We start from the raw sequence: 72089 nt of genomic DNA on the forward strand, positions 1-72089 counted from the left end.
TGATGAAAATTCTCAACAACTGGGTTAGAAGAAACATACCTCAACATAATAAAGCCATATCTGAGAAGCCCATAGCTGACCTCATACTGAATGGTGAAAAACAGAGATTTCCCACTAAGGTCAGGAACAAGACCAGGATATCTCCTCTCAGCACTTTCATTCAACATAGTGCTAGAAGTCCTAGTCACAGCAACCAAACAAGAAAAAAAAAAAAAAGAGGCATCCATATTGGTAAAGAAGTTAAATGGTCACTGTTACTGGACAGCACTATATATATATATATATATATATATAGAAACCCCTAAAAACTCCATCAGAAAAGTGAATTCAGTAAAGTGGCAGGATACAAAAGTAATATCCAGAAATCAGTAGCATTTCTATATATTAACAAAAGTCACAGAGAGAAACATTTTTAAAACAACACCATTTCCAGTTGCACCAAAAAGAAATACCTAAGAATAAACAAAACTAAGGAGTTGAAAGACCTATACTCCAAAAGCTATAAAACACTTAAGAAATTGAAAACAGCACAAATGGAAAGATATTCCATGTTCACAGACTGAAAGAATTAATATTGTGAAAATCTCCATATTACCCACATACCCAGCCCAATCTCTATCAAAATAAGAACAGCAGTTTTCATGAAACTAGAATAAATAATCCTGAAGCTTGTTTGGAACTACAGAACCCAAATAGCCAAAACAGTCCTGAGAAAGAAAAACAAAGCTGGAGGTATCACAATACCAGACCTCAAAATATATTAGAAACTGTAGCAATCAAAACAGTATGGTGCTGGCATAGAAACAGACACAGAGATCCACAGAACAGAATGGAGAGCCTGGAAATAAATCCACAATTATATGGTAAATTAATCTATGACAAAGGAAGCAAGAATATTCCCTGGGAAAAGACAATCTTTTTAATAAATAGTGTTGGGAAAACTGGACAGCTACATGTACAAGAATGAAATTGGACTACTGTCTAACATCATATATAAAAATAAACTCAAAATGGGTTAAAGACTTTAACATGAGACCTGAAACCATAAAACTCCTAGAAGAGAACACAAGCAGTAATTACTCTGACATCAATCATAGCAACATTTTTTTTAGGCATATCTCCTTTCCTTAGGAAAACAAAGGCAAAAATAAACTATCAGGACTATGTATACAAAAAAAAAAAAAAAAAAAAAAAAACCTTCTGCACAGCAAAAGAAACAACCAACAAAGCCAAAACCCAACCTACTGACTGGGAGAAGATACTTGCAAATGATATATCCAATAAACAGTTTGTGTCCAACATATTTCAAGAACTTATACAACTAAATACCACAAAACATTCTAATTTTAAAGTGGGCAGAGGACTTGAATATACATTTTTGTGAAGACAACATACAAATGGCCAACAGATGCTCAACATCACTAATCACCAGCAAAATGCAAATTAAAACCACAATGAGTTATCACCTCATAACTATCAGAATGGCTAAAATCAAAAAGACAAGAAACAAGTGCTGGAGGATGTGGAGAAAAAGGAATGCTTGTGTACCTGGGGACATAAATTGGTACAGCCACTATGGAAACAATTCCTCAAAAATTTAAAAATAGAAATAACCTACGATCTAGGATACCTGGGTGGCTTAGTCAACTGAGAGTCTGACTCTTGATTTCAGCTCAGGTCATCCCAAAGTCATGGGATCCAGCCCCACATCACACTCCCCACTGAATGTGAAGCCTCCTTGAGATTCTCTCTCTCTCCCTCCCTCCCCCTCTCGGGTCCCTCCCCTACCCACATGTGTTCTCTCACTCTCTCTAAGAGAAAAAAGAAAAAAATACACATATGATCCAATAAATCCACTATTGGGTATTTACCTAGAGAAAACAAAGTAACTAAAAAAAATGCACCCCTGTTTATTGTAGCAGTATTTACAATAGCCAAGACATGGAAGCATCTTAAGTGTCCATCAATAGATTAGGGAATAAGGAACCCATAAATGTACACACACACACACACACACACACACACACACACACACACAGTGGAGTATCATATAGCCATAAAAAAGGATAAAAGTGTGTCATTTGAAACAGCATAGATGGACCTAGAGGGCATTATGCTAAGTGAAATAAGACTGAAAAATGTCAAATACCCTGTGATTCCACTCATAAATGGAATCTAAAAAAAAAAAAAAAATAGAATCAGATCTATAAATACAGAAAATAAACTTGGTTGCCAGAGAGGATGGGAGTAAGGAGTTGAGCAAAATGGACAAAAGAGAGGAAGATGCAAGATCTATTATGGAAAAGTAAGTCATAAGAATAAAAGGGACAGCCTAAAGACTACAGTCAGTGATGTTGTAATAACTATGTAATGGGAAAGATGGTAGCTGCACTTGTGGTGAACACAGCATCATGTATAAACTCGTCAAATCACCAAGTTCTACACCTGAAGCTAATGTAACTGTGTGTGTCAACTGTACTCAAATTAAAAAAAAATTAGGGGCTGGCTGGCTCTGTTCGTAGAGCATGTGACTCTTATCCCGGAGTCATGAGTTCAAGCCCCACATTGGGCATAGAACTTACTAGAAAAAAATTTTTTCAGAATAAAAAAAATTGTGTGTTTCAAAGGATACCATGAAGAAAGGAGAAAGGTGACTCAAAGAATGAGAAAATTTTCACAATTTGTATACCCTAATAAGGGTCTAATAAAAAAGATAAATAAGAAAAGACAATTTTTAAAACAGGCATGAGGGACACCTGGGTGGCTCAGTTGGTTAAGTGACTGACTTTGGCTTAGGTCATGATCTCATGGCTCGTGAGTTCAAGTCCCGCGTCGGGCTCTGTGCTGAAAGTTTGGAGCCTGGAGCCTGCTTCAGTTTCTGTGTCTCCCTCTCTCTCCCCCTCCCCCACTCATGCTCTGTGTCTCCCTCAAAAATAAGTAAACATTTAAAAACATTTTTAAAAAATAAAATAGCCAAATGATCTGAATAGACATTTCTTCAAAGATATATACATGGTCAACAGGCACATGAAAAGATAACCAATAGATAAGATAATCATCAGCCATCAGGGAGATCCAAATCAAAACCACAAGATACCACTTCACATCCACTAGGAGGGCTATAAAAAAAAGCAGTATTGGCAAAGATGTAGAGAAATTGGTGTTGTCATACACTCCTAGTGGAATAGGAAACTAGGTTAGCCCCCACTTTGGCAAATTTTCAAAAAGTTACACAATTCCTATTCTAATTCATTTGGTACATTCCTAAGAGAAATAAAACCTATATCCACACAAAAACTTGCCCATAGATGTTTATAGCAACATTATTCAGAAAAGGCAAATGTGGAAACTATCCAAATGTCCATCAGCTAATGAGTGAAAAAACAAAACGTGTCATGAAGTATTGATACATGCTACAACATGAGTGCTAAATTAGTCACAAAAGACAACATAATAAATGATTCTGAAATGTCCAGAATAGGCAACTCCATAAAGACAGAAAATAGTGGTTGTTCAGGGCTGGGGTCAGTAAGTTTAGAGGGAAGTGGAGAATGACTGCTAATGAGTAAGTTGCAGAGATCATTACACTTCCCTTTACCCCTTAATACTTCAGAATTCATCAGCTAAGAACAAGGATATTCTCCTGTAAAACTACAATACGGTGGTAACTCACCTAGGGAAATTAACCATTCAGTAGTGTCATTTAATATACTGTTTATATTCAAATCTCCGAGTTGTTCCATGAATGTCTTTTATAGCTGTTTGAGTTTTTAACATTTTATTTTTTCTTTATTTATTTTTGAGAGTGAGAAAGTGTGAGCAGGGGAGGGGCAGAGGGAAAAGGCGAGAGAGAATCTCAAGGAGGCTTCACGCCCAGCACAGAGCCTGAGATGGGGCTTGATCTCGCAAGCCATGAGATCGTGACTTGAGCCCAAATCAAAAGTTGGATGCCTAACTGACTAGCCACGCAAGAGCCCCTACATTTGTTTTTTAACCCAAGATCCAATCATTATAAATACCTTATGTTATGTCTCTGTAGCCTCTTTTAATCTAGAATACAATTACCTTTTGGTGGTGGTGGTATTGTTTATGATGTTCAGAGTTGTGGTATTGATGTTTTACATGGCACTGACTTTTTGTAACGAGTTTAACCCAATTGTCTTATAAAATGCCCCACATTCTGAATTTGAAGATTTATCAGATTGTTTCTTCATTGTTAGATTCACATTGAACACAGCTGGCAAGAATAATACCCAGACAGTGTCATGGATTCCTTATTGCACCACTTCTGTGATGCTATTTTTTGTGCAAATATTTAACATGCAAATAAACAGCAGGTCTTTTCATTGTGAATGCATACTTTCTCCTTTTGTAACTAATGAGTGATTTGGAAGCGTATTGGAGGAGATCACTGAGAGAATGTGACCAGTGGTTGACTTGGAGGCTGGACCTAGGTCATTGGTGACTCCTTACTGTCTTCCCTATCCTAGGAATCTACATCCCACCTATTATTGCTATACTAGCAGTCACTTCAAGGATTCAGCCTTGAGAGAGTAATATGTTGTGGAGCCTATCCAGATGGCATATGTGCCTGAGCTCTGTTAAGATCTCTAAATAAATACTTAAGATTCTAGTGGGCAGATCCAGAGACCTTCTCATCTCAAGGCTGCCCAAGACAAGCCTCATATGTAAATTTCCCTGCCTATTAAAACTGCTACCCACCGGCCTGGAGGGATCTGCTTATTTCTTCAGTTTTTCCTTGCTCTCCAAATTTGGAGCCCAGTTTTGAATTTCACCTGAGAAACTCTAAGGTTGCAAACCAACAAAGTGATACTTTGAGACCATATTCCCCTATGGTGTTAGCATTCGTTGATGACCCTTGACTGATTCAGTTGTCATATTGTATTATATTGTTATATGTATGTTTTCTAGTGAGTGGGAAAATTGTGATTTTTTTCCTCCTTTGATCATTTCTTCTACAATTACTAGTTGGTGCTTATGCTTAAAAAAAAAAAAAAGCTCTCTCTCTCTCTCTCTCTCTCTCTCTCATATCAATATAGAGTCACAGATTTTTTTTTAATGTTTACTTATTCTGGGAGGGAGAACATGTGCAAGCAGGGAAGGAGAGGGTGAGGGAGAGAGGGAATCCCAAGCAGGCTCTGCACTGACAGCACAGAGCCCCCACACAGGGCTCGATCCCACAAACCATGAGATCATGACGAGCTGAAATCAAGGGTTGAACCAACTGAGCCACCCAGGTACTCCTCAATATAGATTTACATATTTTTCTCCATATACCGTGCCCATTATTAATCATTCTTATGCTCTAACTGTCCCAAATTTGGCCACCTGGAGCTCATTCAGTCGAACTTCTCTGTCCTTTTGACATGGTCTCCTCAGTCTTTAAGCATTCCCTCTGCCCACCATATTCAAACACGATATCCAATGCTCACCTTGTACCTTTCCTTCCCCACACCTGGAATTAGCCATTTCTTCAAGGAACCTTTTAATTAGGAACAGTAGTTAAAGACCAAAAGCTAGTTGTTATATGGTATTACTGTCACTAAGTCTAGTGGATAAAACAATGCCTTTTTTTCTTTAACCATCATTGTATACTGATTCTTCTCAACTTTCTCACATTTTCCTGTTTCATATCTTTATCTCCCTTCTCCCACAATGAAAACTCTGACTCTCATTCACACCAATATCTTTGCTCAGTTGCTCTATCCTATGATACACACAGAGTTACAATCTATACTGCAAACAACAAGCCCCTGAGATAATATTCAAGATTTGTTTGCATTTGTCTTTGTCTCAAAATTTATCTGGTTTAGGATCTAGAGTCCATGTGTTGTGTTCAAAAGTAACTTGAGGGGTGCCTGGGTGGCTCATTCATTTAAGCAGTCTTGATTTCTGCTCAGATCATGAATGATCTCACGGTTCGTGAATTTGAGCTGACAGTGCAGAGCCTGCTTGGGATTCTCTCTCCCTCTCTCTCTCTTTGCCCCTCCTGTGCTCTATCTCTCACTCCTCTCTCTCAAAATAAGTAAAATAAACTTTTAAAAAAATGAACTCGAATTATATTTGGGTGTGTTTGTTTTTAATATTTATGCATAGTTGATTTTATTTGGTTCTCTTTGATTTTGACTTTAGGCTCTTTACCTTTTTTTTTTTTTTAATGTTTTTATTTTGAGAGAGAGAGAGTGCAAAAGAGGGAGGGGCAGAAAGAGTGGAAAAGAGAATCTCAATCCCATGAACTGTGAAATCATGACCTGAGCCAAAATCAAGAGCCAGATGCTCAACTGACTGAGCCACCCAGGCACCCTGCTACTTTTTATCTTTAAATTTACCTTTAGCTTATTAACTCTTGGGTGTTTTCAGCCTTTCTCCATTCCTGTCAGTAGTATAAAGTGCTTGTTTTGCCTGGCAACTTCTCTTTCTACAGTTCCGAGAATGGTCCCAAATGTACCATTTAGGATCTCTTGGGATCTTCTGATATAACTGCACAGAAAGAAAGGCAAGCGATGCATGGAAGATTGGGCATGAGAGAGTTTACTTTTCTTTCTAAAGAGTGAGTCACAGGAAGAGCTGCAGTATGTAAGAGAAATATTTGAGAAGGTTCTTTAAACAATCAATACCTTCTAGACAAGAGGAGGGGCTGCTTCAGCTGACAAGAAAGGCTCGGGAGGTTGGGAAGCTGGGATGCTCTGAGTCAGCCAAATGGTCCAGTATAGCTCATTCCAAGTATGCAGACACCATTATTTTCTTATTGATACTCTAACTTCCTCATAAGAGTCTAGACAAAGCTATGAATTGAATTAATAAAAATTGGCAATCTTGAGGATCAAAATGTTGTTTGGTTTATGACTGTTGTAGTTCTCTAGCTGCAAGAGCTTGTATCTTGGAATGATCTCTCAGATTTTTATAGCATTGTCATAGAAAGCCCTTGGGTTTCACTTGCTAACTTGAAATAATAACTTCGAAATCTTAGCTTGTCAACAAACAAAGAAAAAAGAAGAAACAAAAAAGGAAAAAGAGAAAGTAAGGAAATCTTATCATTCATTTTTTTAAGCTGTCCAGCAATCAGAAGCAATCACAATATCTCTACCGTTCTAGAATTCTGCCTGCCCTTCATACCATCCTATCTCTGTAGCATTAGAGACCCAAAGCCTTGCCTACAGTTGGTAATATCAGTACAAATGATCCACAGAATGACTTAATTAGCTACTTACTACAATTTACCATGGGCTATAAAAATACAGTTCCTTAATGTTAGCTGGATTCCCCTTGCCTTCATCCCAAACCAGGCCAAACAACTAATCTCAGCTCTCCACCACCCAACCTCCCCTTTCCCTAAGAATCTACTGTCTATAATCATTCCTAGTAAAAATTTCTCCAGACATTAATTTCCTGAAACCATATTTAATGGCTGGCCACAGATTAACTGGGAAAATAGGCAAAAATAAAGACCAGCTCTGCAGGTAATACCAAACTCAGGAACAGAACCAGAGTGGCAGCCTGGTGGGGCTCTGCTACCACTGTCATTGAACCCAGGAGCCACAGCCAGCACTGTTGTCACCCCTGGTATTCAATACTGGATCCAGCGATTGGCAACACAGACACGCTGTGCCTGCCAACTGGGTGCTATTGCCATTGACACCAGAAAAAAGGCTCCACTGTCTTTGTTTTTTGTGTGTCGTTAGTTTCAGATTCAAAATCCCAGATGGGTGTATCTGATCGGCAGAGCCTAAGTAAGTCAAGGGCCTCCATCCCAGCTGGCAGAGGAGCTAGAATAGTAGATGTCTGTTCATTTCAGCTTCTCTTTGGGGAGGCAAGGAATCCCTCAGTTGTGAACAGGGTTCAAATGCTGGACACCAATAATTACAAGTGCCCATTACACATATAATACTCTCAACAAATGCTGCAGGACATCATAGATATATAGAGTTGTTTGATTTTTTAGCAATACTGTATTTAATAGAACACAGTGCCTATCCCATAGCAGGCACTAAATAAGCAGCAATTACTGTTAATACTGTCATAAAACTATCACAATTACTATGTCAGCCTACAGGGATCAGGAAATAAGGATTAAGTGAGATGGCAAAAGTCTCCAGCAGACTATAGAAACCAATGACACTTAGGCCTAGATAGCACCTGCTGACACCATCACATTATACAAGACCCTCCTTCAATTAGGTACACCATTGGAAAAGGCGAGGCAAACTCTAAACTGACTAAAATTAAGAATGTCCTACCATGAGGGGTCAGAGAATCAAAACAGAAAAGTTGTTATAGAAAATAAAAAAGAGATATGTCTCTTGCATACTTCACTGTATCTTCAAACCCTTGAATCTAGGATGGCCTACTAACTTGCTGTGACCAGTAAGATGTGGTAGAAGTGGTGTTACTTGTGTTCTGAAGCCTAGGTCTCAAGGGGTCTTGCAGCATTTGTTTTGCCCTCTTGAATGCTACCCTGAGAACATTATACTATGTAGAATATTGGGGGTGAAAGACATGGAAAGAGGCCAAACCATCCCAGTTCTCAGAATCCATTCTATCCATCCTACATAAGTGAGCCCACGTCAGGTAAGCAGAATCACCCAACCAACACACAAAACAATGAGAAATAAGTATTTTACACTGGGTTTGGGGTGTTTATTACCATAATGTGACCATTATGTAAGCTAGTCTAACCTACAAGACAATAAGGGACCATACAAAGGAGAATCAAAAGACCACAGTTGACTTCCAGTACCAACATGAGACATCTGAGTGGGGTCATCTTGGACCTTACAACCTTCAAGAGAACACAGCAATACAACTAACCTCTGGCCAAAGCAGCAGAAAAACCACCCAGTCAGTCCACAGACTCTTGAGAAATAATAAATCCTTCATACTCTTTCTCTTACCCTTATATTTACCCATTAGCAAATCCTCCCAGCTTTAACTTCAAAAACATGCTGAAATCTGATCACTCCTCATCAGTTCCATCACTGTCAGGTCATTTTCAAAGTATAATGGATCCATGTTAAACCAATGGCATTTCTTAGAAAAAGTGCCTAATCTTCAGTATGAAATAAAGAAACCAGATATAGAAACATCAGAAGTTACTCTAGGGTCACTCGGGTGGCTCAATCAGTTGAGCATCCACCTTTGGCTCAGGTCATGATCTTATGGTTTGTGAGTTTGAGCCTCCCATTGGGATCTGTGTTCACAGCACAGAGCCTGCTTCTGATCCTGTTTCCCTCTCTCTCTCTCTCTAATAAACATTAAAGTAAGTTACTCTAAATAAACAAATGCATGCAAAAGTCACACTATACCTGAGAAGCTTATGGAACTGAATAGAATTGTAATAAATACACTTAGGAAGAAAACTTAATGAGCTATTAGGGGCATACCTTATTTAATTGCACTGCAGATACTGCATTTTGCAGATACTGCATTTTTTTTTTTAAACAAATTGAAGCGTTGTGGCAATCTTATGTTGAGCAAGTCTATTGGTGCCATTTTTCCAGTAGCATTTGCTCACTTCATGTCTTTGGCACAGTTTGGTAATTCTTGGAATATGTTAAACTTTTTCATTATAATTATATTTGTTATGGTGATCTGTGACCATAATTGTCTTGAGGTGTTACAAACCACAGCCATGTAAGACAGCGAATTTAATCGATAAATGTGTGTGTTCTGACTGCTCCACCAACTAGCCCTTCCCCATCTCTCTCCAGGTCCTTAGCCTTCCCTATTCCCTAAGACCCAATGCTGAAATTATGCCACCTTATAATTCTACAATGGCCTCCCAAGTGTTCAAGTGAAAAGAGTAACATGTCACTGGCTTTAAATCAGAAGATAGAAGTGACTAAGCTTAGTGAGGAAGGCATGTCACAAGCCAAAATAGGTTGACAGGTAGGCCACTTGCACCAGGTAGCCAAGTTGTGAATGCAAAGGAAAAGTTCTTGAAGGAAATGAAAAGTGCTAATCTAGTGGTTACATGAATGATAAGAAAGCAAACAGCCTTATTGCTGCTATGGAGAAAAGTTTTAATGGTCTGGATAGATCAAACCAGCCACAGCATTGCCTTAAGCCAAAGCCTAATCCACAGCACAGCCCTAATTCTCTTCAGTTCTACGAAGGCTGAGAGAGGAAAGGAGGATCCAGAAATTTAAAGCTAGCAGAGGTTTGTTCATGAGAATTACAGAAAGCCATCTCCATAGCATAAAATTGCAAAAGGAACAAGAGGAACCAGCAAGTGCTGATGAAGAAGCCGAAACAAATTTTTCAGGTCTAGTGAAGATAATTAATGAAAGTTACTATACCAAACAACGGCTTTTCAATGTAGACAAAAGAGCCTTCTATTGGAAAAAGATGCTAAGAGGTCAGTGCCTAGCTTCAAAGCCTCAAAGGACAGGCTGACTCTCAAGTTAGGGGCTAATGTAACTGGAAATTTGAAGTCAGTGCTCATTAACCATTTTGAAATTGCGAGGGCCCTTAAGAATTATCCTAAATCTACACTGCCTTTGCTTTACAAATCGCACAAAGCCTGGACGACAGCACATCTCTTTACAACATATTTATAATATTTACTGAATATTTTAAGCCCACGATTGACACTTGCTACTAAGGAAAAAAAACGGCCTTTAAAAATATTACTGCTCACTGACAATGTACCTGGTCACCCTGGTCATCAGCTCTGATGGAGAGGTACAATGAGATTAATGTTGTTTTCATGCCTAAGACAACATCCATTCTGAAGTCCATGGATCAAGGAGTTATTTTGACTTTTAAATTTTTTGTAATGTTTTATTTCTGAGAGAGAGAGAGGCAGTGTGAGCAGGGGAGAGTCAGAGAGAGAGGGAAACACAGAATCTGAAGCAGGCTCCAGGCTCTGAGCTAGCTGTCAGCACAGAGCCCGACGCGGGGCTTGAACCCACAAATCGTAAAATCATGACCTGAGCTGAAGTCGGACACTTAATTGAATGAGCCACCCAGGTGCCCGACTTTCAAAGCTTACTCTTTAAGAAATACATTTCCTAAGGCTGTAGCTGCCATAGAAGAGATTCCTCTGATGGATCTCGGCCAAGTGAATTGGAAACCTTCTAGAAAGAATTCATCATTCCAGATACCGTTAAGAACCTTTGTTATGGGAGAGGTCAAAATATCAACATGAACATAAGTTTGGAAGTTGATTCCAGCCCTCATGTATGACTAGGAGAGGTTCAAGACTTTAGTGGAGTAAGTAACTGCAGATGTCATAGAAAGAACAAGAGAGCTAGAATTAGAAGTGGAGCCTGAGATGTGACTGAATTGCTATAAGGAGTTGCTTCTTGCGGGTGAGCAAAGTGCTTTCTTGTGAATAGAATCTGTGCCTAATGAAGATGCTGTGAAAATTGCTGAAGTGACAACAAAGGATTTAGAATATTACTTAGTTGATCAAACAGCAGCAGGGTTTGAGAAAATTAAATCCGATTTTGAAAGAAGTTCTACTGTGGGTCAAATGCTATCAAACAGTATTGTGTGTTACAGAGAAATCATTCATGAAAGGAAGAGTCCATCAGTACATCAAATTTCGTTGCCTTTTTAAAGAAATTGCCAACCTTATTAGTCAGCAACCATCAAGACAAGGCCCTCTATCAATAAAGATTATCTCATTGGAAACTCAGATGATGATTAGCATTTATAGGAATTATTTTTTAAAGTATGTACATCGTTCTTTATATATGATGCTATCACATACTTAATAGACTACAGTATAGTATAAATGTAATTTTTATACGCACTGGGAAACCAAAAAATTCATTTAACTTAACTTTTGTGATATTTGCTTTATTGCAGTGTTCTGGAACAGAACGTGCAGTATCTCCAAGTTATGCCAGTAGAGGCAAAACTCTCTTTATTAAGTGATCCTGTATATCACACAAAGCATTGCAAGAAGCAATTACTACCATCAGCTGGTGCTCTCAAACAGTTCGCTCTCCAGACTCATGATAGGACTGATATGCAGAATTTCAATCAACTCTTGGCACACTTGCAGTACATATTTGAAAAAGACTTAATTGCTTTTTATTCTTTTTAACTAAAACTCATGCCATAAGAAGAGGGCTTTTTAAAATTTAATTACTTCTTGTTTAAGTCTTGTGAACAGAAAAAATTATAATCAATACACTAAAGTACCATCAATGAGTGCAGCAAGGAAGGAGATTTAACTTGGAATAAAAGTTGCATCCACTGTTATTCACAGGAATTAGTTGTTAGACAGCTACTACCGCTAGTCTGTTTAGGACAGAAAGGTCAGAGACACAACCACCAAGACATCTGAACAGCTGTCTACCTGATTCATTAGCACTGGTTTGATGAAATCAATGGGAAAGATAATATGCCTAAAGACACCAGGCTCTACCCTCTTCTATATACACAAATGCTTCTCATTATTACATTCTTTATAATGGCACAAGTACCTCTCAAACTCTTTCCTAGACCTTCAACAAATGGGGAAAAAAAAAGAAGGGTGCTTGGCTGGCTTAATCAGTGGAGGATGTGATTCTTGATTTCAGGATAGTGAATTCAAGCCCCATGTTGGGCCTAGAGGTTATTAAAAAAAAAAAAAAAAAAAAAATAGGGGCACCTGGATGGCTCAGTCAGTTAAGCATCTGACTTCCTCTCACGTCATGATCTTGTGGTGTGTGGGTGTGAGCCCCACGTCAGGCTCTGTGTTGACAGCTCAGAGCCTGGAGAGTCTGCTTTGGATTCTGTGTCTCTTTCTCTCTCTCTGTGACCCTCCTCTGCTCGTACTCTGTCTCTCTCTCTCTCAAAAGTAAATAAACATTAATGGGGCGCCTGGGTGGCTTAGTCGGTTAAGCGTCCGACTTCAGCTCAGGTCATGATCTCACGGTTTGTGGGTTTGAGTCCCGCGTCGGGCTCTGCACTTACAGCTAGCTCAGAGCCTGGAGCCTGCTTTGCCTTCTGTGTCTTCCTCTCTATCTGACCCTCTCCTGCTCACGCTGCCTCTCTCTCTCTCAGAAATAAATAAAACGTTAAAAAAATTTAAGAAAAAGTAAATAAACATTTAAAAAATTATAAAAATAAGATAAAGTAAAATAAATAAAGCCACAGAAGTAAACAAAGTCATTAAAAGTATTAGGAAAAAACATAATAATTTTTAAAAAATCTTCCTGGTCTGGGAAAGGCTTTTTAAACAATGAAATAATTTAAAAACTTGACATATCAACTATGTAAATATTTTAAATATTATTAAAAAGTTAAAAGATGACAATTAGGAAAAAATTATTTTTAAGATCTAAATGGCCAATTTTACTAATTGCCACACATATTTAAAAATCAGTAATTTAAAACGTAGGAAATAAGTCTTCAATTTGTGTCAAACCCTACTAAAATGGTCTTTACAAAGATTAATAATGAAAGGAACCCCAATAAGTACAAAGAGGATGAAAGAAGAAAAAAAGGCAGACAGGAAGTATCAAATACATTTTGGAAAATGAAAGTACCTATGTGAAGGAAAGCCAAAAGGCAAAACTATTTGCCCTGCAGTATCAGAAAGGCTAGGATACATGGCAAGACTAACAAGGTTTGGTCTACATAAGGAGAGCTCAGAGCATGAGACTCCCTCCTCAGTTCCACACAGCCAGCTTCTTGCACAACTTCATATTTTTGCTACCCTGTACCTACACATTCAAAGCAGGAAGTATTCAACGTGGAAAGTTAATTCTAAGTAATATAATTATGATACTCAGAGTTTAGATAATGAAAGAAACATCAATGTATGGCTTCACATGGTCATCAAAGATTCTGTGACAAACCTACTTCTATTCCTTCCACGTTACCCCAAGGGTCCAGGGGAAGCATGGGCTTGACGAAAACCATTGCTCTTAGACCCAAAGCTTTCACTTTTTGGATCATTCACATGGTACTCTTTTGTTCTTAAGAAATGAGAGAATTAGGTTAGAAAATCTTCACCTGGACTAATGTTTCACCCTAAACGGGTATTTCGAAGCTAAAACTAAATTTGTGAACTCTTTGTCTTCAGAAACCAGTCATACCATCTTAACAGTGCACATATGTTTAGTCCTCGTTGGGGAGAAAAGAAAAATACCTAAATTATGAAATCTGCCTTCATACATTCCAACATTTTTTTTAAACAAATCAAATATAGGACTCAGAGACTATAAACCATGCAACATTATCTTTTATTACGTATGGGCTTTAAAAATTATTCCCTCAGTATCTCCATACACAGGCACAAATACGTATACTATTTAACATATTGGAACTTGCAAATATTGATCACTGCCTAGAGAAGGGAAAATTATTCCTAAAACATGCTTAACCAGGAGGCCAATTCATCTGCCGACCTCCAAGAACATGAAGATGAACGTGATAGACAGACTGTCCCCCATCTGAACCTTCATTCACCACCATTCGATAACCCTTCTTCAGGCCCAGATCAGCGGCACATTTCTTGCCAACAATCATTAAATGTCCAAGAAGCTGGAAAAGAAAAAAAAAGTTTCTTAAATTCAGGCAATTTACAAGTTCTTGCCATTAAATAACCTACTACCAAGTTGAAATATTGAAAGACCACCAAGTTGAAACATATCCATCTAGGCAAATTATGTGGAAACTCTTAGTACTAATACAACCTAATTTACCAATTAAAAGCCCATTAAGATTAGGTATTTATGTGTTACTAATTCCAATAAACAAATTAGAGGTAAATCTCAATTAAAACAATTGTAAAATCATATTCAAAGAGGTATTTAAATGTTCTTGTAACAGGAGAGTATATCAATCAGGACAGGTGTGGTTAAGCTACGGTAACAAACCACTCCAAACACTGGTTTATAACAGATACATTTCCTGTGCTCACTACATGTTCATCACAAATTGACTAGGCTCTGAATACTTCTTTTTTACTTTAAAACCCAGGGTGATGGAATAGTCTCTGTATGATCATAGTGGGAAAGGGAAGAGAGAACATGACAAACCAGGTACTAGCTCTTACAGTTTCTATGCAAGACATATCACTTCTGCTTGCATGTACTGGCCAAATCAAGTCATACGACCAGGCATGACATCAATGAGGCAGGGAGTATTAAAGCATTCCTGAAGAATAGCCAGTACTTACAATTATACAATAACCACAAGGAGCATTAGGAAAATATTTAACTGAGGCCTGTATGTCTGGCAAAACAAAATAATGACTTTTCTTTCCTTTAACAGCATTAATAGAAGAGGAGTCACTGAAAATCTCCCCTATATTATGTACTGTTTCTGTCTTGAGGGAAAATAAGTGTCACCAACTCTTCCTTGTTAGGAACCATTTTGTTTAAGAATTTGTGGTGACAGATATTGAGTTCCTGTGGTCATCATTTTGTAATATACATATGCGAAACCATTATGTTGTACACCTAAAACTAACATAACATTATGTGTCAACTATGTCTCTATTAAAAAAAAAAACAAACTATTTATACATTGCACTTCCCTAATGATGATCTGTTTTTTTTCCCTCAGTCATGTCCTTAGAAAAGTGAAAATGTGACCTCACTTTCAGGCCAGAGTTTAGTCTCCCAAATTTTTAAAAAAAAGCAAGAAAATGCATTGTGTTGGTAAATTTACTTACACTTTCATCATCATCTTCTGCTACAGAAATCTGGGATATATGTTTCTTCGGTATCACCAGAAAATGTGTTGGTGCTTGAGGGGAAATGTCATGGAAAGCAAGACACTAGAAAAAAGGGGGAGGGGATCAGTTTCAGTATATCACCTCATAGGCCGAATTTATTCTTTCCACTAATCCCATGGGAGGCAGCATTGTAGATGCTAAGGAAATCAGAAGTTTACACAATACAGGTGATCCCGTAGTCCTTTTCATGGAACTTCCAGTCTACTGGGAATGCTGATCTTAAACAAATAAACATATAATTTAGTTAAGATCCTATCTATTTGTTACAAAGGAAAGGGTGAAATACACAATTATCACAGAAAAATCTGATTTTGACTGGGTAATTATAGACAACCACTCTAAGGTGGGGAAATTTGTTTTNATCCTGGTCTTCTTTTCACTAATGAAGTCTCCTTTCATTTTGGGTTGGAGAAGGGCTATCATAGTTTTAGAATTGGTCTCAGCTATCATAGACATTCGATGTAATTATACACATTTTTTTTTAAAATATTTTTTTATTTATTTCTAGGAGAGAGAGAGAGACAGCGTGAGCAGGGGAGGGTCAGAGAGAGAGGGAGTCACAGACTGAAACAGGCTCCAGGCTCCGAGCTGGCAGTCAGCACAGAGCCCGACGCGGGGCTCGAACCCACGAACAGCGAGATCATGACCTAAGCGAAAGTCGGACGCTCAACCGACTAAGCCACCCAGGCGCCCCTATTTGTTTGTTTTTTAACGTTGATTTATTTTTGAGAAAGAAAGAGACATACAGCATGAGTGGGGGAGGGGCAGAGAGAGAGGAAGACAACATAATCCCAAGCAGGTTCTGGGCTCTGTGCTAACAGCTCAGCAGGACTCAGAGCTGGAGCTCAGGAACTGTGAAATCATGACCTGAGTTGAAGTCGCTCAACCAATGGAGTCACCCAGGCACCCTCTCAGGGAAATTTAAGGTGAGATCCAAAAATTAAGTAGAAATTAGGCATGATAATCCTTTTAGACCTTTCCAGTTTGATCTCACGCAACTCTTCCTGCTCAAATCACAATGTCTTTCATCTCTCTCTACCTTTCCAGGCCTTTTCAAAGGACATTCCCTACTGCAGTGGTCCTCTCTTCCCCCCAACCCCAACTTTTGTCTAACTTAAACAGCAATTCATTCCTCAGCTCCCAGAATACATAAAAGTTCTGAAAGAAACCTTCTGATTCCCTTCCCCACCTTCCCTAGGTTAGAAGCCTTGATTGTGCAATTTCCTGTTTTTCCTTCACTGCAGTGATCAGCTTTGTAATTATGTTTGATATTTGACTAATCCCAATTTGTTTCCACCTTACTCAACTATTTCAGTAATATACCTATTCTCTTTCATAGAAACAAGGAGAATAGGTAGCATTTAAACAAATTACATACCACATGAAAATTTCTGAATCTCTTGTTCTGTAATGAAGGCGGAAGCTGCTTGATAGAACCTAACCCTGCTCAAGCGACTCAGGAGTATTTCTATTTAGTATTCCATACAAAATGCTGTATCATTTAGACTGCTTCATGCAGTTAGTGTTCTTGGGATGTAGGTTTTTCACAAGTCAATATCTCAATGATTTATAAAAAGCAAGCCTAAGTATTTAAAAAGACGCACTTTCTAGAACAAGAGAACTTCCCTCTCAGTGACAAATAAAGGTATCCAAATAAATTCAACTAGAGGAATCTAATTAAATCTTAGATAACATTTTGAATCTAAGAATGCCATAGGAGCATAAACAAAGTTTCCTTTATATTCTATATTTCTTAAAGTTAATTCAACAGAAAGTTTACAGAAGTAGTTCTGTCAAAATCAGCCAACCTCCTGCCCGGCTTTAACTCAGATCCAAACCCGTAAATACAACTAACCACTAAGTACTTTATACAAGATGTCACATCAACTCGGCCTTTCTAAAACAGAATTTTACCTACGATGAAGTCAACAAAAACTACATGCTCAGTCCCTAGGCAGAGAAACTGATCCCTGTCAAACATGAAAGGAACCACTGCTACCGCACGGGGTCAAAGGAAAGCAAATCCCAGAACCCACTCACCTCGGGGGTGGGGGTGGGGTCGGGTTGACCGGCTGGCCCTCGCGGAGGCGGACCTTCGACCCCGCACGCCCCCAGCCAACCCCCCGCCGCCGGCCGCACCGCGCTACGTGGCGCGGAGAGGCACCCGGGAAACCCCAGGCCGACCCGCCGTGCGCGGGAGATCGTGGAGATTGGGCCCGAGTCAGGGCGCGATCGGATTTCTCCCTGTCAGGCAGAGCGCTGGCGAGATTGTGAGATTCCTGACACGGGCGAGGTGCGGGGCCGGCCGGAGCCCACGCCGAGGAGCCAGCGCGTTCCCAACACGCGCGCAGACTTCGCGGTGCGGGCCCCGCGGGCGCCGGGCAGCCTGACCCGCGCCCCGGACTGATAACGCGTAACCGGAGCGCCGGCACGCGCCGGCAGGCCGCCTCGGAGAGGCCGCGGCCCTGCCCGCTGGCTGGGGGCCCGCAGCGGAGGCCGCACGGGGCAACCGGGTCCCTTCCCTTCCCTAGACGGGAAGCCCGCGTGTCCACGGGCGACTGTCCTGCCTCAACCCGCCAGCAAGGCGACGCCCAGTGTCTACCTGGTCATCCTCAAAAATGATTTTGGCTGGGATTTCCTTGCGAATGATCTTTCCGAAGATCGTGTCGCCGCCAGGCCGGGCGGCCTGAGCCTTGGCGATCTCATCAGCCATCTCGGCCTCCCTCCCGCGCTGCAGCCCGGGGGAGAAGCTCCGGAGGAGGGAGGAGCCGCAGCAGCGGGCAGAGGGCGGGAGGGCGCGGCCAAGCCTGCGCGGGGACCGCAGCTCTGGCTCCGGAGCTGGTCCGGCGCGTGCGCACTGGCGACCTGAGCTGTGGGGTGCAGCTAGCGAGCGGGAGCCTGCAAGAACCGCCCGACTAGACCCGCCGGAAGGGAGGTTCCTGTTCTGAGGCTCTAGGGAGCCGCGTCAAGGTCATTTTTCTTTCTTCCTTTAGTATGACTTGGGGAGTGGAGTTACTGTATAACTACTTCTTCCCTTGCTTTTTGGGCACTTGTAGGAAAACTTAGGTACTGTAACTGAAAAGATTTGATAATCCAAACACGTATGCTGTCTGAGACACGGTAACACGTAATTTCTCAGCTACAGAAGGTCTTGGCTCCAGTAAGTAAACCCTCCTTTTAAGTTTTTTTTTTTTTTTCCTCCCTCTAGAGGTGGTTCGCACGGCACGTTAAACTCACTTGAAGCTTTGAAAAATCCTCTTGAATCTAGCCTCACTTCATATCAATTAAATCAGACTCCCGGGTTGGAACCCAGGCATCAGGAGTTTGTAATCTTCCCAGGACTGTTCTACAAAGACTTCTTCCCAGAAGTAACCAACATAATGTAAGATGCCCTACCTGAAAGGAACAATACCTTTCTTAACTTGACACACACCTTCAAATCTTTGCTGCTTTTTAAGAGTTTTATTTATTCTTTGTGTACTTTGTCATATATATTTTTTAGCCCATTACCCTCTTACAATGTCACTAAGGAACTCCCTCTTAAAAAATTCTGTGGGCATTTCCAATTCTCATCATGCTAGACCTCTTAGTATCATTTACTGCTTTTGGACCGTTTCCTCTTTTCAGGAATAGTCCTCACTCTCGTGGTCTTCTCTTCCTTCTCTGGGTCTGTTTCTCCTTCACAGTAAGCCTCCAGTTCCAGACTTCTCTATGGGTTCCGTTCTTGGCCCTCTTCTCTAGCTAATATTTAATTACCACATATCCTTAGTAAGAAAAATTAAGTATAGCTCCAGGACTACTTACGTGATTATACTTTACCAATTTGTATTGTTTTGTCCACTACCAATAAAAATTATTGGTATCACATTTGCTACTTTTGCTATCAACATTACTGGGGCAATCGGCAAAATCTAAATAATGCCTATGAATTAGACAGTAACTTTGAAAGTTATGTTAATTTCTTCACATAACCATGGCAGAATTATCTTGATCTGGGGTAGGGTCTTATAATTTAGTTTTCTAAAATGTTTCCAAGTCATGTACTTGCTGCTGGCCCTGGAATCATACTTTGAGACCCACTGATATAAGAGATTGACCTTTCTTTTGTAGGAATAAAAAACACTGAAGTATTTACCAGTATAGGGCTATCGTGTCTGCAGCTCTGTTTCAAACAGGAAAGAAATGCAAAAAATGTTCATATATAGAGACCTAGAAAAGGATAACGCCATTTGTAGTAAAATGTTAACATTTGGGGAATCCAAATGAGACATATATGCAAATCCTTCTATTCTTGCAACTTTCCTGTACGACTGAAATTGTCAAAATAGAAAGTTAAAAAGAAGAGATATATACTGTTTTGGATAATAAATGTGGTCATCTTTCACTGAGATTTTTATCGTATACAGAATAATGTTTCTACAGTATGTATCTCCTGACCTACCTTTCCCCTTAATTCCAGATCGGTCTATAGTATTTATTACTGCCTACTCACCACCTCAGTATGGATGTCCATCAGGCTCTTCACATTTGTATTTTTACTCTTTGCACAGCAAACAAACAAAACTCCTCTTGCAGCATTCTATATCTACTATTATACCATTCACCAAATTGCTCAAGTCAAAAGCCTTGAAATCATCCTTAACTCTTTCTTTTTTTTTTTTAATTTTTTTTTAACGTTTTATTTATTTCTGAGAGAGAGAGTGAGAGAGATAGCATGAGCAGGGAAGGGTCAGAGAGAGAGACACACACAGAATCTGAAGCAGGCTCCAGGCTCTGAGCTAGATGTCTGCACAGAGCCTGACGTGGGGCTCGAACCCAAGAACTGCGAGATCATGACCAGAGCTGAAGTCGCATGCTTAACCGACTGAGCCACCCAGGTGCCCCATTAACTCTTCTTTCTTATACTTGCAATATATGTCATGCATCTAATCAGTCCTCACCTCCTCTTCTACATCACCCTAATCCAAGCCATTTATCATATCTTGCCTGGAGTACTTTGAGAGCCTCCTAGTTAGCATGTCTCCTTCCTCTGTAGTTGGTTTGCCATTCAGCACACAAAGCTGTTTTTATAAAAAGCAAATCATGATGTCACTTTCCTGCTATTAAGGCATTTTGTCACAATTAAATCCAAAATCTTTGCCTTGTCATATAGTGTTCTTATGTGATCAGGCCCATGGCTGCTTCTCCTACTTCATTTCCTTCCATTTCAACCTTATTAACTAGCTTTACCCCAACTGGGTGTGGTAGGCAGAAGATGCCCAGGCCCTAATTTCTGGAGCCTATCAATATGTTACTTTACATGGAAAAAGGGATTTCATTAAATTAAGGATCTTGCAGGAGGGGAGATTTCCTGGATTGTCCAGGTGGGCCCAGTATAATCACAGGGACCTCTATAGTGAAAGAAGAACACAGGAGAGAGAAAAGGAGAGAAGACAATGGAAGGAGAGGTGACAGTCAAAGACTGAAGATGCTCTCCCATTGGCTTTGAACATGGAAGGGGCCACAGACGGGTAGCATTCTGGAAGTCATAAGTCTGAGTTTCACTGGGTTAAAATTATGGTGTTAGCAGGGCTGCATTCCTTCTAGAGGCTCTAGGTAAAAGCATTTCCCCTACCTTACCTTCTAGAGGGTACCTGCATTTCTTGGCTTGAGGTCCTTTCCTGTATCTTCAGAGCCAGCAGCAGAGCATCTTCAAATCTCTCCCTGACTCTGTTTCCTTTTTCCACTTATTAGGATCCTTGTGATTACATTGGGCCCTCCAGACAATCCAGGATACTTTTCCCATTTCAAAAGCCTTAAGTTAATTACACCTGTAAAGTACCTTTTGTCATACAAGATAACATCTTCAAAAGTTCCTGCGATTTAAACAGGGACATCTTTTGGAGGCCTTTATTCTGCCTACTGTATAGCTGCCTGAATTTATGTAAGGAACAAGTTGAAATTTCTTGTTCAGTTCTGGGTCCCCTACTTTGAGATGTTACCAGTCTAGGACATATTCCCAGAATAACCAAACTAGACACCTCATTTATGGAACAGCTTAATGAACCATACATATTTATCTAAGAGAAGCCTCAGTAATGAACTGATGTGGGCACTATGGGAACTGTATTTTCATTTCAAGTATTGGCAGATGAGGGTTTTGCTTAACTGACTACAGGACCCTAGTTAGCTAGAAATTATAATAATAAATTACAGATTTTTAGGGAACTGGGCTATGATTTTAAACTAAAAATGTAAAAAAGCATGTTTCAGTCATTCTTTAGAAATCAGAAAGCAGAAACATACAATGTCACAAGATCATCTTTTGTTTCCTGGATATTTTTCCTGGTTCCAGTATATTTGGTTTAATTGCTTGGTTATGTTAAACACGCGTCTGCAGACCTAAGAAATTATAATTTCAAAAGTCAACTATTCCTATTCGTGGATGACTTGGAATATTCTTTAAAATGACGTAAATCACAGAGAAGGAAAAAGGCCTTGAAGAGCCATTGCTTCACATCTTTCATTCCTAATAAAAAGTCAGTTTTAACTAAACGTTAACCTGAAAAACTGTGGAGTAGAGAAGGCAAACAACGATTATGCAATGGGGGAAAGGTTCAGATTTTTCTTGAGGCTTTCAGGGTCCTAAGTTAAAATGTACTTAAATAACATTTCCAACCTCTTGACCAATAAAACCAAGGAGCCAAGTAAGCAGGATGTGTAGAGGGTATGACTGGATTTTCAGGTCCAGCATAGGGTTTTGTATCCCAGATCTCTATTTACTAGCGGTATGTTCTTGATTAACTTTACCACACCGTTTCGGGGAATTAATTGAGACAAGCACTTTGGGGAATCAGCATTACAATCAGTGGCCGCTATAGTTGTTAGGTTTTGGCCCTTATTTATGGACACTTTGGCAACTGAGAAACGTAAACATAACTTCAACTCCCAAACAAGAGGTATAATGTATACGTGCACAAGCCATCCATTATAGGTAACCCACCCTTCGCCCCCTGAATTTGCTTCTGAAGAGACCGGAAGCAGATCTGCCCCTAACTAACATGGCGTCCAGATAATTTCCGTTCTCCTCCCTCCAGTAATCACGCTCAACAGCTTCTCGCGGTTTTACCAGAGTGCGGCAGTTTCCGAACTGTCTCCAGCGTGCCTCTGCGGGGGTGGGGTTACCAGGTGGTGCTGCGCAGTGATTGGTTGCGGCACGGTAGAGAGCCTGACTTCAGGGGGTTGGATAGTCCACCCCAGGCAGTGATTGGTTGTGGAGAGGCGGGGCAACTCGACCGCTGAAGAAGTAGCCGCCGCAGCGCGGAGAGCCATGGGTCAGGCGGCCAAGGTGACTGGGTCAGGGTAGGGCTTGGGTACGGTACCGACGGGGAGGGAAAGCGGTGGCCTTGCGAAGGTTGTCTGCAACCTCAGTAGATATGGGCTCAGGACCCTTCACGGAGAATGTGAGTGTTGTCGCTGCAGAGCCGGGTGACCAACCCCGAAGGGCTGCCGCGGTTTTGTGCTGGTGCAGAGGGACGGTGACACCATTGCTTCCTCCCTCGTCTTCTGGGGTGCCAAAGTATTTGTTTCTAAGTCATGCAAGGCTGTGAATTGTGTTCTGCCCGTTTAGCCCCCACACCAAGCGTTTGTGTGAGGGACCCCTTTACATCTTTGAGAGGTGGACGAAAACGCCAAATGCAGTTAGTTCCTGCGCCACAACCATCCTATGAGAAAAGTTTAGTCAGATAACCGGAAGGTACAACGAAGTCTGGGAACCAAGGAAACCGAGTCCCCGAAGAATCATTTGGCAAAAATTAACTAACACCTGCAGAGACAGCAGAGTCCCGTGAGACCTGGGTTTCTGAATGAACTTGGTTAGTGATGGCCCCACCAGGCACTTCCCTGAGGACCTGGTCTCATATTCATTACTCATCAAATATACACGTTCCCGGCTGGGGCTCACACCTCTCTGGACTAGCCATTCCTAACCTTAAATAAGAGTATGACCTGTTGGGTCCTGTCACTGGCTACGGTATAAGCATGGAAAGGTGAAAATAGCCTGTTATCGGGTAGTGAAGGAAAAGCAATGCTTACGGTTGTTCAACAATAAGCGGCGCCTCGTGTTTTGGTGAATTTGGTGTTCGCAGTACATTTTAGTATGTGTCACAACACCAATAGAGACAATTTTAAAGAGTTATTCACATAATTTATTGCGTATCCATAATACATATCAGTAATACCTTAGAGCCAGTACTTAGCCTTAGCATAGTGGATGCAAGAAAAACAGACCATCTTTGCTTCATAAAGAAATCTAGCAGATAAGGAGATTTTGAATGGGAAAATACAGTGTATTTTGTGAGCTTATTACTGGGATTTAACCTATCTGGAGGGATGAAAAAAATGTGTTGAATAGAAGTATAAGTTGGGTCCTGAAGTTTGATTAGAAATTTGCTAGGAGGAAAAATAATTGCTGCAAGAGAGAAAAGAGTATTCCAGAAAGAGGAATTAGTATATGGAAAGCTGTTGAAGTGGGAAGTTCAAGTGAAAAACTTGAATACAAAAGAAATTAATTAGGATTCATTCCAAAAACACTTTGGGGGAGACGTACCATGTATAGAAGATACTTACGGTAAGTGTGAAGGATATAAAAGTGACCAAGAAGTCTTTGAGGAAGTAGGGGACCACAGCAAGTAAGCATCTGATTAGCATACAATGTCGGAAGTACCCAGTGCAGTGTATATACCTCAGGAACATACAACCCAGACAGAAAGGATAGGTAAGTCATGACTATCTGAAGTGAAACTCAGGGGCGTCTGGGTGGCTCAGTCGATTAAGCATTCAACTTTGGATCAGGTCATTATTTCCTGGTTTGGGAGTTCAAGCCCTGTATGGGGCTCTCTGCTGTCCCCATAGAACCGGCTCCAGATCCCCCTCCGCATCCCGCCTCCTCTCAAAAATAAACATTAGAAAAGATTTTTTTAAATATATTTTTATTTATTTCTAGGGGAGAGAGAGAGACAGCGTGAGCAGGGGAGAGTCAGAGAGAGAGGGAGACACAAACTCTGAAATAGGCTCCAGGCTCTGAGCTGGCAGTCAGCACAGAACCCGACGCGGGGCTCGAACCCACGAACCGCGAGATCATGACCTAAGTGAAAGTCGGACGCTTAACCGACTAAGCCACCCAGGCGCCCCCATTAGAAAAGTTTTAAGTGAAACCTAGTTCAGAAAATTTCCCATATATTCTTAATATTAATCCATTATGTAAGAAGATTGAGACAAAGGTGGACTAACTTGTTCAAGCTTACAATAGATGTTAACGTCCTATTCCAACTGATTTCCCTGTAAAAAACCCACTTTCCATATACACTATCTAAATTATCTAATTAATATAAGCAAATGAGGAAGAGAAGATAATCTGTGACTTAGCTTTCTTTCTTTTAATAAAAATTTGTTAACTCCAAGGTGATATTAGCTCTTACAGCTCCCAGGCAGTATTGATGGCATTTTCTTTTCCTTACATTAGTACTTTTAAGTTTTCATTTAAGTTCCAGTTAACATACAATATAATAACAGTTTCAGGTGTACAGTATAGTGATTCAGCACTTCCATACAACACCTGGTGCTCATCAGAAGTGCCCTCCTTCATTCCCCTCACCCAGATAACCCAGCACCCCCACCACTACCTCCCACCTGGTAACTATCAGTTTGTTCTCTATAGTTAAGGGTTTGTTTCTTGGTTTGCTTCTCTCCCTTTATTTTTCCCCTTTGCTCATTTGTTTTGTTTCTTAAATTCCACCTTTGAGTGAAATTGTACGGTATTTGTCTTTCTCCGACTGATTTCACTTAACATAATACTCTCTAGCTCCATCTGTGTCATTGCAAATGGTAAGATTTCATTCTTTTTGATGGATGAAAGTTTGTAAATATATTTATCACATCTTCTTTATCCATTTTTCAGTTGATGGGCATTTGGACTGTCTCCATAATTTTTCTATTGTAAATAATGCTAGTATAAACATCAGGATGCATGTAACCCTTTAAATTAGTATTTTTGTACTCTTTGGGTAAATACCTAGTTGTGCAATTGCTAGATCATAGGGTAGTTCTATTTTTAACTTTTTGAGGAACCTCCACAATGTTCTCAAGAGTAGCTGCCCCAGTTTGCATTCCCACCCACAGTGCAAGAGGAGTCCCCTTTCACCACATCTTTGCCAATACCTGTTGTTTCTTGTGTTTTTGAGTTAGCCACTCTGACGGGTGTGAGGTGATACCTAATTGTGGTTTTGATTTGTATTTCCCTGATGATGAGTGATGTTGAACGCCTCATTTGTCTGTTAGTCATCTGTATGCCTTTGGGAAAGTGTCTATTCATGTCTTTTGCCCCTTTTAAATTGGATTATTCATTTTTGAGTGTTGAGTTTTATAAGTTCTTTGTATGTTTTGGATATTAATTCTTTATCACATATGTTATTTGCAAATGTCTTCTCCCATTCTGCCTTTTAGTTTTGTGGATGGTTTCCTTTGCAGAAGCCTTTTATTTTGATGTGGTCCCAATAGATTTATTTTCGCTCTCGTTTTCCTTACTGCAGATACATGTAGGTTGAAGTTGCAATGGCCAGTGTTGAAGAGATTACTGCTCGTCGAATTTTTCTGGTTTCATGTCTCACATTTAGGTCTTTAGTCCATTTTGAATTTATTTTTGTGTATACTAGTTCTTAAATTAGGGACACTGGCTGTTGTACTAATGAAATTACTCTTTTTTCCCTAAACAGCATGTAAAATTTACTTTACATTTCCCTCAATCCCATGCACCTGGTCTTCCACCACTCTTGTAATATTAAACTGCCTGGGTTTCTATGATACACGATTACCTATAAAGTCCGTATTTCTACAAACAGTCTTTTCAAGTCAGTCTCAGCTTTTACTGTCAAAACTTAAGAATTCTTTGAGACTTTACACATAGCAATTTCAGAGCCACTTCCGTATTTTTAGGTACTTGTTACAGTGACACCCCACTTCCCAGTGCTAAAATCTCTTTTAGTTTCCTATGGGTCTTCTAACAGTAGCACAGACCAGGTGACTTAAAGCAACAGAAATGTATTGTTTCACAGTTCTGGAGGCTAGAAATCTGAAATGAAAGTGCCAGCACAGCCACGCTCCCTCTGAAACTGGATAGAATCTCCCCAGCTTCTGATGGTGGCCATCGATCTTTGCCGTTTGTTGGCTTTTTGGCTTGCTCTTGCCTCATTCTAATCTTTGTCTCTGTCTTCATATGGCAGTCTCTGTGTGTCTCTGTGTTCACATGGCATTTTCTTCTTGAGGATACTAGTTATGTTATATTGGAGCCCACTTTAATGACCTCATCTTAATTACATCTTCAAAGACCCTAATTCCAAATAAAGTCACATTTACAGGCACCAGGAACTAGGACTTCAGCATGTCCTTTGGGGAAACATAGTTCGTGCTATAACAGTATGGATATACTACATTTTATTTACCTATTCATGAATTGATAGAAATTTGGGTTGTTTCTACTTTTTTGACCATTGTGAATAATGGTACTAGGATGGTTCATGTACAAGTTTTTGTATAAAGGTATGTTTTCGTTTCTCTTGGGTATATACCTAAGCATGGAATTGCTAGATCACGTGATAACTTTATGTTCAGCTTTTTGAGCAGCTGCCAAACTATTTTCCAGACCGTTGTACCAGTTTACATTTATACCAACAGTGTAGGAGTTCTAATTCTTGCACATTCTTCCATTACTTGTTGCTGATTTTCTTTTTCACTATAGCCATTCCTCTGGGGTTAAGTGTATTTCACTGAGATCTAGATTTATATATCCCAGATGCCAAATTATGTTAGACATCTTTTCATGGCCTTAAGGACCATTTGTCTATCTTTAGAGAAATGTCTGTCCAAGGCCTTTGTCTGTGTTTTTATTGTTGAGTTGTTAAAGTTCTTTTTATGTTCTAGATACTACGCCCTTACCAGATAGATATATCATTGGTAAATATTTTCTTCTAATCCGTGCTTGGTTTAGCTCTTTTTTGATAACATCCTTTCCCTTTCTCCTTTATACATTTTTTTTTTTTTTAGTTTGTATAAAGGTGATCGATGTGAAAAGTTTAAGTCAAATAGTTTTACACAGAAACCAATAGATGTCTACTTCCTTCTACATACTCTCAATTCCTGCTCCCCAGAGAAAAGTGCTTTTACTCATTTTACCTGTTCTCATATTTATCCCTACGTTTCTGAATAACATGTTTAAACTGCTATTCATTGTTATTGTTTTTTTCCTTTTTGAAGATAATTATTTACTGACTTTAACATTGCAAGTTAAGGACTAAGCTCACCCCTTATACCTTAGTCTTCTCATTATATAAATTGCGGTGAATCAGTTTTCCTTTTTGATGTTACTATGACTGTATAAAATAGTCCACAGTTGAGTCTTCTACTATATGATTACATTGCTTTTCTCTTCTAACTCTTTGTTTCTCTTGAAATTAATAATTTTGTTTTTATTATCATTGGTTAGTTTCCTCTATATTTTTTCCCAAATTCAGTTTGCTCTTTTCCTAGGAACATCTTTTATAGAGAGTTCAACCTTTGGCTATAGTCTAGACTAGTTGTTTTCCAGGGTGGCCGCACAAATGCTGACCTGTATTTGTCCTTTACCACCATCTCTGAGTTGGATCATCTGTCTCACTGGTTCTCAAGTTTTTTCGCTTGTAGTTCATCCCCTTGTGGTGGAGCATTTGCCTTTGTAGTTAGGTGATAATTTAGCTATGTATGGTATTCTGAACTGGACATGTGTTTTCAAAACTTGGAGATCTTAAACCATTATCTTCTGATAATGATGCTATTTAGAAGTCAAGTGCCAGTCTGATTTTCTGTCCTTTATGTGTGAATTGTTTTTTATCTTTGAGTTTTTTCTTTTTTTTTTTTTTTTTTTTTAGCATTGTGCTGAACCTGTATCATGATGTACTATAGTATGGATTTTTTTGTTGGGTCCTTGGTGGAGCTTTATCAGTGTAGTAACTCAAGTACCTTACTTGGTGACAGTTTCTTAATTTTCTCCCCTTATAATTTCTTTTGTCTGTTTTCACTGTTCTTTCTTGTTGGAAATCCTGTTAATGTAATTGTTGGTTCATCTAAATTATGCTCTTAATTTTCTTATCTTTTCTTCTCTCAATTTTTACCTCTCAATTTGTATTCTACTTCTCAGCTATTTTTCTCAACTTAATATTTGCTATCACTCATTTGCTATCTGAGAGCTTTGGGGAATTTTCTGAATGTTCCTTTTTTAATTTACTGTAACTTCTTTTTGCTGTGATTCCATCTTTGCAGTCACTTTGTTTCTGAGTAAGTTCATTGTGATTTAGTTTTTCTTTTGTCTTTATTTATTTATTTATTTAGCTACATGTTTCCTGTTTCTGTTTTGGTGTCTGCCTTTGATATTATAGGCTTTCTAATATATGCAAATATTTAAAACTAGGATATACTTGGTAAATAAATATTAGATATTTTGTCTAGTGAATAGACTGTAAGAAAGGAGGGAATGGTGGCAGAGTGACAAATCTGTGTTAAGTAGTCTAAGCAAGAGAAGGGAAAGTCTGAGATTATAATGTTCAGGGATGGAGAATATTGAAAACATTAGATAGGCATTCCTAAAGTTTCCACATGAAACATAATGTAGATTTAAAGAATGGCCTAGAGATTTAAAGCTTGAGAAATTCAGTGCCTTCTCTGAAATTAAGAGGACAGAAGAAAAAGCAATATTGGGGAATAGGATTGAGTATGTTTTTAGATTTGAGAAGTGTGAAGTAGCCTTGGGTTAACACGAAAGCCTCTACACAGTCTGTTTTTGACCCAAATGTCACTCTTTTCCCTATTTCTTTAACAAAGTCCTAGAACATTAGTCTCAGTATTCCACTTCTCTTTTGGGAAATCACTATCACGCTTTATTAAATTATCCAAAACATCTTCCTTCTTGGTCTCTTAAGATATATACTGGGGTCCTGAGTTTGTGCATATGTGTGTAAAACTTTAAGAACAGATGAAGTCCTCAGGATGTTAAGAAAAGTGAGAGCAAATGCAAACCAGACTGACGAAGATTGTTAGTAGTTGATAGTAGACTGGTTTTGGCAGGGGAATTATTAACTTTTTTAACCATTCCTTGTTTTTTCCAAGAACTTGGTATTATTTTTTAAATAAAGCTAATTTTTAAAAATTTAAAGATAAGTAATGAAGGGAATCTTATTTTGGCAAACCCTTATTTTCACCAGCTACTTTGAAAAATAGTCTAAGTAACAAAGAATCCTTGTAATTATATAAATTCTATATTATTTAAAATGTGAATTTTTTATTTTGAGATCTGAATTCTAATTTTTTTTTTTTTTTTTTTTTTACAGGTTTTACAGCTCTTTAAAACATTACACAGGACCAGACAACAGGTTTTTAAAAATGATAACAGAGCATTAGAAGGTAGGTTTATTTTTTGCCCCTTTGGAGTAAGTCCATTCTTCACATGGCTACTAATATATCCAAGAAAACTTGTGTTTTCTTAGAGAATGATCGTCACTATCTCTCCCCTAATGTTATGTTTTAGAAAGATTATTTCACATTATACGCCTTTGAGGAGTATCTTCTTAAAAAAATTTTAAAGATCAAGTTCTTAGAAACATTCAGAAAAAATCAGAATTTCATCATGATCCATTGCTTGCTTTATGTTCAAGTCATTAAACTTATTTTTCTATTATATAATCCCATTGTCACTCTCTCTGGGACCAGATACAACCACCATATAGTTAATGCCATGTTTCATTCTAATGGTGATAGCAGCAATGAAATAGAATCTATCCCAAGCGATTATGATTTAGTATTTCACTGTTTTAAGTGGCTTCTTCCTTATCTGGATATCCGAGCTCTAAAGCTTGGTTTCTGTGTTGGTCATGTTCAGTATCTATCTTCATATATGTCTAAAACTCTTTAAGAGGGCACCTAGGTAGTGTCCTCACTGTTCTCTAGGAATCAAAGTTTTTGTAATTCACCAAAAATAATTTCTTGATTATTAAAGTATATGTGCCATATTGTATATACTTTACCAAATTTATTTAATTATGCATCCCTGTGAGGTAGTCAGTATTATAATTTCTGTTTTCTTCAAAAAAGAAAACTGACAAAATGTGAAAGGATTTTTCCCACATCATACTTAGTGAGAGCTAGAACTGGGATTTGGCCTAAGCAGTTTGGCTCCAAAAACCCAAATCTTCACCATCTTAAGTACTGAAAGGCATCAAGCATAGAAAGAAGGTTTTCTGGTTATTCTCCATCAACAGCATATTTTTGTCACTTTAAGTGTTTTTAAGTGACATAAGAGCAGTTAACATTACATAGTTACTAAGCATTTTACGTGGGTTGCTTCACTAAATGTTCACAGCATCAATAAGGCAGTTGTCAGATTAGACTAAATTAGGCTGTAATGATGCCAAAGTGTCAGTGGTGTACATGAATAAAAGGTTTATTTATCACTCATTTTACATGTTAGCCGAGCCACTTTTATCTGTTTTATTTCTATGTCTGTGTGTGTGTGTGTGTGTGTATGTCTGTGTATCTGTGTGTATGTGTGTGTGTGTGTAGTTTAACAGGCTTGTATATGTTGGGTTTGCCATCTTAAAGCATTTTAATTGAAATGTTTAGATTTACGGAAAAAAGCATTTAATGGGATTTATTAGAATCTAGTCGCTGGAGGTACACAAATGAAACTGGAAAAAGCAGGAAACAAAAATACTAGAGTACTAGAGTATATTCAGTTTAATTAGAAATTTGCCAGCCTGTCAAAAGCTCTCTTGTTTAATAAATATCTCTCACTTGTTTAATAAATATCTTGTTTTTATCATTTGTTTTACTTGATGCAAAACTATCTTGATTACTAGAGAAGTAGTCTTTCATAATGAATAACCTATAAATTCTTGGGACAGGAATTATAAATTAAAAAAGAAATAATTGGATATTTTTTTTCTTTCTCTAGCAGCCAGAGTAAAGATAAATGAAGAATTCAAAAATAATAAAAGTGAAACTTCTCCCAAGAAAATAGAAGAGGTACAGTAATTGAGTCTTTCAGTTACGACAAAGCCCTTATAAGTTTTCTTAGCCACTAGAGGAAATGCTGAAGATAGAGGGGTTAAATGAAATAAAAAATATTAATTGATAGGTAAAGTATCACAACTCTGTCTATAGTTCACTTGTTTGGTATGGCTCATCTCTTCAGGGTCATCTGCCTACATGCTTAAGACAGCAAGTTTCCGGGTGAAAAGAACATGGATGTAGCTATGGTCAGAGCAAGAGCAGCTGAACCAATCCAGAAACCCACAGAAATTCTGTCTTCACCTAAGGCAAGTGACTGAAACTAAGGAGAATGAGTATTTGAATTGCAGAAAGAAATTCTCTATTCATTTAGCTCAACTAGACAGACTTATTTATTTATTTTTAATTCCTATCTTGGCAGTGAAAGTTAATCAGCCAGTTTGTGAATCTTGCTTTGCCTTTTGGTCACTTGCTTTAGTTGAAGATAATATGTATACTGACACTAATCTGTGAACTTCCTAGTACTCCCAGTACATATTCGTTTTAAAAAATGCACAGTGATTGTTTTTTTCATTTAAATTCATATTGCATATACATACATATTTTCTCTGTTTTTAACTTCCTAAGTACTTCTGTATATCTTTTTTTGTAAATTTAGAGAAAGAACCCTTTAGGAAGAAAACAAGAAATGGAAAATTGTTTGCAGGGGTAGTTAGAATTCCAAGAATTGGTTTGGTTTAATAAAATCTACACATTAACTTTTCTTATTTTTGTAAAAAATGCATTTATTTTCAGTAGAGAAAAATGCTATTTTTAGAATAATAAATATAATGACCAAATTGATGAGACAAAATGAGGTAGCCTGAGTATTTCTATCCCTGTAATATAGTAGGAAAGATTTCACTTAACCATTTGAATGGACAAACAGGGACTATGTAATTTTTTTCATGGCAGAAGTTAAGATGACATCATAAATCATAACTTGAGAAGGTAAAAGATGTATACAGAACTTTGTACCATTTGCTATTCAGTAGATTAACAAGAATGTGGTAATTTTTAAATTTTTAAATCATGATAAAAACATTTTAAATTGAAGTCTTTTGATATCAACTAAACTGGGAGATAAACTACAATCTTCTAAATTTATTTTACTTGTGAAGCACTAAATTAACACTAACCAGTATAGAAATTAGAGATTTGTTATATACAAATGTGTATTTTGTATATTTTGTAATTCTGCACATATTAAATATTTAGTAGTTCTTAGGCAATCACATTGTTGTATATTAGAGGGTCAATGAAATCTTGATGCCAAAAGGAATTTTAGGCATCCTTTTCACCAGTAGTTCTCAACTCTGATCTCAAGACCTTTTTACTTTCTTAAAAGTTGAGGACCCCAAAAAGTGCTGTTTATGTGATGTTTCTTTCAGTATTTACCATAGTAGAAATTAAAACTGAGAAATTTTTGAAATATGTATTGTCTAAAAATAAGCTCATTGCATGTTAGCAAATACACTATGGAAAATAACCATAGTTTCAAAAAATTTAGTGAGAAAAGTGGGCATTGTTTTATATTTTGCAATCTCTTTAGAGTCTGGCTTAATAGCAGTCAGCTAAATTCTTGTATCCGCTTCCTTATTCAGTGTAGTGCAGTGTTTTTAGGTTGAAATATATGAAGGGGTACCGGGGTGGCTCAGTCAGTTAAGCGTCGGACTTCAGCTCAGGTCATGATCTCACAGTTGTGAGGTTGAGCCTCACATCAGGCTGTTAGCTGTCAGCACAGAGCCTGCTTCAGATCCTGTATCTCCCTCTCTCTGCCTCTCCCCTGTGTGCAAGCTCTCTCAAAAATAAATAAATATTAAAAAAAAGTATATGAAGAAAATTCAGCCTCAGACAGATGTGTAGTTGGAAAAGTGAGTATAGAATAGCCTTTTCAAATAAATTGAACATTCTTTGATAGTACACGTCAGTAACTTTTAAATTTCTTGAAGGGTTAGTTGCATTGTGGAACTCTGTTATCTGTTAGACCAGTGGGTGGAGAGAAGTAGGTAGATAGGTAGATGCTTTTTTTTGGCTCCTGGATTCGTATAAACCATCTCTTGTTCATCCTCTCTGATTTCCCCTTATCCCTGTTCCTCATCCAGCCTTGTTTCCAGCCTTAGACTGGAATCAATTCAGTTTATGCACCTCCACCAATGAGGCCACCCATCTTTTTCCTTTCTCTCTCCTGCTATGTCTCTTTTTGGGTCTGTTGGGAGATGAGGCTTTGCTCTTCTGTATCCGTTGATGGCATCTCCCTCCTTTTAATGCTGAGACCAAAAACCTTGGTGGTCTCTTACGTGATTGCTTTCTTTCACACTTATATCCAACCTGTCAGCCAATTCTGTTGACTTAACCTTCAAAAACATCAGAATTCTACCACTTAGCATCTTTCCCATTATTACCTCCTAGTTCAAGCCACCATCATCTCTCACTGGATTATTACAAAAGCCTCCTAGTAGGTGTCCCTTCTTCCTTCCTAACTCCATAGAGCCTATTCCCCAACACTTTTAAAGGCAGATTGAGCTTTTTACTTTTATCAATTTTTATTTTATTTTTTTTACTAAGTAGGCTTCACACCCAGTGTAGAGGCCAACTTGGGGTTTAAACTCATAACCCTGCAATCAAGACCTTAGCTGGGATCAAGAGTTGGATGTTTAACCAACTGAGCTACTCAGGTGTACCAGATTGAATCTTTTAAAAAATACAAAGGTGTGTCTCATCACTCTGGTACTCAAAACCCTCATAGCTTATCATCCCAAAGTAAAATCTCAAGTCCTTACCATGGCCTGTAAGACTATATCTATCATCTGACCTCTGTTAACTTCCCACCTCAGCTCACCCTCCTGTCCTTCCTAGTCTTGCAGTCTCAGTGTGTCCTTTGAGGGCACTGGAATTCACTAAGAACTTTCCTGTCTTAGGGCATTTGCTTCTCCCTAGGATATTCTTCTCCAACATGCCCTCAAGCCTTCATTTAGTAGACCAATAGATTTAGTCTGTCTTTCTCTTGGAATGGATCTTATACCCACGCATGATTTTGTAACATCATGCACCACTGACTTGGAAAATACAGGTTCACTAAGTAATGCATATCTTCCAAATGTTGACATAGTTCAATATGTAATATTTTAAAATTAATATCAATATCCATTTCATAAGAAAAATGCTTAAGTATTGGGAAACTATCAAGTTCATAGTGGCAGATACAATTTCCCTAGAATTCTAATTTTTTCTTGAAAACTTGAATTTTGTCATTGTCATCAAATACAGTTAGTTATTTTCTTGAAGTAACAGAGTCCACTTACTCATTTTGAAGAAAATCTTTTCTAAATACCCAAATATGAATAATCATAGTTTGTCTGTCTGTGGTTCATTCAGGTCAAAGTGGTATTCCAAGAAGAAAACTCTACTTTTGCTCACAACTCAAACAGTGCAGAAAGCTCTGGTGTCATGAAAATCATTTTGACTTCATGGTATCTGAAAGGCTTTCGAGGTACCCCAGTTTCCAAAGCTTTAAGAATCATTGTTCTAGTCCATTTCTTCATTTTGCATATTTTGAGCTCTGAAACTCAGAGCAGGGTATTAACTCAAGGCCTTAAACTAATGATAGAGCCAGATTTGGAATCCAAGTATTTTGACTAATTTAGTACTATTTCTAGTGTTTAGTACATCTAACTCTATAAAGAAAAATTCATCCATCTCCCGAAGGAAACAGCATTTTGTCTTTTTTAAGCTTATTTATTTATTTTGAGAGCAAAAGAGTGTGAGAGAGGATCCCATGGAGGCGCTACTCTGATAGGGCAGAGCCTGATGCCAGGCTCAAACCCATGAACCATGAGATCATGACCAGAGCTGAAACCGAGTCGGATCCTTAACAGACTGAGCCACCCAGACCCCCAGAAAACAGCATCTTTTAATTTTAATTTTTAGCTTTATTTTAGAGAGAGAGAGAGAGCTGGGGAGAGGGACAAAAGAAAAGAGAGAAACTTAAGCAGGCTCCACACTGTTAGTGGAGCCTGATGTGGGGCTGTATCTCGTGACCATGAGATCATGACCTGAGCCAAAATCAAGAGTTGGGTGCTCCACAAGACAGCATTTTTAACATATATATATTCCAAAAAAAGTATTCAGTCTATTTTGGAACAAAATACGCAATGGGTGGATAAAAGTACACATATGTCTATAATTTCTGTATGTTTGGAATAGTTAGAAAAAGTTAAAAGCAGTATTACCTAAAAAGACCTAACAGTATATGTACAGCTTTTAAAATCACTGCATTCTTGGGGCGCCTGGGTGGCTTAGTCGGTTAAGCGTCCGACTTTCGCTTAGGTCATGATCTCGCGGTTCATGGGTTCGAGCCCCGCGTCGAGCTCTGTGCTGACTGCGAGCTCAGAGCCTGGAGCCTATTTCAGAGTCTGTATCTCCCTCTCTCTCTGACCCTCCCCTGCTCACGCTCTCTCTCTCTCTCCTAGAAATAAATAAAAATATATTAAAAAAAAAATAAAATAAAATAAAATCACTACATTCTGTATGGACCATTGAAAAAAACACCCAAAGGATTTATTCTATTTGGTTTTCTTAACAGCTAATAAAAATAGGTTCCGATGTTGAATTGTTACTCAGAACATCTGTTATACAAGGTATTCACACAGACCACAACACACTGAGTAAGTAAATTTAAAGAAAAATGTTTTCTGACTTTGATGTGTTTTAAATTATTGAGCAGTTGCATTGCCTTTAATGCTGATTAATAAAACAACTTGATTTTGCCAGACTATGTGGTATATCCTGTATATATTTGTAAAACCACCATTTAAAAATGCTAGATTATGAAACTTTATTTTACTAGATTTTTTTCTTTTTCTTTTTAAACTTATTTTTTCTTTTTATCTTAACTACTGGTTATATTATAGAACTGTAGTTACAAAAACAGTATGACTATTTTTTCATCATATTAATTTGATGTCCTTAACGAGTGTGTTATAAATTATAACGTACTTAGACTGTTTCTTTACCTTTTACTCTTTGGTTAGAGTTATTTTAATTTGGAAGAATTGGGATTATGGGAAACGGAAATATATGAGGATCCTCCATAAACCTCCGGATTCCTCATAGGGCTTCAGCAGAATTTTCATGTCACGTTATATTTGGTTTGCATTCCCTAAGGTGTCTTTGAGGACAACAACAACAACAAAAGATGACATTCAAATTTTTGAAAGTCGTCTTTTCTTTTTTAATTCATTTTTTCTTTTTTTATTTTAGAGAGAGAGCGTATGTGGGAGCAGGGGAGAGAGGCAGAGGGGGGAAGAGAGAAAATCTTAAGCAGGTTCCATGCTCAGTACAGAGCCCAACACAGGGCTTGATCACATGACGCTGGGATCATGACCTGAGCCAAAATCAAGAGTTAGATGCTCAACTGACTGAGCCACCCAGGTGCCCCAAGGCTTTTTTTCCTCTCCTCTCCTCTCCTCTCCTCTCCTCTCCTCTCCTCTCCCCTCCCCTCCCCTCCCCTCCCCTCCCCTCCCCTCCCCTCCCCTCTCCTCTTTTCTATTTTTAAGTAAACTCCTGAAGTATAACATACGAACAGAAAAGTGCACAATTATAACTATGCAGCTGGGGAATTTTCACAGTAAAATAACCATGTAACCACCATACACAACAAGCTGTTTCATAATATTACCAGTATCCCTCAAACCTCTCATGTCCCTTCCAGATACTCGCTTCCAACAAGCTAACCACTATCCTGACTATTAATACTATAGATTTTTAATTTAGTATAATAAAATCTTTGAACTTTGTATAAATGGCATCATAAAGGATTACTATTTTGTCTGGCTTTTTTCAACATTGTGTTTGTAAGATTAATCTATTTTGTTGAGTATAACAACACTTCTATGAATATTAATGGAATATACCACAATTTATCCATGCAATTGTTTATTTGTTCCTAATTCCTAATATATAATGAATATTGATTTCTTGAATGTAATTGGATGTGGCTCTTAGGTCAAAATTTATAAATATATGAAAAATAAAACTTATATGTGTATACACACACACACACACACATATACAGTTGACCCTTGAGCAGTGCAGGGTCTAGGAGTGCTGACCACATTAGAAAATTCATGTGTAACTTTTGACTACCCAAAACCTTAACTACTAATAGCCTGGTCTTCATAAGAAGCCTTGGGATGCCTGGGTGGCTCCTCGGCTCAGGTCATGATCTCACGGTTCGTGGGTTCGAGCCCCGCGTCAGATTCTGTGCTGACAGCCAGCTCAGAGCCTGGAGCCTGTTCCAGATTCTGTATCTCCCTCTCTCTCTGACCCTCCCCTGCTCACACTGTCTCTCTCTCTCTCAGAAATAAATAAAACATTAAAAAAAAAAAAGAAAGAATCTTACTGATAACATAAACCCATATATTGTGTGTTAGAGTATTATATACTATGGTCTTACAATAAAGTAAGCTTGAGAAAAGAAAACATTATAAGGAAGAGGAAATGCATTTATAGTACTATACTGTATTTATTTAAAAAATTTAATGTATGATACTCCTAACCAGTTTTCCAAAGTAGTTAGACTAATTTACACTTCCATGAGCAGAGTCCGGGACCTCTGGATGCTTCTTATCCTCACCAACACTTGGTATTCTTCATCTCTTTAGCACCCTTTCCGGTGGTTGTGTTATAGTGGTGCGTTGTGATTTTAATCTGCATTTCTTTGATAACTAATAAAGTACTAGCACCCTTTCAGTTGTGTTGTGTATATTCTGAACACATATTCTTTGTTGGATCTGTGTATTACAACAGTCTTCTACTTAATTACTTGCCTTTGGTTTTGGTAATGTCGCCTTTTGATGAGAAATTCTTAATTTTATTCTAATGTAGTTTGTCTGGTTTTTCATTTAGGTTGGTACTTTTCGGTCCTGTTTAAAGAATCTTTGCATGTCTCAAGCAAGGTTATGTAGATGTTTTCCTATGTTTTCTTCTAAAAGCTTTAATGTTTGATCTTTTCCCTTTGGTTGTTTATATCAACTGGACTTGATTTTTGTATATGCTATGAGCTAAGGGTCAAGATGGTTTTGAACTGACGTATAATTGACACAATGTTAGTTTCTGGTGTACAACATGGTGATTTGTTAATTCTGTCCATGCCATGCTAACCCCAAGTGTAGCAACCATTTGTCACCACACACTATCATACTACCATTGCCTATATTCCCTATTACATTCCTTTTATCCGTGTGACTTACTTATTCCATACCTAGAAGCCTATACTTCGCATTCCCCTTCACCCCTTGTGCATTTCCCCACCACTCTCTTTGGCAACCACCAGTTTGTTCTCTGCATTTATAGGTCTCTTTCTGCTTTTTTTTGTTCATTGCTGTGTGGATTTTTGGTTTGGTTTGGTTTGCTTTACGTAGAAGTGAAATCATTTGCTGTTTGTCAGATTTTTTTACAGGTGAATGTCCAATTGATCCAGCATTTAATGAGAAGACTATTGTTTCCCACTGGGAAACAGAGTTACCTTTGTTGTAAAATAAAATAACTACATATGCATTCATCTGTTTCTGAACTTCATAACCTTTACAATTAGTTTTTCCGTCCATCCACATATGCCTTAATACCTTGATTATTACCATCTTGAAATAAATCTTGGTATTTAGTAGTTTAAGTCCTATAGAGGTTTAAAGTTATTTTTAAGTTTATGAGAATTTATCAGAAATTATTATTTCTGTGTATTTAAAGGGCAGTAAACATAGTTAATCTAAATTGCAAATTGTAGTCATTATCTTTAATCTTAATAATCTTTAGAGCTTTTGTGTAGAATAGCCAACATTTTATACAGGTAATCACAGCTAAATGTTAATTTTATTATTTGAATAAAATAATATTTATTTATATGAATAAAATTCCAAGTTGTTTTAAACACTTAAATTGGATATCTATATTTCAGATGCCTGGTTTTAGATGTGATGATACTGGTTTAAATTTCTTTTTATCTTTTGGTTTTCTGTATAATTTTCCACAAGACTGAAAATTTTGACTCTTTCATGGTAATTAGTATATACTGCTATATTACATTAATAATGAATGGCCTCCTTGTTCTTTCAATTAAGAAGTATATGGGTCTCTTTTTCCTACTTTATGCCTATGTCCAAGATATAACAAATTGGATTATTTAATCTACTTTGAAGTTACTTTAAGCAAATCTCTCCACAAATTTTAGCAGTGTTTCTACTGGTATATAGAAATGAATCAAAATTCTTTTTTATTTATTTATTTATTTATTTTTACAAATAGTTTATTGTCAAATTGGTTTCCATATAATACCCAGTGCTCATCCCCACAAGTACCCTCCTCCATGCCCATCTCCCCTCCCCCCCCACACCCATCAGTCCTCAGTTTGTTTCTCAGCATTCAAGAGTCTCTCATGGTTTGTCTCTCTCCCTTCCCCCACCATTTCCCCCCTTCTTCTCCCCCATGGTCCTCCGTCAAGTTCCTCCTAATCCTCCTATACGTGCAAACATATGATATTTGTCCTTCTCTGCCTGACTTATTTTGCTCAACATAACACCCTCAAGGTCCATCCATGTTGCTACACATGGCCAGATTTCATTGTTTCTCATTGCCATGTAGTATTCCATGGTATAGATAAACCACATCTTCTTGATCCATTCGTCCGTGGATGGACACTTAGGCTCTTTCCATGTTTTAGCTATTGTGGAGAGTGCTGCTGTGAACATTGGGGTCCATGTGCTCCTATGCATCAGCATTTCTGTATCCCTTGGGTAAATTCCTAGCAGTGCTATTGCTGGGTCATAGGGGAGTGAAATGAATCAAAATTCTATTTGGCTAGAACATAGAGAGTTGTGATAGTGTGTTTCTAAAAAATAACAGATAATGTCCCAACATGAAAAGTAATAGAAATTGAAAATAATAAAGTTAAATTTCACCTGAAGAATAATGACCTTATATACATGAATTCTAAGTCCATCTCTCTTTTCCTTCCTTTCCAATTAATAACTACAGGGGGGATTAAGTATGGACACTCAAGAAGAACTCTTTATGCTAAATAATTTCTCATTTTTTCCTTAAAGAATCACATCTGTATGCTTGCAAATAATTTAGTTTTCTTTATGTTTATTTATTTATTTATTTATCTTTTTGAGAGAGAGAGAGTGTGTGCGCAGAAGTCAGGGAGGGGCAGAGAGAGACAGAGGCACAGAATCCAAAGCAGTCTCCAGGCTCTGAGCTGTGAGCACAGAGCCTGACATGGAGCTTGAACTCACAAACAGTGAGATCATGACCTGAGCCAAAGTTGACACTCAAAACTAGGTGCCCCTTAGTTTCTTTATTATAGACCTGTGATTTAATCATTTGAGAAAAACTCATTTTAAAAATTTTGCAAAATGTCAGCACCTTATTTTTTTTTTAATTTTTTAATCTTAATTCCAGTCAAGTTAACATAAAATATTATATTAGTTTCAGGTGTACAATATAGTTATTTAATAATGCTATACATTACTCAGTGCTCATCATGGTAAATGTACTCTTAATCTTTATTACCTATTTCACCTATCTCCGCTCTGGTCACTGTTAATTTGTTCTCAGAATTAAGAGTCTCTTGTTTGGTTTGTCCCTTTTTTGTTTGGTTTCTTGAATGCCATATATGAGCGAAATCATATGCTATTTGTCTTTCTCTGACTAATTTATTTCACTTAGCATTATACTGTGTAGATTCATCCATATTGTTTCAAATGGCAAGATTTCACACACACACACACACACACACACACACGCACACACACACACCATTTTTATCCATTCATCTGTCATTGAAGACTTGGACTACTTCCATAATTTGTCTACTATAAATGATGCTGCAATAAACATACTGGTGCATATATCTTTTTGAATTAGTGTTTTCTTTTTCTATGGGTAAATAGCCAGTAGTGGAATTACTGGTTTATAAAGTACCATTATTTTTCTTTAATCTCTATTTATTTATTTTGAGAGAGAGAGCATGCATGCACACCAGCACGCAAGTGAGGGAGGGACAGAGGGAGAGGGAGACAGAATCTGAAGCGGGCTCCGGGCTCTGGGCTCTCAACACAGAGCCTGATGTGGGGCTCGAAATCACAGACCAGGAGATCCTGAACTGAGCCAAAGTTGACCACTTAAATGACTGAGCCAGCCGGGTGCCCCTAGAATAGTTCTATTCTTAATCTTTTGAGGAACCTCTGTATTGTTTTCCACATTGGCTGTGCCAGTTTACAGTCCCACCAGCAGTGCACAAAGGTTCCTTTTTCTCTACATCCTCGCCAATGCTTATTTCCTGTCTTTTTTATTTTAGCCATTCGGACAGGTGTAAAGTAAGATCTCATTGTGGTTTTGATTTGCATTTCTCTAATAATGAGTGATGTTGAGCATCTTTTCATGGGTCTATTGGCTATCTGCCTATCTTTGGAGAAATGTCTGTTCAAATCTTCTACCCATTATTAGTTGATTTTTTGGGTGATTTTGGTGCTAAGTTATATCAGTTCTTTATTTATTTTGGATATTAACCCTTTATTGGATATATCATTTGTAAATGCCTTCTCCCATTCTATAGGTTGTCTTAGTTTTGTTGATTTCTTATTTTTAAAATCTTTTCAAAATATTGGGGGGACTGGGGGTAGGATGGAGAAAAAAATATTGGGCAAACTTTTTCTTTTTATGTGTTTCCTACCTTTTTTGTGTGTGGTTTGTTTGTTTGGTATTTCAGGGTGCATGAATTTGTATTAATTAAAATCTTTGATTCATACCACTTTCATTATTGGTCCAGCCTAGCCTTCCTAGGTATTGTATAGAAAAATAGTAACTATGACTTTTAGAAAAATACTGAAGTTATCCCCTTGTTCTACAGTTGCTTACTGATTATTAACATTTGTGAAAGCCCTCTTTCTAATATGAACATTGGCAGCTGGTTTCATTGTTGGCCTTTATCAAACGTATGATTTATACAGAGACGAAATTTGTGAATAAGGAAGGATTATGAATAAGAAATTGATAATGAACAAACTATGATGAACAAACTGAACAAGAAAACTGGGTTTCTGTTGGCTGTGTTTTTGTACTTCATTTCTAAATAGCATTATCCATATTTTTTAACTTTTCCGGCATATATGTGAGACAAATAACATATGTGTGTGCTACATTTTTTAAAAAGTTCCAGGAAACTATTCTTTATTTCAGGTGCATTTTTAAACTTCTGTTCTGTATTTTTTTTATATTTGTCTTTGCCTAAAAGTATCTTATGGTTTGTCGTCTAAGGCACATTCATGTGATTCAACTTTTATTGAATACTTACTGTGCTAGACACTGAAAATAGAAATTGAGCAAGACAGATCTGGTTCCTATCCTAATGGAACTTAGAGTGCTGTGTAGAAAATAGACAATGAATGGGTATTGGTTGAACTTCTGACTCTAGATTCGGTTCACATCTTGGTCATGGTTTGTGAGTTGGAGCCCTGTGTTGGGCTCTGCACTGACAGCATGGAGCCTGTTTGGGATTCTCTGTCTCTGTCTCTTTCTCTCTCTGTCTCTCTCTCTCTCTGCCTCTCCCCTGTTTGTGTGCTCTCTGTCTCTCAAAAATGGATAAACTTAAAAAAAAAAAAAAAAGGACAATTAAGTGTCCATTCACAGTCCTGTGGATGCCACAGTCAAAGAGGCAGAGGTGTTGAAGCACATAGGCAGAGGTCCAAATCCAAAAGTCAGTGGGTCAGGACAGGTTCTTAGAAAAAAACAGTTTTTTCTTCAAGTTCTTTAATTTGAGGTTATTTATATTTCTGTGCATAATGTATTTAGAGACATTTCTAGAACTGTGGAGCTAAATATTCTAAATATTTTAGTGTCCTATAAATTATTTACACCCTAAACACCTCTATGACTACCAAACCGTTACAAACTCTGTCACTGAAAGATTTTTTTTGATTGAAATATAATTGACATAGAATACTGTATTAGTTCTGGGTATATAACATAATGATGTTATGTATCTATATATGGTGAAATGATTAAGTTTTTAGTTAACTTCCATGGCACATAGTTAGACATTTCTTACTATGAGAACTTTCAAGTTACTCTCTTAGCATCTTTAAATAAATAGTATAGTACTGTTAACTGTAGTCACCATGTTGGACATTACATCCCCAGAGTTTATTTATCTTGAACCTAAAAGTTTTTGCCTTTTGGCCACGTTCACCCATTTCATCCAGTCCCCACGCTCTTCACATCTGGCAATCACTAATCTGTTTTCTGAATCTGTGAGTTCAGTTTGTTATTTTTGTTTTTGTGTTTTAGATTCCATGTGTAAGTGAGATCATGTAGTATTTGTTTTTGTCTGACTTAACGTCACTTAGCATAATGCCCTCAAAGCCCATATGTTGTCACAAATGACAAGATTTCCTTCCTTTGTTTTGGCTGAATTATATTCCACAATGTATGTATATACAGCACATTTTCTTCATTCATCTGTCAGTGGACATTTAGATTGTTTCATTGTGTAGGCTATTAATAATGCTGCAGTGAACATGTGGTACAGATATATTTTCAAGATAGTGATTTCATTTTCTTGGGATAACTACTCTGAAGTGGAATTGCTGAATGATATAGTAGTTTTATGTGTAATTTTTTGAGGAGACTACACAGTTTTCCATAGTGGCTGTACCAATTTACATTTTCAGCTGTAGTGCACAAAGGGATCCCTTTTCTCTACATCCTTGCCAACACTTTTTGTCCTTTTGATAGTAGCCATTTGACAGGTGTGAGGTACTATCTCATTGTGGTTTTGCTTTGCATTTCTCTCATGATTAGTTTGAGCACTTTTGCATCTATTTATTAGCCATTTATAAATCTTTGGAAAAATGTCTTTTCGGATCCTGAGCCCATGTTTTACTTGGATTTTGTAATGTAATTTTTAATTATGTGTTTGGTTTTTTTACTGTTTAATTCTTTGGGTGATTTGCAAATATTTTTTCACATTCCCATTAGTTGCCTTTTCATTTTGTTGATTTCCTTTGCTGTACAACAAGTTTTTTAGTTAGTTTAGGCCCACTTATTGGTGTTTTCTTTTATTGCCTTTGCCTTCAGTTTCTGATCCAAAAAATCATTGCCAAGACCATTGTCAAGGAGCTTATCCCCTAAGTTTTCTTCTAGGAGATTTATGGTTTCAAGTCTTATGTTCAGGCCTTTAACCTATTTGAGTTCATTTTTATGTATGGTTTAAGATAGGGATCCACTTTCATTTTCTGCATGTGGATGTCCAGTTTTTACAGAACTATTGAAGAGACTGCCCTTTCCCATTGTATTTTCTTGCCTCTTTTGTCATTAATTAATTGACCACATAGGCATGGGTTTATTGCTAGACCCTCGCTTCTGTTTTATGCAAATACCATATGTTTTGATCACTATAGCTTTGTAGCATAGTTTAACATCAAGAAGTGTGATGTCTCTTTTTTTCTTAATTTTTTTAAATGTTTTATTTCTGAGAGAGAGAGAGACAGTGTGAGCAGGGGAGGGTCAGAGAGACAGGGAGATACAGAATCTGAAACAGGCTCCAGGCTCTGAGCTAGCTGTGAGCACAGAGCCGGGTGTGGGGCTCGAATCCATGAACCGTGAGATCATGACCTGAGCTGAAGTCGGACACTTAACCGACTGAGCCACCCAGGCACCCTTCGTTTTTTCTTCTTTCACAAGATGGCTCTGGCTTTTCAGGGTCTTTTGTGGTTCCACACAAATTTTTGAAATATTTGTTCCATTTCTGTAATAAATGCAATTGGAATTTTGATAGGAATTGCCATGAGTCTGTAGATTCCTTTGAGTATTATAAACATTTTAGCAGTATTCATCGAATCCATGAGCATGAAGTATTTTTCCATTTGTTTGTGTTGTCTTTTATTTCTTTCATCACTGCCTTACAGTTTTGAGTATACAGGTCTTCCACCTCCTTGAATTTCTTCCCAACTCTTTATCATTTTTCACATAATCATAAATGGCATTTTTAAAAAATTCTCTTTCTGATAGTTTGTTATTAGCATATAAGCATACACCTAACTTTTGTATTAAAGTAGAAGTTGTTGGTAAAGTCTTCAGAGTTTTCTATATATAACGTCCAATCATCTTCAGTAGAGACCATTTTTGTATTCTGATTTGGATGTCTTTTATTTCTTCTTCTTGCCTAATTGTTTTGGGTAAGAATTTCAGTAGTATGTTGAGGAGAAGCAGTGCAAATGGGTATCTTTGTCTTGTTTATGATCTTAGAGGGAGAGTTTTCTGTTTTTTACCATTGACTGTGATGTTAGTTATGCGCTTGTCATATATATGACTTTTATCATGTCCGGATGTGTTTCTACTATACCCATTTTGCTGAGAGTTTTTTTTATGACTGCATGTTGAATTTTGTTGAATGCTTTTTTTGCATCTTTTGCATTGATTCTCTGATTTTTTTTTAAATTTTGTTGAATGCTTTTTTTGCATCTCTTGCATTGATTCTCTGATTTTTTTTTTTTTATCCTTCATTTTTGTTAATATGGAGTATAACAGTATTTTGCAGGTGTTGAACCATCCTTGCATCCCTGGCATAAATCCCACTTAATCATGGTGTATGATTCTTTTCATATGTTGTTGAATTTGGTTTGCTAATATTTTGTTGAGGATTTTGCATCTTTGTTTATGAGGGATACTGACCTCTCATTTTCTTTTCTTGTAGTGTCCTTGTCTGATTTTGGAATCAGAGTAATGCTGGCTTCATAAAATGAGTTTGGAAGTATTCATTCCTCTTTTGTTTTATTTACTTATTTTTAATCTTGACCTAAATTTTTATTTGGGCCATAAATAAGTTAAAGGCTTTTATTTTAAGAAATTATTGTTTTGGGGACAACTGAGTGGCTCAGTCGGTTATACATGTGACTTCGGCCCTGGTCATGATCTCATGGGTTCATGGGTTCAAGTCCTGCAACAGGTGAGCTCAAGCCCAGCTTCAGGTGAGCTTGTGCCATGTTTTGGGTGAGCTCCTCTTCTCTCTCTCTCTCCTTCTCTCTCTCTCTCTCCCTCACTCTCCTTTTCCCTCTCTCTCTCTTTCTATCTGCCCCTTCCTCACCAGTACTCTCTCTCTCAAAAAAAAATAAAATAAAATAAAGTGATTAAAAAAAGTTTATTGGGACACATGGGGGGCTCAGTCAGTGTCCCACTTTTGTTCAGGTCATGATCTAATGGTTAATGAGTTTGAGCCCCACATCAGGCTCACTGCTGTCAGTGCATAACCCACTTTGGATCCTCTGTCCCCCTTTCTCTCTGCCCTTCCCCCACTTACACTTTCTCAAAAATAAATAAAACATTAAAAAAGTTACTCTTTAATACATTTCGTATAACCATGATAAGGCTTTTAGAGGCCTAAAGTACAGGAAATAAATCATGATCTCAGTGTAGTTCTTTTTCAAGATCTGACAACTTCAATATGTTGTTATGGTACATTGATATCTAACATAGAGAATAAAGTCAAGGATTTTATAATCAGTAAAGCAACATTCCAGTGAAAAATAGTATACAGCATGAAATATGCCTAAGATCTGTTTGGCTTAATGAAAGTGCTAGCAGTTAGTTTAGAAAAATTCTATTGTAGGGCACCTTTTGATTCCAAAGATTGCCTAATAAGGTGAATTGGGTTAAGGGATGGAGTACTGAATATTTGACAGGTTTTCTGGTTATTTACCTCTTTCTGAATTGCTCATTTTATTTCAGAAATTTCCATCTCAATGAGTTCTAAATTTCCATTGTAGAATCTAAAGTTGCTGGGTTTTTTTTTTTTTGATATTTTTATTTATTTCTAGGAGAGAGAGAGAGACAGCGTGAGCAGGGGAGGGTCAGAGAGAGAGGGAGATACAGACTCCGAAATAGGCTCCAGGCTCTGAGCTGGCAGTCAGCACAGAGCCCGACGCGGGGCTCGAACCCACGAACCGCGAGATCATGACCTAAGCGACAGTCGGACGCTTAACCGACTAAGCCACCCAGGTGCCCCTCCATTATAGAATCGAGAATATTCAGGAGCTCCTGGGTGGCTCAGTTGGTTAAGTGGCCGACTTTGGCTCAGGTCACGTTCTCACTGTTTGTGGCTTTAGGCCCCACATTGGGCTTTGTGCTGACAGCTGAGAGCCTGGAGGCTGCTTCAGATTTTGTATCTTTCTCTCTCTCTACCGCTCACATTCTGTCTGTTAAAAATGAACATTTTAAAAAATTTAAAAAAGAATCTAGAAAATTCAGTTCCTTGGTTTTTGAAGTTCAGGCATGGAGGGGCGCCTGGGTGGCTCAGTCAGTTAAGCATCCGACTTCGGCTCAGATCATGATCTCACAGCTTGTGGGTTTGAGCCTCCCATCAGGCTCTACGCTGACAGCTCAGAGCTGCTTCAGATTCTGCTTGTCTTTCTCTCTGCCCCTCCCCCACTTGTATTCTGTCTCTCTCAAAAATAAATATTAAAAAAAGTTAAAGTTCAGGAATGGAATTTGACATAGATACAGTACATTCACTTGTTCAGAAATGAACTTGAGAAAAGATAGTTGGCATACAATCTGTTTTGCTGGCAGTGATTGCAGAGTCCAGTTACTGACAGAAGTGGCATTGGTTTGGTGTCAGGAGCAGATGTAGTAAAACTGAGTTTCCAGCAGCATCTGAAATGTAGCATCTTTTGTTCTATGGTGGTAAAAGTGGTGGCAGTTTCTTGTAGGAGCCAATAGGCAGCAGCATTTTCATCATCAGGCTAGTTTTGTGGTATGAATTTGCACATTGTTCCTGGAAGCTTAGCCTTAAGCCTGCCTGATTCTTAAGCTATCACAATAATTGCATGAGTTAGACCAATAACCTTTTTAATAAATCCCATTTATGCTTACTCAGCAAGACTCAGCTTCTGTTACTTTTAACTAACAGCAGCAAGTTGTTACCGAGAGTGAAGTGCTGTGCAATTACTTGAATGGGAGGCAAGGACAGGGTGGGATATGACCGTTGTGGATCTCACCTTCACAGTCTTTAGGCTGGTGGCCCTTGTTAGGTACTGATAAAAAGTAAGTAAGTTCCTGATAGTGTTTCTTGAAACACACCAAGTACCAGCTGAGGCTACAGGAATAAGAGAAATAACCAGAATGTCATGGGGTTCTGGTTATATCTTCCTGCTTTCAGCAAAATGTTGAAAAAGAGGACGAATGCCAGATTAAGCTAGCTACTACAAAGCAAAGATGGAAGGAGGTACTATTTTGCTACGGGTACTTTTCTATGTCCTGATGAAAGTCCTATACTTCAGAGTGTTACAGTGTTATAAATGAGAATTGCTCTTATCTACTAACACTACAGCCAATACAAACAGGGGCTTTTGAGTTCTGAAGTGAAATAAGATAATCGCCTGAAGCCATTCTCATTTGTCAGGCAAAGATCGGATATACAATGCATTTATTCACTGGAGCCTCTAGGTTTTCATTACTTTAAGAAATCTGCATTAATCTAAGGGTTGGGGAATGGACAGAACATAGAGGCTGTTAAAAAAAAGGATGAAAATCGGGGCGCCTGGGTGGCTTAGTTGGTTAAACGTCCAACTTTCGCTTAGGTCATGATCTCGCGGTTCGTAGGTTAGAGCCCCGCGTCGGGCTCTGTGCTGACTGCCAGCTCAGAGCCTGGAGCCTATTTCGGAGTCTGTATCTCCCTCCCTCTCTGACCCTCCCCTGCTCACGCTGTCTCTCTCTCTCTCTCCTAGAAATAAAAATTAAAAAATTAAAAAAAAAAAGGATGAAAATCTTCATGTTTAAAAACTTATGACTACTTGTACATGGAAATGACTAGAAAAATAAATTTAGAGCTTAATAAAGTTTTTAAATGAATTATATTGCCAAGAAACCCCAAGCCTGGCTACCTCCATTCAACTTTTAAGGCCATCCTTGGGCCCCTGAACTCCTATCAATAGGAAGTGGATTATGAAAGCTTCAGAAACTCAAAGAAAGGGATCTTCCCCAGTATCCCACTTCTGGACAAGGATGCCCCCAGCATACAGAACCAGGGGCCTTGAAGAAGAGTGGACAGGAGAAGGTCTTTCAGTCTCCCAGAAAGCAGGATAGGTGCTGCCAGATTGGCTAACTAGAGGAAAGATTGCTTGCCAAAATCAAGGAGTCCTTGCTTTTCCTGTCCAGTAGGATTTAGGATTTGCTATGGACATGACTGTCCTGTGTTTCCTATTCCAGGTTTTCATTGCTGTATCTATTGATTCTTTACTAGTCTGATAGGTAACTACCATGTGAGCCCTGACTAGACCTAATGGAAAGACTAGCACATCAGCCAGAATTACTCAGTTTGGATCTGGATAAGACTTTTGGGGTCAGGTTGTAAATGGGTATTTTCTCTATATGTAACAAAGAGTATATATTCATGTTGTGTAGACAGGAGGGTGGACCACTTGTACCTCTTCACTGTCCATTCCTTCTTACTAGCCGAAAATTTTTGTTCAGGATACAGTTTGCCAAGACAAGAAAAAAAGTTATTTCTTAGGCCACAGGACCCCTTTTTCACCAACATGAGCACTTGTGTGCTGGATATTGCTTGCAAAAAAGCTATTGTTTTCCTTTTCAAAAGGCATAAACCAACCTAGAACTCACCTTGTGCCCTTTTCCCTTCTAACTTGCCTGGAGTACAGATGTGATGACATAGCAGCATTAAAGACAAAAACCACACATGAAGGATAGCACAACAGGAATTTAAAAAGAGTCTGGCTTCTTAGTGTTAATGAAGATCTGCAGTAGCCCAGACCTGCCTTAATCCATATTTCTTGATATGTGAGAAAATTAAATCTCTTTTTTTTTTTACATTTTTTAATGTTTTATTTATTTCTGAGAGAGAGAGAGAAAGACAGCTTGAGCAGGGGAGGGTCAGAGAGAGAGAGGGAAATACAAAATCTGAAGCAAGCACCAGGCTCTGAGCTAGCTGTCAGCACAGAGCCCGACGCAGGGCCGAACCCATGAACCATGAGATCATGACCTGAGCCAAAGTCGGGTGCTTAACTGACTGAGCAACCGAGGCACCCCGAAATCTCTTACTTTTTTAAACTACTGTTTGTTATACTTTTGGTTAGTGTTTTTTCCACCAGATTGTAGACTCTTTGACGCTGAAAAGACTTTTTTTTTTAATTGAAGTATAATTGACATATAACATATTAGTTTCATTTCTATAACGATTCCATATTTGTATATATTGCAAAATGACCACCACCATGTCTAGTCAATGTCTGTCTCCTACTTAGCTACAAATTGTTTTTGTTGGGATAAGGACTTTTAAGATCTACTCTCTTAGTAACTTTCAAATGCACAATACAGTCTTATTAACTATTGTTACCATGCTGTACTGAAAAGACTATTATATAATCCCCTCTACATCTTCATTTCATGATGTAATGTTTAGCATAAAATAAGCACATATATGTTTGATAAGTGAAACAGTTTACTGCCATTGTTACTAAGTTAAAACCTAAACTATAATGTGTTCTCTGGTAATACCTCCAAAGATTTGGTAAAAGCAGATGAGATAAATAGTGATTAAATAATACTTATTTAACTGGTTTTCATTTCAGTAAGCCACATTTATGAACTAGCTCATAAGAACATTATTTTTAGTTAGATCAGTTATATTTTCCTTTTGAATTTTATTTTAGTGATACCTTTTAGAAATTTTTTTTAGTAATTCTAATTTACAGAAAAGATGCAAGAGAAGTTGAAGGGTATGGATATTTCCTTTACTGAGATTCCACAAATACTAACACATTTACCACATTTTCTTTATTATCCCTCCCCAATTTTTTTTTTTTCTGAATGTTCTGACAGTAAATTGCAGACATAATGCCTCTTTACCCCCAAATGGTCATTTTTAAAATCATGACAGCCTGTTAGGATTAGTTTTGGAGAAAGAGTGTATTTCTTAAAAATACTTTCATGCATATTTGCTAAATTTGCAGGGATATTCTCTTATAAAATCACAGTGTAACCATCAAAACCACAATATTAACATTGATAAAACTGTATCTATTCACATATTTTCATTTGTCCTAACTTGTCTTCTAGAACAGAAGAAAAAAAAATTCCCTTTGATCTAGGATCCATTGAGGATCACACAAATAGCATTTAGTCACCATGTTTTTTAGTCTTCCTTAATCTGGAGCAATTCCTCTATCTGTCTTTCTTTCATGACCATGATTTTTTTTTTTTTTTTTAGAGAGACAGACCGCCTGAGTTGGAGAGAGGGGCAGAGGGACAGAGAGAATTAATTTTTTTTTAATTTAATTTTTTTTAATTTGTTTTTGAGAGAGAGAGTGTGAGCATGAGCAGAGGAGGGGCAGAGAGAAGGAGAAACATGCTGTCAGCATAGACCCTGACAGGGCTCATTCATGAACCAAGAGATCATGACCTGAGCTGAAGTTAGATGCTTAACCAACTAAGCCAACCAGGTGCTCTGAGACAGAGAGAATTTTAAGCAGGCTCTACGCTCAGTGTACAGACTGATTCAGGGCTCAATCTCATGACCCTGGGATCATGACCTGAGCTGAAATCTAGAGTTGGACAAGCAACCCACTGAGCCACCCAGGCGCCCCTGACAGAGTATACCTAAGTTATTTCATAGAAAGTGATGTGAGCATTTTTTTATCATGATACCTGAATTCAGCTCTTCTGGAGAATAAAAGGGAAAACCAGTAATCTCAAATTTTTGTATCTTAATTAAGAGCTGTATCTCAGTTGACCTCCAGTAAGATGTCTTACCAAAGACTCATTTTTTGTTGTTGTTGAACTGCATTTCTCAGTAGGGAATCATTGACATTTTCAACAGGATAGTTCTTCACTGCACCAAATTGTCCCCTACATCCCTGGCTCCTACCCACTAAATGCAAGCACTGTTCTTCAGTTGGTGTGACCACCCACAACACCCTCATGTGAGAACCTCTGTTCTGTAAAATTTAGGCTCTTTAAATTAGAAAAACAATCTTGCTTTTTACATAGTAGGCAGTTTGACAAATTTCCTGTTGACTATTGTAATTATTAGTAATCTGTCATCAGTTAGGTTATAATGTGCTTTACCTGAATTATGTTGAAGTAATTACTTATATTTAATAAGTGATAAAGGGTTCAGTTGATCATATATGTTTTAATATAATCTGAAATGAGAATTCTCTTAACAGTCTCCATTTAAAATCAAGGACTTCACCCTAAAAGTTAATGGAAATAAAATATTTGTGGAAGATCTACCTTAAAATTCAATATTATACTGTTAACAGTTTTAGGGGGAAATGAATGTATGTTCATTTTCATGTTGTCAATTATTCTTTTTGTTTTTCTTTCAGAATTGGTCCCTAGGAAGGAACTCCTTATAGAAAATGTGCCATATTGTGATGCACCAACTCAGAAAAAATGAGTTTTCTAGGATAAACTCAAGCTTTGTAGTTTTTGTCTTAAATACATAACTGACAAAAGTTTTGGAAATGGAAATATTTCTTTCAGAACTGTCCTGTTCAAAATGAATGAATTAAAGTATTGTGTCATAATTAAGTTTGACATTAACAGTAGTACATTGCTGAAAACTGCAGAACATAGTTAAATATTTCTAGATAGCATTAGATAAGACATGTAACTTGCATAGAAAATCAAAGTTTATAAAGTAAAATGAATGCTTAGGGAGGTATGTTATACCTCTCATCAACCTTGATAAGTATTTTATTTTGACAAATTGATGGGTTTTCTCCCTATATGAAATGAAACTATTAGATTAAAATTATTAAATTTATGATTATTCAGTCCCACAAACATTTAATTAGTCAAAAAAATCACAACGTGTACCAGCTTTCTATAGAAGGTGGACTTTGTTTCCTCTAAAGCACTGAGATTATTTCTATAGCTAACGTAATTATTCAGTTTCCTTTCAGAGAGAGAGTATCTCTCTGTTCCTCACCTAGGATCACTGTGGAATAAATCCTAATTTTTTTAGGAAGGAATGACTCTAGCAAACTGTATAATGCAGCCTTATAGAAATAGCTCTACTTAGACCACAGCTAGACTTTATTATGAAAATGTAATACATGGCTACATTCTTTCCATTTTAATCAATAAAGCTTAAATGGCTTTTTTTTTCTCCCACATGTCCTATCCCCCTTGACGACTTTGGGAGTACCACAGAACAGTTTGTCATTCTAGTGGTAGGAATTATAAAATTGTATTTAATAATCTTGTTTCTCTTTTATCTGTGTATCTTTACCGTTCTCTGTTCTTAGTGAACAGTGTGTTCTCTCCCATTCCCTGGTAAGTTTTTTCATTTAATGACAATACAGAGTTTTACAATTTTGCAAGATTTTTTTTCTTTAATGTTTATTTTTGAGAGAGCACAAACTGGGGAATAGCAGAGAGAGAGGAAGAGAGAGGATCAAAGTTGATTTTGCACTGACAACAGGGCTCGAACTCATGAACTATGAGATCATGAGTGGAGCTGAAACAAAGAGTTGGATGCTTAATCAGCCGAGCTACCCAAGCACCCCTAAATTTTTACAAGATTCTTGATAAAAGCTTTGTTTGTTGGCAAAACATGGGTATGTCCATCCTGAATATGAAACGTTATATTTAACATAATTTAATTTTAAAAAATAATAAAATAATTTAATTTTAGGAGATGAAAGATTTTTCTAAATTCCTTAGACTTAACATTAACCCATCAACTATCCTTAATGCCTTCTAATATTTTTGGTTTTTGTTTTGTTTTGTTGTTTTTTTTTATATTTTTATTTCTAGGAGAGAGAGAGAGAGAGACAGCGTGAGCAGGGGAGGGTCAGAGAGAGAGGGAGTCACAGACTCTGAAATAGGCTCCAGGCTCTGAGCTGGCAGTCAGCACAGAGCCCGATGCGGGGCTCGAACCCACGAACCGCGAGATCATGACCTAAGTGAAAGTCGGACCGACTAAGCCACCCAGGCGCCCCCTAATACTTTTGAAGAAGGTAGTTAGTAGTCTGTGAAATGGCTTATACATGTCAAAAGATTTGCTATGTTTTTCATCTCCCATATATATTTATTTATGTGGAAATTAAACCTACATAAAAATAAAAGTTGTTTCCTATTTGAAATCCGCCTTCATAAAACTGTTCTGAAAGTTGTCACAATACCATCACTGGTAATTCGCCTGACTTACTACTGTTTCATTAAGTATATTACATATTTTGAGGAAAGTTGCCTGTCCTAGGTTACTTTAACACATTTTAATTATTTCAGAATTACTGAACAGTTTTAGTAGTTCTTAGCTTTCTTTAATCTTAATTCCCTTGTTCCATTCTTCATTCACATTAATTTGACTATCTCAACAGGTTTTTTTAATAGTTACCATTAAGAGCAATAGAGATGAATAATTCACATGTTTATTTTATTAAAGCAAGTGGCTCTGAGATTTTCTCCAAGATACATATTTTAGATATATAAGAAAAAAGAGGGGTGCCTGGGTGGCTCAGTCGGTTAGGCGTCTGACTTCAGCTCAGATCATGATCTCATGGTTTGTGGGTTCAAGCCCCATGTTGGGCTCTGTGCTGACAGCTAGCTCAGAGCCTGGAGCCTGTACTCAGATTCTGTGTCTCCCTCTTTCACTAACCCTCCCCTGCTCACGCTGTCTCTCTCTCTCTCTCAAAAATAAATAAAACATTAAAAAAAAAGAAAAAAGATCCTGTTTATATTAGCAATCAAAACTATAAAATAAAAATAGACTTTGTAGCTATGCTGAGTGGCTCAGTTGGTTAAGCGTCTGACTCTTGATTTTGGCTCAAGTCATGATCTCATGGTTTGTAAGACTGACCTTAGCATTGGGCTCCGCACTGATAGCACAGAACCTGTTTGGGATTCTCTCTCTGCCCTCAAAAATTTTTAAAAAATAGTTTTTTTTTTTAAACTGTAACTTGAAAATTAAAGATATAATATGTTCCTAGATGGGACAGTTGAAAATTTAGGAAATGAACAGTTCTTTAAATGTTACCTATCAAAATCTCCAAAGATTGAAGATGTGTCTAAATTAAAATGTATAACTTATGCACTCTGTGAAAGTTGTAAAGTTTACAGAAGATATTTACCACCAACATAATGATTAAAATAGTTAAGATGTAGGGCACCTGTGTGGCTCAGTCAGTTAAGCATCTGACTTCAGCTCAGACTTCATGATCTTGCAGTTCATGAGTTCAAGCCCCATGTCAGACTCTGCTGACAGAGCCTGGAGCCTGCTCTAGATTCTGTGTCTCCCTTTCTCTCTGCAGCCCCCTCCAAAAAAAAAAAAAAAAACATTAAAAAATACTTAAGATGTAATAGTTCCTATGACTCACTAAAAGCTCAATGGAAAATATTCATAGATAGATATTAAAAGTTCACAAAAGAAGAAATAGTAAGCCTCGCTAGTGATCAGAGAAATATAAATTAAAACAAAACAAAACCTTTTTTGTTAGCCACATTTAGAAAAGCTAAAGAAGTTGATGACACCCAATATTTATAAAGGGAAATAAGGGTGTGCAGAGATGGGTAATCTGCTATTTCTGGAAGGGATGTAAATGATAGGGCATTTTTGAAAGGAAAATTGACATCATAATTTAAAATAAATATGTTGCTCAGTCTTTATGCCAAAAGCATACAAGAATACTAATAAATGAATACTCAGATATATTTACAGAAATTTATGTAGCATTGTTTATAATTTTAAAAAACTGAAAACAGCCTAAATTTCCAACTGGGAAAAAAATTAAAGGAAATATAGCTCTCAGATTTTATATGGCAGTTAAAAAATTAATGCAAAATATATGTATTGTCAAGTGAAAGAAGCAAGTCACAGAATACATTTTCTCTATGAATTCATTTACATACAAAACTATTTTTGCACAGGTTTGTGCATATTCAGTAAAATCTTGGATTGTGAGTAACTTGTTTTCTGAGTGTTCTCCAAGATGAGCAAACATTTCTAATAAATACTAACTTGATAAACAAGCAGTGTCTTGCAATATGTATAGTATGTGATGCCAAATATCACATGATCACAACTGAACCAATGGTTCTTGAAATTCACTTTGATATACAAATGCTTTGGATTGTGTGCATGTTTCTGGAACAAATTATGCTCACAAACCAAGGTTTTACTCTATATTCAAATGAATAGAAATATCCCTGCTTAATGTTAATACAGTTGACCTTCAAACAATAAGGACTTGAACTGCAACGGGTCCCCTTATACATAGAATCTTTTTTATAAAGTACAATACTATAAATATCTTATTGACTTAATATTTTCTCTAGTTTTTTTTTCAAAAGAATACAGAATATGTGTTAATCGTCTGTTAATGGAAAGACTAACAAGTAGGCTATTATGTTTTGAAGCATATCAAAAGTTATGTGTGGATTTTTGACTGCATGAAGTTCAGTGCCCCAAACCCCCATGTTGTTCAGGGGTCAAGTGTAGGTAGGTAGCAAAATGAGATTTGATGAAAGGACTGGTGAGTTGCGGATTTTTATTAGGGTAACTCTTGCATGTTTAAATATTTTTTTACAGTGAGTGTATCAATGTATAATTTTTAAAGGACAATACTTAAGCCGATAGTGATTTATTTAAAACTTAATTATGAAATAGTTCAAATATCAGCATGTAGTGCATCAGGAACACATGAGCCTAATTCCCACATTTGACAGATGTTAACATTTTGCCATATTTGTTTAAAGATCTCTGCCTTGTGAGTCACAAAATCTTAAAAAGCTAAAGTCCCACCTCCCTTTTCTTTCTCCTGTCTCTTTTCAGGTATAATTACTGTTTTACAGTTGGTAGATATCATTCCCATACTGGTTTTTATACGTTTACGAAATGTGCATATATTCAAAACAATATATAATGTTGTTTTGTGGTTTTAAAATGAAAATAAATGGTGTTCTGCTTTATGTGTTCTGTAGCTTATTTTCCTCATTCATTAGGTTTTAGAGATTAATGTATTTTTTTATTTTTTATAGGAGACTGATCTATTTTGTTGCATAAATAGCTCTGTCTTTAACTTTTATGTCTTATTCCATTGTACAAATAAACTAGTTTATCTGTGTCTCTTGATGAACGATAGTATTGTTTTGTTTTTCGATATTGCAAACAAATTTACCAAAAATTCCAGCATGTGAATTTTGCACCCAACGTTTACCTGAATATATACAAGGAAACAGAACCGTTGATTCATAGGGTAATGTACATATTTATTTCCTGTAGGAATTTTTAAATTGTTCTTTTTTTTTTTTTTTTAATTTTAGAGAGTGCAAGCAAAGGAGAGGCGCAGAGGGAGAGGGAGAAAATGTAAGCAGGCTCCACGCTCCGCGTGCAGCCCAGCGGCAGGGCTAGATCCCACGTCCCTAGGAGAGTGAATGAGCTGTGCCAAATTAAGAGCTGTTTGCTCAACTGACTGAGCCCTTAAATTGTATTTTAAAGTAGTTGTACCGCTTTATATTTTGTTAAATTTTTGGATATGAAACGGTATCATTTTTTTAATTTATTTTGAGAGACACCAAGAGAGTGCTAGTGGGGGGGGGGGGCAGAGAAGGAAGGAGAATGCAAAGCAGGCCCCACACTGCCAGCACAGCCTGATGGAGGGATTGAACCCACAAAACCCTCAGATCATTGATCTGAGCCAAAACCAAGAGTCAGACGCTCAGCTGACTGAGCCACCCAGGTGCCCCATGAAATGGTATCATATTTTAACTTGAATATCTGGATTACTGGTGGGATCATCTTGTTGTGCTTATTGGTTGTTACAGTTTTCCTTTATGAATGTGTGTTCATATCCTTTGTCCCCTTTTTTCTCTTGGATTGTGTGGCTTTTTTTCACTAGTTCTTTTTATATATTCTGGGTACTAATCCTCTGTTGTTAGCTGTGATGTAAATGCTTTCTTCCATAATGTGATTTGTCTTTTAACATCATTTATCATAAACCTGTATTATGGGAGTTTATTTTAGTGTACCCAGTTTAAAAGATTTTTTAATTAATTTTGTGTTTGTGCCTTTTTAACTAATATTTTCTCCATAGCCATAAAGATGTTGTAAAACATTTTCCTCTGAACGTTAAGATTTTGCTTTCTATATTTGGGCCTTCATGCCATCTAGAATTTATTTTTCTTTGTAATACAAGGGAGGGATTTAATTTTATCTTTTTTATGGGTAAGTTTTGCTTCAGGATCATTTATTGTATAGCCCACCCTTTTTCTGATTACATGTAAAGCACCTTTGATCATATCAAGTTACTATATATTGGAATCATTTAGGGACATAGTCATTTAAGGACTTGGTTTCTACAATTATCCCTTTATTCCTCCAAATTGTCCCCCCCCCCCCCGGGGTTTTTCAATAGCATTCAACATTCTGGAATATTTCCCTTCTTAAAAAAACTATATTGAACTCACCTCTGCCCTCGAGCTTCAACACCATTTTTCTGCGCTTTTTCCAAGAGGTTTCTGTCCTTAACCATCACCATTTCTCTCCCCATTCTGTCTTATACAGACCCCGATCAAGGCTTAATCTCTACCAATCAAACCCTTTTTGTCCTCCACTTTAGAAGTCCAAAGGTCGGGGCGCCTGGGTGGCTTAGTCGGTTAAGCGTCCGACTTTCGCTTAGGTCATGAGCTTAGGTCATGATCTCGCAGTTCGTGGGTTCGAGCCCCGTGTTGGGCTCTGTGCTGACTGCCAGCTCAGAGCCTGGAGCCTGTTTCAGAGTCTGTCACTCCCTCTCTCTCTGACCTGCTCACACGGTTTCTCTCTCTTTCCCCTAGAAATAAATAAATCATTAAAAAAAAAAAGAAGTCCAAAGGTCAATTTTTAGTCTTTATTTTATTCATCCTCTCAGTAGCAGTTGGCATAATCAATCATTCCCTCTTTTTTGACACTCATTTATTGTAAACCTTTTATATGATACAGGTATGAACCCAAGCAACAAAAATACCTGCCTGTCTTCTATTTGTCATTTTAGAGCCATTCTCAGCCTTTTTTGGCCCTGCTGTTAGCCTCCTCTGTGAGGACTGACCTGTATGAACCAGCTCAAGTGGCTTCTGTACTTTCTGACATTTGGTTGGTTTGGCTAATGGGGGTAGGGGTGCTGGTCGGAGATCGGGAGGAGAGAGGAGGGAGGAGAGTGAGGGCCAGTATTTCTCTTTCTGACAAGTTGCCTCAGGCTGTACTATCCCTCAAAGCTTCTCTCAAGGCGAGTTCTGTATAGTTCTTCCCTTCCAATTTGGGTAAGAGCATCCCTTTTCAGGCCTGGGGGTTGCAATAACTTATCTGCTACTATCCACGTGGCTTCCCCTACACTCATAGTTTTTTGTTTTTTTTTTTTCAATGTTTTCATTTATTTATTTATTTTTTTGAGAGCAAGAGTGAAAGAAAGCATGAGCAGGGGAGGAGCAAAGAGAGACGGTACACAGAATCTGAAGTAGGCTCCAGGCTCTGAGCTGTCAGCACAGAGCCCAATGCGGGGCTCGAACCCACGAACCATCAGATCATGACCCAAGCCCATGACCCAAGCCGAGATCGGATGTTTAACCAACTGAGCCACCCAGGCGCCCCACTCATAGTTTTATAGCCACTTTACATGTAAATCTTTCTCACACTGCCATGTTTTTTTTCAAACTGCCATGTATAAATTCACTTCCCTAAGGAAACTTACTTCTGGAGGTGAAAGACAGGATAGGCAAAATTAACAAGTAAATTAGAAGGTGATGAGTAATGTGGAGAGAGATAAGGCAAAGGAAGGAAGATAGGGGGCAAAGGAAAGGGAGATAGGGGAGCTGGGAACAATAAGGTGTTGCAGTTTTAAGTGCGATTAGGGAAGGTCTCAAGAAAGTGATAGTTGAGCAAGAACAAGGATGTGAGGGATCTAGCAATGCATATATGGAAGGGGAGAGTTTTTCAAACAGCAAACTGCCAGTGCAATGTTCCTAAGGCTGGCTCATGCCTACTGTCTTTGAAGAAAGCCCAGTGATAAGAGCAAAGTGATTTATGGAGAGAGTAGTAGTAGATGCAGTCGCAGAAATGATATGGTAGAAAGAGCTGGGGAGTAGATGCCAGGTTATTTGGGCTGTTACAACGACTATGGTTTTCACTCATAAACATGCAGAGCCATTAGATGATTTTAAGAAGAGAAGTGATATGATCTGATTTTAAGTTTTAAAGATCACTTTGGCTTTTGTGCTGAAGCAGGGTTGATTGCAGGGATATGAATTAGAAGTCTGTTGCATAAATCTAGATAAGAGGTGATAATGGCCTAGACCAGAGTGGCAGCAATGATAGTGATGAGAAGGGGCAAGATTCTGGGTATATTTTCATAGAGCTTATGGTTTTATCACGTGAAGTGAGACAAAAAGGAGTCAGAGATGATGCCTAAGAGTTTTGGCCTGAGCAACTAGAAATACGTTGTTGCCGTCAGTTATGGTAAAAGCAGACTAGGTTTGTGAAAAATTAGAAAATCAGTTTTGGACATGAATTGATGAATACAAGTGGAGATACTAATAAGTGGAAATATCCAAGTGGAGGTACTAATAAGATGTTAAATGGAACATCTGGAATTCAAGAAGTTGTCTGGGCTCACAAACCATGAGATCATGACCTGAGGCGAAGTAGGATGCTTAACCTACTGAGCCACCCAGGCGCCCCTAAAAAATTTTTTAAAAACCCTATTGCTGGCAACTTTATTTGTAATGGCCCCAAACCCAAATGAGATGAACGAATAAACAAATTTTGGTATACCTGTACAAAGGAATACTTCTTTAGAATAAAAAGAAATGAACTATTGCTACATGCAACAAATAGGTGAATCTCAAAATACTTTATTATGAGTGAAAAAAAAGACAAAAACGAGTACATATTTTATGGTTCTGTTTAGATAAAATTCTAGAAACTGCAAACTAATCCATAGTGGTAGAAAGCAGATCATTGTTTGCCAGAGGACATGGAGAGGGATGGTGGGAGGAATTCAAAAAGTGCGTGAGGAAATTTTGGAGAGTGATGTATATGTTCATTATCTTGATTGTAGTGATGGTTTGATGGATGCCTGCACATGTATGTACATTTGTATGTACAAAATGCATGTGTAGATGTGTAGATTTTAAATATGTATAGTTACCATATATGCCAACTATAATAAAATAAAGCTATTAAAAATACTATAAAGTTGTAGTAATTTTAAGTCTAGTATTGGTGAAAAAACTAAAATTGGTAGCAGTTGACCAGAAGAGAGAACTCAGAGAACCCAAATAACCATCTCAATATATATACATTGTTTATTCTATACATTCTTAATAGTTTTTTCAATGAATATCTGTGTCTGAAAGTATTTATTTTCAGCCTTTCTCTTGAATAATAGTTTAATTGGGTACAGAATTTTATGTTGTCATTTTTTTTCCTTAGCACTTCACAGATACTGTTAAATATCTTTTAACCTCATTTTACTGCTGAGACGTTTATTAGCAATGTAATTGCAGTTTAGCTTTTGGCTAATCTGTCATTTCTTCATGATTGATTTTAAGATTCCTGTGTTTTCTTTGGTATTCTAGATAGAGATTTTATTTTTGTTTATCCTACTCAACCTTTGTGTACTTCATCTTTCTGAAGATTCATGTCAGGTTTCAATTTTGAAAATTCCTCGTCCCTTGTATTTTCATTATCTCACAAACATTCTCTACAGTTTTTTGCTAGTAGAGCTCCTCTTAGGCATCTCTCATTGTGCTTCATTCTGGTACTTTGCTCAGTTGTACTCATTTAGTAGCTGCTGTAATTTACCACCAATTTCTTCATCAGTGTCTGATCTGTTGGTTATTAACACCCATGCATCTCTCTTGTAATTTCAGTGACTATTTTTCATTTCTAGTCCTTATGTTTGGTTTTTATATTAAATACACTGTTCCTTTTGCACAGTGATTTGTTCTCTACTCATAATTCTCGATATCTTTCATCATTTAAAGATACTAATTGTATAGTCTCTCAGAATATTCTATTTTATCAACTGTCTACATTATCAATATTCTTTTGTTCTTGATGGTCTTTCCTCATGTGTCTTGTCATTTTTTTGATTATGTATATATCTTGAATGGCAATTGTTATTTCTCTGATGATCAAAAGTTGGAAATTATGGGAGTGTCTCTCCAAAGATTTTATGCATGCCTTTGCCAGGTACCCCCACATGTACTTTGGAGAAGTCCATCCCATTCAGGTAATTTAGAGTTGACCCTGAATCACTGAATGGCGTGATGATTGTCTTCTCTCACCAGTGTTTCCCTCCCCTACCCAGAGTCCCTGGATCTTTGCTCTCTCTCTGCCTTTATGACTAGTTTTTCAGTTTCCTTTCATAGTACTCTGAAGGAGGCTTGCTTTATGCAGAGATCTCAGTTCTACTCCATGTTACACCCAAGTCCAGTGACTCATCACCTTTGATATACTGGAACTAAAATCTAAGCCCCTAGCTATTAAGTAAGGCTATTTCCAGTCAACTCACAGCCTCCTGGCTACCACAGTGTCACCTTACAATTACAATCTGCTTCGACTATCAGTTTTCTTTTCTTTCTAGCAAATGGGAATTTCTTTCCATATCCTACATAAGCTAGAATGCAAAGAAAGGCTAAAAGACTAATGATGTAATGTTAAAAGGACCCACAAGCCAGATTGAAGGAACTCTTCAGTGAAATTTAGGACCATTTTTTTTTACATTTATTTATTTTTGAGAGACAAAGAAGGACAGAATGTGACCAGGGAAGGGGCAGAGATAGAGGGGGAGGAAGACACAGAATCCGAAGCAGGCTCCAGGCTCTGACCTGTCAGCACAGAGCCCGACATGGGGCTCGAACCCACAAACCATGAGATCATGACTTGAGCCGAAGTTGGATGCTTAACCAACTGAGCCACCCAGATGCCCCAAATTTGGGGCAATTTATGGATCAAAAAGAACAATTAGGCTATAATGGACTAATGTATAAATTAAAAATAAAATAACCTGGGACACCTGGGTGGCTCAAGTTGGTTCATTATCTGACTCTTGATCTCAAGGTTCTGAGTTAAAGCTGTATGTTGGGCATGGAGCCTATTTTAAAAACTAAAATAAAAATAAATAAAAATTTTAAAATGAAATAACCCATGAGTTCATAAAGATACTCAAAGAGAGAAAGAAAGAAAACAGGTTAGGTTTGGGGGGCTTGCTTGTTTGTTTTTTAGCCGACCTGGAACTTTTCTTTAACTTCGAAATTTTTCAGAATTAATTAAGATTGAATCTCATTCAGCATTTTGTTGGGGGAATGGGTAAATTCTATATTAGCTTAGTCCACATGTTGCCTAACTGAGAAATCCAAATACTGATTTTTTTTTAGAAACAAATGGTGGTTGTTTTTTTTTAATATTTTGTTTTTAAGCAGTCCCTACACCTAAAGTGGAGTTTGAACCCACAACTCTGAAATCAAGGTCGCACACTCCACTGACTGAGCCAGCCAGGTGCTCCAGAAACAAACAAGTTTCAAAATGTTAATCCAATTGTCTGACAGTCCAATGTTAATATTTCAAGGCTTCTGAGTATAAGAAATCCTATTGAACAAAATGTGATATGAGCCTTCAGTTTAGGAATTTTTTTCCTGTATAATCCTTTTCTTAATTTCAACTTCATAAAATCTTTTTTTTTTTTTTTTCCAACCAACAATTAACTGAATTACTCAGGGTCAATCTGAAAGATAGGTGCTAGAGATTCAAAGACAAGACAGTCTATCAGGGAAGACTAGTAAGGAAGGAGGCAGTTGGAGCATAATTACTGCTACAAGGGATTAAAAGGTTTTAAGTATATGAAAAGTAATTTATTAGAACGTGGTTAGTAAAATGTAATAAATATATAAGATGATATGCTTTTAATATCTTAGAGAAGTAAACAGTTATAAAATAACTCACAGCTAACACTTTTTAAAATCTTAATTCGAGGGGCGCCTGAGTGGCTCAGTTGGTTGTGTCCGACTTCAGTTCAGGTTATAATCTCACGGTTCCTGAGTTTGAGCCCCATGTCGGGCTCAGTGCTGACAGCTCAGAGCCTGGAGCCTGCTTCGGATTCTGTGTCTCCCTCTCTCTCTGGCCCTTCCCAGCTCAAAATCTGTCTCTGTGTCTCTCAAAAATAAATAAAACTTTAAAAAATAAAATCAAATTAAAAAATTAAAATATCAATTTGAAGGAAAAAAATAGAATTTTCTTTCTAAGAGAGAACTTTGGGGGATCTTAAGCTTTCTGCCACAAATTGCTTTATGTAGCATTTTTCCTCCTCTTATCTTTTATTCTGGTAACAGAGTGAAAGTACAACTGTCTTAGATAAGATTTCCAGAGAAACAGACTATGCATGTAGGAGATTTAAGTTAAGGAGTATACTCATGAATAACCCGTCTGAGGGAGTAAGGGAGATTGGACAAAGGGAGCTGTGGAATTACCATGCATCTGCAAAGGATGCCTGGAGATGAATTGACTTTCAGAATTGTGCTCAGCTGAGACAAGGGGACCAGACTTGTGTTTCCTGGCATCAGCAGTCATTGAGGACAGGTAAATCCCAGTGAAGAGGCATGATCTCACTGAAGCAATTCCCTTCAGTGGGACAACTAGCAAGAGCGATATTTGTGAACCTTCAGCGGTCAGCACCCAGGAAGTAGGGAAATGAATGCCTCCTTCTGAAGGAGACATCTGGGCAGTGCACAAATAAGGCCTTTCCATAATTAGCTTATGCTGCTTGAGCAGAAGCACAACTCTAAAGCTGAGCATTTTCCCTTCTGGGAAGTAAGTATTCCAAGAGACCATTTGTTACCTATTCCAACCAAAAGAAGAGAGCAAACCCATTAGAAAAGAGCTAATCACATGCTGAGATTCAAGGTGAATTGATTCATGGAAGCATTCATTCATTCAATAAATATCTATCTAGCATCACCTGGAGGAAAACCTAGCAAAGGGGGAGGGGACTGGGTTCTAGTCACAGCTCTGCCACTGAAAATAGGGTCTTTGAGCAAATCATTTATTATCCCTGGACTTGCGTTTCTTTTCCTGTACAATGACATGTGTGGACTAGATTATTAGAAATATTTTAGTTGTGGGGGCACCTGGATGGCTCAATCAGTCAAGCATCCAACTCTCGATTTCAGCTCAGGTCATGATCTTGTAGTCCTGGGGTCAAGCCCTGTATTGGCTTCGTGCTGAGTATGAAGCCTGCTTAGGATTCTTTCACTCTTCTCTTCTCCCATTCTCCCCTGTGCTCACTAGCTCTCTCTTTCAAAAATAAAAATAAAGAGGGCGCCTGAGTGGTTCAGTTGGTTAGGCATATGACTTCAGCTCAGGTCATGATCTCACCGTTCGTAGGTTCGAGTACCGCATTGGGCTCTGTGCCGACAGCTAGCTCAGAGCCTGGATCCTGTTTCAGATTCTGTATCTCCTTCTCTCTCTGACCCTCCCCTGCTCAGGCTGTCTCTCTCTCTCTCTCAGAAATAGATAACACGTCTTAAAAATTAAAAAAAAAAAATTTAAAAATAAAAATAAAGAGGGGCAACTGGGTGTCTCAGTCGGTTAAGTGGCCGACTCCGGCTCAGGTCATGATCTGGCAGCTCATGGGTTTGAGTCCTGCGTCAGGCTCTGTGCTGACAGCAAGCTCAGAGCCTGGAGCCTGCTTCAGATTCTGTGTGTGTCTCTCTTTCTGACCCTCCCCTGCTCATGCTATCTCTCTCTCCAAAATAAATAAAACATTAAAACATTTTAAAAAATAAAAATAAAGAAATATTTTAGTTGTGATTAACAGAAACCTTGTTTACCTGGCTTGAGAGAAAGAGAGAAGGGAATCATTGTGTGTGGTTTTTTTTTATTATGATTATTTTGGGGAGACAGAAAGACAGAGTGCAAGCAGGGGACAAGCAGAGAGAGAGGGAGACACAGAATCCGAAGCAGGCCCCAGGCTCCGAGCTGTCATCAGCACAGAGCCTGATGTGGGGCTCAAACCCATGAAACATGGGATCAGGACCTGGGCCAAAGTCGGACCCTTAACCAACTGAGCCACCCAGATGCCCCAAGAATTGGTTTAAAGAATAAATCTGCATCTCATAGAAGCTGGGTTGAAGCTGAGCTTCAGGAACAGACTGAAGTGCTGTAGGCAATCCAGGGATGCCCTCCGCCCCAGCCTCTGCACCTGCTTCATTCACTACTGCTGCAGTCACTGCTTTTCAGTTCATACAAGGAAGATAATACAACTAGCAGCTCTTCAGTTTTCATTTCCTGTATTCAAGAGAGTAGCCACACCCAGGTTAAAATCCCTTGGTCTCAGTTCCAGATTGTCTGAGGACAGTGCTTGTTGGCCTTATTTGCATGGAGAAAGCAAACTCTGATTCCAGTAACTGGTTCTAAGTGAGGAATGTAGAGTAGAGAGAAGTTTCCAGAAAATATTTAGGATAGTGCTCCATGACAGCCCACTTGTACACTGCTGTTAACTCTAAAATCCTATAATTTGATTAAGCAATCACCTAAGTAAAGTTTGATTCGCTTTTCCCTGATTCTTAAATGATGCTTTAAACTGTCATTTAAAAAGTACAGTGGTTAGGGGCACCTGGATGGCTCAATCCGTTAAGCATCCAGCTTGGGCTCAGGTCATGATCTCACAGTTTGTGAGTTCAAACCCCATATCGGGCTCTGCGCTGACAATGCAGAGCCTGCTTAGGCTTCTCACTTTCCTTCTCCCCCACATGTGTTCTCTCTCTCAAAATAAATAAAGAACTTTAAAAAAATTATGGTAGTGAGGCGCCTGGGTGGCTTAGTCGGTTAAGTGTACGACTTCGCTTAGGTCATGATCTCGCGGTTCGTGGGTTCGAGCCCCGCGTCGGGCTCTGTGCTGACTGCCAGCTCAGAGCCTGGAGCCTGATTCAGAGTCTGTCACTCCCTCTCTCTCTGACCCTCCCCTGCTCACGCTGTCTCTCTCTGTCTCTCCTAGAAATAAATAAAACATTAAAAAAAAATTTTTTTAAATTATGGTAGTTAATTAAAGTACATAAGTTGTGAATGGGAATTTGACAATTAAATGAGGGAAGTTGAAACTTCAATCTCTCAGCAAAATGCATTGAGAACTTCACTTTTTTATTTAGACCCATACAAAACTGACAGTGTTTACCTGGTAACAAAATATCAAGAAGTGCAAAAAGAACATTTTCAAAATGGGAAATGTGAATGTTTAAAACACTTGGACTTAAAAAAAAAAAACACTTGGACTAAAGATGTTTTTTTCTTTGTAATTTTCTTAAATGTTTATATATTTTTGAAGGAGAGAGACACAGAACATGAGTGGGAGAGAGGCAGAGAAAGAGAGAGGGAGACACAGAATCTGAAGCAGGCTCTAGGTTCTGAGTTGTCAGCATAGAGCCCCACGTGGGGCTTGAACTCATGAGCCTTAAGATGATGACCTGAGCTGAAGTCAGACGCTTGACCAACTGAACCACCCAGGCACCCCTAAAGATGTTTTTTTCTCTTGATTCATGATTGGTGTGTGGCTTAAACCAATTTCTGGTATTCATTACAATGAAGGTTATATTCTGTAACCAGGAGTATAGCTGTCATAAGGGTTTGTGAAGTGATTGACAGAAACAGGCTACAGATGTGAGGTGAGGATACAGTCTTTAGATAGAGGACACGGTTCATTCGCACTAAGACCGTACTATGTGCAGACTTCCCTGATCTTTGGGTCCCCAAAGCTGCCAGTGAAATGACCTGACTTGGGGGATGATTCAATCAGGTCGTCAATAATTCCATTCCCTCTCATCTCAGGGAACTTTATACCACATTAATCCTTCCAAACCATTCTGAAAACACTCCCTAGATGACTGCCTAGGGAAGATTCACTGGAGAGGTTGATATTAATTCACTCAGTCTTACCTTAAATACTCATGAAACAGCTAAGGGGTAGCTCAGACTGAGTGAATCAATATGAACTCCTGTGAACAACCCCTAAGCAGGATCAGGCCATCAATCTACCAAAGCTCTATTCCTATATCAGATTTTCACTGATACAAGGAAATAGCAAAATTACATAATTATTTGGTAATTTGGTGACTATCTAGAGTAGGAGTTGACAAACTATGGCCATAAGGCCAAATCTAGCCCTCCACCTAGTTTTGTAAATAAAGTTTGACTGGAATACTACCAGGCCCGTTCATCTACATGTTGTCTATAGCTTTTCTCTTCTTCTTCTTCTTCTTTTTTTTTTTTTTTTTTTTGCTGTAGCAGCACACTGTAGGAACAGTGAGTAGTTGGCAAAGAAATTATATGACCCACAAAGTCTAAAATATTTACCAGCTCATTATTATTTTTTTTCCCATGTAATCTCTACACCCTACATGCGGCTTGAACTCATGACCCCAAGAGTAAGAATTAGATGCTCTACTGACTAAGTCAGCCGGGTACCCCTACTTTCCTGTTCTTTACTTAAAAAAATTTGCCAACCCAAGTCAAAGATAAATTAATTTTCTTATGTTATCTGTATTAGCAGTCTAGAATATTCCAAATTAGTCACACAATTATATACAATTCTTTTAAAGACTAAAGTTTTCTGAATGTGCCTTCTCATATAGGCTTGTGTCAAAAGTATGATTTAGAAAATATGTTCTTCTCAATAAATGGTAGTGGGTGAATAGGATATTAGTATGAAAAAAAAATATTGGACCATATCTCATGCTATACTAAAAAATCCATTTCCAGTGTTGTATAGATCTAAACATAAAAGAGAAAACAATGAAATTTTTAAAAGAAAAATAGGAGAATATTTTAAAGACTTTGGGGTAGGCAAAAATTCCTGGACACAAAAAAATATCAGTCATAAGGGGAAAAATGATCAATTGGGCTACATTAAACTTCAGAACCTCTTTGCCCAAGACACATTAAGAAAATGAATAGGCAGACTACAGAGTGGAAGAAGATATTTGCAGTAGTACATATATCTGATTCACATCCAGAATGTGTAAAGAATTTCTCCAAGTCAATGTACAACAGATATAACATGAGAAAAATGGGCATTAAAAAAAAGAAAGAAAGAAAGAAAAATGGGCATAAGACTTGAATAGACATCTCCAAAAGGGAATTTCTAACTAGTCAATGTACCTGAGGAAAAGGTATTCAACTATATTACTTACTGTGGAAATGGAAAGTATAAGTGGAAGGCAATATCACTACATGTGCACCAGAATGACTAAAGTGTAAATAACAGATAATAACTAGAGTTGACAAGGATGTGGAACATCTGGAGGTTTCATATGTTGCTGACCACAGTGCAAATTGGCCCAACTTTGGAATCCTGATTGGCAGTGTTTACTAAAGCTGGGCGTATGCATGGTTCTATGACCCAGCATTTGCACTTTTTGCTGTGGAACTATGTTTACCAAAGACAGACAAAAACAGTTACTAATATTTTAGTCCAAACTGGAAACAAGCTATTAAAGCATTGCTAATGCTCTGTATTTTGATCACAGTGGGGGATTGCACAGTGTTTACTTTGTGAAAATTCATTGAGCTTACACACTTGGAATTTGTGTGCTTTTCTGTATACATGTATATTATGCTAACAATAAAGATTTTGACTTCAAAAGAAAGTGAAAAAAACAACAACCATGAAGTTTACATTAAGTCATTAGCCCCTCTCTGTGATCTTGGTGTGGTGACTTGAACACAACACTTACATGAAACACAAAAAACATTTTTGTTACTGGTAATAGTATAAGTTAAACCAGTAAGTGAAGCCCACAATTCTGTTATATTTCAAGACTTAAAAACTATCAATTACCAGGGCACTTGGTTGGCTCAATCAGTAGGGCATGCAACTCTTGATCTTAAGGTTGTGAGTTTGAGCCCCACATTGGGTGTAGAGATTACTTAAAAATAAATTCTTTTAAAAAATAAATAATTACCATTTAAGTCTGGGAAGCTCTGTAATAGCTAATTATATAAGCCCACATTTTCTACTTATTGTGAATATACCTCAATATCCTTTTCAGAAGAATAAAATTCTGTTTACGCTAAAAATAAAGTCTGGCCATTTTTTCCAGGAACTGTAGCACTTTATTGCTTCCCTCCACAACAATGAACAAGTAAGACTAAAAAATACAGCTAACCGAGATGGGTCATTAACTTTTGTACTTGGAACCTGGGCTGGTAAAATGTCATTTGCCAAAACATCATGTGGCTTTGATACACACACAATGCAGGAAAAGAAAAGTTGTGGGTTGCCCCAGTAACTGTAATGCAGGTATCTGTTGGAATAAGGTTTTGATTATTTCTGCTTATGATCACTCTAATTCCTCTATATTTTATATCAGTACGCCTGACTAATGGTTGATATAGGAATTACTTAGAAGTATTGAATCTCTGTAAGTGTAAGCTGTCAGTACATAATGTTCTTTCTGCTCACACACTTGCATTTTAATTATGTCATCTGTTTTAGGAATGGCCCTATTTTAAAAATGATTTTGACTTTTTTGTCAGAAAAGATTTCCAAGCAGGCAGCACGCACCACCTATTTCCATCTGCAACAGCACACTTAGCTAATGTGATTTTGTGGCACCTTGATAGAATATCCTATTATAGATGTAGAAAATGAGGTAGAATGACAGAAGGTAATAAATTATTTAAGATCACAAAGCAAATCAGGGCAGAGCTATTACTGGAATTTTGCTCAGGATGAGCCATTCGTCAAGTGGTATTTTTGTAACACGTGCTATGGCCTAATTACTAGGGCACCGCTCTACATTAGGGGTACGTATGCATATTCAGCGCTAATCTCCCAAGTTATACAGACTTGTTTGTGTGTCTCAAAGGCCAAAATGTTTCTGAGAGTACCTCATCTGAGACGAAATATTTGCTCATCCATTTGATCACCCCGTGTATTAGTTAGGGGTCTCCAGAGAAACAGAAGCAATTTCTGTTACGGAGGCCAACCACCATCTGCCGTCTCCAAACTGGAGAATCAGGAAGGCCAGTAGTGTCATTCAGTCCAATCCAAAGACCCAGGAATAGGGATGGCAGTTGGAGATCCCAACGGTGTCAGTCCTGATCTAAGTCTAAAAGCCCAAGGACCAGGAGTGCCAATGTCTGAGGACAGGTGGAGGTGACTGTTTCAGCTCAAACAACAAGTGAATTCGTCCTTCCTCTACTTTTTGTTCTATTCAGGCCCTCAATGCATTGGATGATGCC

The 72089-nt window shown here is 37.8% G+C and overlaps 2 protein-coding genes across 2 annotated transcripts; one reads left to right on the plus strand and one right to left on the minus strand.

The window, feature by feature from the left end:
* Positions 1 to 14182: 14182 nt before the first annotated feature.
* On the minus strand, positions 14183 to 18506 carry HINT1 (histidine triad nucleotide binding protein 1). Its single transcript, XM_039252567.1, has 3 exons — positions 18303 to 18506; positions 15638 to 15742; positions 14183 to 14502 (listed from the first exon to the last, which is right to left on the minus strand). Exons 1-3 carry the CDS (start codon positions 18411 to 18413, stop codon positions 14338 to 14340), a joined length of 381 nt encoding a protein of 126 aa, XP_039108498.1. The 5' UTR covers positions 18414 to 18506; the 3' UTR covers positions 14183 to 14337.
* A 4407-nt stretch (positions 18507 to 22913) lies between these two features.
* On the plus strand, positions 22914 to 53416 carry LYRM7 (LYR motif containing 7). Its single transcript, XM_039252568.1, has 5 exons — positions 22914 to 23027; positions 30094 to 30166; positions 31713 to 31783; positions 36393 to 36474; positions 53206 to 53416. Exons 1-5 carry the CDS (start codon positions 23010 to 23012, stop codon positions 53274 to 53276), a joined length of 315 nt encoding a protein of 104 aa, XP_039108499.1. The 5' UTR covers positions 22914 to 23009; the 3' UTR covers positions 53277 to 53416.
* Positions 53417 to 72089: the final 18673 nt, after the last annotated feature.

This window comes from Hyaena hyaena, unplaced genomic scaffold, assembly GCF_003009895.1.
Source record: "Hyaena hyaena isolate Hyena2069 unplaced genomic scaffold, ASM300989v1 scaffold_425, whole genome shotgun sequence".
Taxonomy (NCBI): Eukaryota; Metazoa; Chordata; class Mammalia; order Carnivora; family Hyaenidae; genus Hyaena; species Hyaena hyaena.

Excerpts from the sequence above, each read along its gene's own strand:
- LYRM7 (XM_039252568.1), top strand. Across the intron at positions 30,167-31,712 it reads TGATAACAGAGCATTAGAAG|CAGCCAGAGTAAAGATAAAT; the intron begins GTAGGTTTATTT and ends TTCTTTCTCTAG. Across the intron at positions 31,784-36,392 it reads CTCCCAAGAAAATAGAAGAG|CTAATAAAAATAGGTTCCGA; the intron begins GTACAGTAATTG and ends TTTTCTTAACAG.
- HINT1 (XM_039252567.1), bottom strand. The coding sequence starts at position 18,413 with ATGGCTGATGAGATCGCCAAGGCTCAGGCCGCCCGGCCTGGCGGCGAC. Across the intron at positions 15,743-18,302 it reads TCATTTTTGAGGATGACCAG|TGTCTTGCTTTCCATGACAT; the intron begins GTAGACACTGGG and ends CCTTTTTTCTAG. Across the intron at positions 14,503-15,637 it reads CAGAAGATGATGATGAAAGT|CTTCTTGGACATTTAATGAT; the intron begins GTAAGTAAATTT and ends TTTCTTTTCCAG.